The 67719-nt window shown below is 56.6% G+C and overlaps 4 protein-coding genes across 5 annotated transcripts in view; 2 read left to right on the top strand and 2 right to left on the bottom strand.

The window, feature by feature from the left end:
- The window catches only part of SAMD10 (sterile alpha motif domain containing 10), a 7381-nt gene extending 2321 nt beyond the window's left edge, over window positions 1-5060 (bottom strand). The window contains 4 exon segments of the mRNA XM_040576194.1: window positions 48-216; window positions 2762-2952; window positions 4914-5018; window positions 5021-5060. Of these exon segments, the coding sequence (XP_040432128.1) occupies window positions 48-216; window positions 2762-2952; window positions 4914-5018; window positions 5021-5060 (505 nt within the window).
- Window positions 5061-16842: 11782 nt separating this feature from the next.
- Window positions 16843-39763, top strand: PRPF6 (pre-mRNA processing factor 6). Its single transcript, XM_040575820.1, has 21 exons — window positions 16843-16989; window positions 17458-17626; window positions 18393-18511; window positions 18685-18763; window positions 19361-19537; window positions 20150-20305; window positions 21004-21098; window positions 21795-21951; window positions 22165-22327; window positions 25040-25158; window positions 25752-25970; window positions 27530-27652; window positions 28191-28312; window positions 29430-29568; window positions 30458-30577; window positions 31756-31932; window positions 32749-32882; window positions 33199-33290; window positions 35340-35454; window positions 37488-37614; window positions 38383-39763. Exons 1-21 carry the CDS (start codon window positions 16919-16921, stop codon window positions 38533-38535), a joined length of 2826 nt encoding a protein of 941 aa, XP_040431754.1. The 5' UTR covers window positions 16843-16918; the 3' UTR covers window positions 38536-39763.
- A 1919-nt stretch (window positions 39764-41682) lies between these two features.
- C16H20orf204 (chromosome 16 C20orf204 homolog) lies at window positions 41683-47395 on the top strand. Of its 2 annotated transcripts, none has more exons than XM_040576192.1 (5): window positions 41683-42133; window positions 45360-45494; window positions 45618-45680; window positions 45782-45934; window positions 46564-47395. In XM_040576192.1, exons 1-5 carry the CDS (start codon window positions 42131-42133, stop codon window positions 46696-46698), a joined length of 489 nt encoding a protein of 162 aa, XP_040432126.1. In that variant the 5' UTR covers window positions 41683-42130; the 3' UTR covers window positions 46699-47395. The 2 variants fall into 2 exon arrangements, with proteins under 2 accessions (XP_040432126.1, XP_040432127.1); XM_040576193.1 differs by having other exon boundaries at window positions 41687-42133; window positions 46567-47395.
- A 5057-nt stretch (window positions 47396-52452) lies between these two features.
- On the bottom strand, window positions 52453-54339 carry LOC121079146 (ammonium transporter Rh type B-like). The gene is made up of 2 exons (XM_040576028.1): window positions 53247-54339; window positions 52453-53216 (listed from the first exon to the last, which is right to left on the bottom strand). The coding sequence occupies exons 1-2, from the start codon at window positions 54318-54320 to the stop codon at window positions 52941-52943; spliced, it is 1350 nt and encodes a 449-aa protein (XP_040431962.1). The 5' UTR covers window positions 54321-54339; the 3' UTR covers window positions 52453-52940.
- Between the last annotated feature and the right edge of the window lie 13380 nt (window positions 54340-67719).

Raw genomic sequence — 67719 nt, 5'->3', positions numbered from 1 at the left:
TGCTCTGGGCGACGAGCAGCAGCTCCGAGGGGCAGCGCGCGCAGTACCTGTGATGGCGTGGTGGGAGAAGGCCTCCACGTAGACGAGATAGTTGTGCGGGCAGTGCTTCTTCAGCCATTTGCACACATCCTGCTGGGTCCAGAGCACCACCGGCTTGGTAAGGCTGCCCACCGTGGGGCTGGTGTGGTAGATGCCATAGTGATCGCAGGCACGGCCCTGCGGGGGGTGGGGGGAGAAGGGAGGCGTCAGCGGGGCTCAGCGCCACGAGGAGCAAACCCCCCCCGTGCTGGGAAGCATCCAATCTGCCAGGGACGTTCCCTTCAAAAGAAGCAGCAGGAAGCCAGCCCCAGCTCCCCGGGTGCCTCCCGGCCCAGCGGAGCATCGCACGGGTTCAGGGCCACCCTTGGGCGTCACCCTGGGGGTCCCCAATGTCCCCCAGGGGATGCTAACGGAGAGCTGGGGCGCGCGTGCCGCATCCTCCCCTCCGCAGCCGCGCAGCCCGGCGCGGTGCTGGAGCGTTCAGACCCGCCGGCTCCATTTCCTCGCCCGTGTCACAGCAGCTGCAGCCTCCCAAGGCGGCTGCTGCAGCCTGGATTTATCTCGGCGTGCAGCGAATCAAACCCCACGAGCCGGAACAGCGCGGGGAGACGAGGCCACTTCCCGCAGGGCAGCCTCACGTGGAGCTGGGGCTGCAGGATGAGCCCCATCCGCGCTGGTGCTGAGTAGGAGGGGACGGGATTCCCAGGGTCCCTCCGGGGATGCTCCTCTCCCACGTCCCGGGCAGCAAAGGGACAAGGAGCCGGCACGGGAACCTGGCGGCACCGCAAAGGTCGGCGGCGCTCGGACCGCAGCGCGCCAGCGCCGACCTCGATGTGTGAACATTGGCTAATTAAGCATGCCTAATAGAGGAGCAGAGATAATTAGTGTAACGGGGTCTCCAGACATCCTGCGGTTACTGAAACCGATAGCACATGCCCGAGCGGCGGCGAACGGGAGGTGGTGGAGGGTTGGAGAGGTTTGGGATGCTCCGGTGAGCCCCGGGGTGTGGGTGGTGCTGCACCCCCGGGGGCCCAGAAAAAGCAGAGGTGCAGGAGGTGCATCTGGGGCCGGAGAGGGACCAAGCAGCCCCCGCTGTGGCCGCAGGAGACAAGGGGGAAGAAGGCAAAGTTGGGAGGTGGTGGATAAATAACCAGAGGCCGTCCTGCAGCAGGATACGGCCACGAGGTGAAGCCCATGCGCTCCCCGGATGGGCTTGGCAGGGTTTGCAGCAGAGGAAGTTTCACACCCGGCTTCAGGCTGGGGGAACGGGGGTGCTGGGTGGGCTCCTGGCGGTCCTGGGGGCTGCGTGCCCGGGGTTCCCTTCCAAGCGGCGATGAGGAGCGGAGAGGCTGCCTCCACCACCGCTACCTTCCCAACGCCACACGCGCGGAAATAGCGGGGAGCTCCCGGCAGCTATTACCCAACGAAGCCTCGGAGTCGCGGGGGGAAGGGGTGACCAACAACCTGCAATTTCCCCAGCCAGGAGCTCGGATCCTCGCGCTGGCTGAGCTCGTTTGCACGAATCGGAGAAGTGCCTGCCTGGGCCACGCGGCCCCACGGAGCCGAGCACGGGGCCAGGGGCTGCGGGATGTGGCCCTGCCGGCTCCTCGAGGCGGGGACGGAGAGATAAGGAGTGCCGGGCCGGTTTTCCAGGCGGCTGAGCCGCGCTGTCTCTCTGATGAACCCTCAGCCGTGAAGGCAGAGGCTGGCATTTGAGGCGAGCAGGCAGGAGCGGTGCCCGGGAGCGGGGGGTGCCTGGGGGGAGCCGTCCCCGCGCCGCTGCGTGGGGACCTGCAGCGAGCAACTGGCGTCACCTCCGTTCCCTCGGGCGTTTTCCCTTGTTTGCGGCACAATTAAAGCCCCGATTCGCACCCCCAAATCCCGCTGGGAGGCACTTGGAGACAGACAGGGGGGGATGAGACAAGTGCAGGGGCCCGGAGAGCGGCTGCTGCGTCCCCGCTGTCCCCGTGCGGAGGTGCGGGAGCCAGGCCCTGCTGCTGCTCCGGGAGCATCCCGGCGTGACCACGGGGCCCTGCTCCCCTCTGGCACCCCCCAGCCAGGCCCCCAGCATGTGAACACGTCCCCACATAGAGGCTGTGCCCCTTCATCTCCCAGGTTTTCTTCCCAGCGGTCACCGGCTGGATTTGCTGCCTCCAAATGCCTCTCCCAAGGGCTTCAGGCACGCAGTCGCTGCTGCCCTGTCCTCACGCCATCAGCAGCTCAGGTTCGTGAAGCACCAAAAGCTGCGGAGCTGTTGGTGCTCGGGGTTTCCAAGCCCCCAGGACCCTTCCCACCCCTTCCCACAGCAGCACAGGGGCAGGGAAGGAAGTGAAGGCTGGGAAGTTCGGGCTCACTGCTTCAGCAATGCACATTCATGCAATAAAGTTCAGAATTGTAGCCAGGTTTGGACCATTTACCTCCTAAACGACAAGCCAAAATGCTCCGGGACTTTAAGGCAATATAAGGAATTTGGTGCTGGCACATTTGTTGCAGAGCCGTGCCAACTTCCACCTCCGAACGTGGAGGAGGCGACGCACCGGGCTCACCCAGCGCGTCCCATCCCCTCCTCACCCCCCTTAACCCACACCCTGCCAAATAACCCCCAAAAACCCATCCCCTAAAGGCCTGACCCTGCAAAAAACGGATCTCTGGGGAACCGACGCGGGGCTCATTCCCCCTCGCGGCCGCGGGGACGATGCCCCCCACCAAGCCCCGCGGGTACCTGCGCGCCCTCGGTGCCCGGCTGCCGCAGGAGCTTGACGGCGCGGGCGCCCTCCGCGCGCTGGCTGCGGCCGTCGTGCCAGGTGAGGCTGGTGCCGGGGCTGCGCTGCAGGCGGTAGCTGAGGTTCTCGGCCGACACCGTGTGCTCCAGGAGGCTGCGGCAGAAGCTGAAGTGAGCGGCGGCGGCTGCGGGGGGAAAGGGAGTGAGAGGTGGCGGCGGCGGCATCGGTTCACCCAGCGGCATTGCCCAGAAATGCCCCTTTTAGCCCCAGGCTGCAGCCCCGTGTCCTGATGGACCTGAGCGTACCCACTGCTGGAATCCCCTCCCTCTCCACCAACCCCTCACTGGGGAGAAAACCCATCAGAAAACCCTTTTTCTCACCCATGTGGCGGGGCGCGTAAAGGGGAAGAGCGCAGCCGGTTTCCGCAGACCGGGATGGATCCGTCCCCACCGAGGGCTGGAGAGGTCCCGGGGGGACAAAACCCACCCTGGGCACCCCGATGGCGCTCACCCAGGCAATGACCAGCACACAAAACCCATCAGCAACGGCCACTTTTTGTCCCTCGCCCCTTTTAATAAGCTCAGGCTGCTGCACTTCATGTAATCGCGTTGTGATGAAGGGGGAAAGCTCTCCTTTGGAGCTGGGGGGCAAAGGGGCCGGCTGCTGCTGTAGGATATGCATGGATAGGGGCAGCCGGCTGGGATAAGAGACCCGAGCATCCCCCAGCACCTGCTCAGTCCCCAGCGAGCCAGGCACAGAGCGAAACCCCACAAAAACAGCGACCAGAAACGATCCACGGTGAAAAATAACCAAGGGTGGAGGGTGACGGGGCTGGGGAACAGCCGCTGCTGCTCGTCCCCAGGGATTTTAAGGGAGAAGAGGTTTCACGGGGTTCTCCCGCACTCCTTTGGGCAGGGGGGAAGCGGGATGTGAGCGGTGCCCCTTGGATTTACGGCCGGTACAGAAATAAACCTGTCTGAGGACTGGAGGCGCTGGATCAGTCCGGGAAGCGGAAAATGAGAAGCCGAGTGTCAGAGCTGGCTCCGCGGGCGCTTCAGCTCCAGAGCAGCCTCCCAGGAGGGGAGGCCGGAGCTGGGGACGACTGAAGGGGATCTGAGCACAGCCTGCGGGCACCCGCGATGGGAAGAGCCCGGGGGGCAGCAGCTCGTCGGCCCCAGCTCGGGCAGCACAGCCCCCGCAGCACCAGCACCGGCTGAGCACCTTTCTGACTCACGAGGAGACAAAGCGGCTAAAAACGGAGCAGGGAGAGCTTGCGGCTGTGTCACAGGGCTGTGGGCAGCTCCCTGCTCCCAGGATGGACCTCGCTGCCCTGGGGGGGACCGAGGCTGGGGACGTGGATGGGAGCCGAAGACAGCGGCCACCCAGCTCCGGGTGCAGTGCCCCTTCCCAGCACCGCCGCCAAGCTGTCCCCTGCTAACCCCACCGTCAGGAAATTACGGCTTAACCATAAAACTTTGTGCCCGGTCGGTCTCATTTGGCAAGGGCTTGCCCTTGAGCTGGGGATTTTGCAGGAAAGAAATGGAACAGAGACCCGCGGGGATGCTGAGCACCAGCGGGACACGGGGCTGGGCTGGGGGACCCGTGGGGACCGCAGAGCACCAGGGCTCACGCAGCAGCTGGACGTGGGCATCTCCTCCTCCAGCGAACAGGGCTGGAGGCGAGGCAGGAGAGCCAGAGTGGGAGCAGATGGGAGAGGGGGGAACCACTGGGGGGAAACCAGCCCGGAATACGGCAGAGCAGGGAGCGTCGGAGGCTCTGCTCCGTGGCGGGGGCTGCAGCGGCCGTGGTGCAGCCCAGAGCCCCAGCAGCACCTCCCCAGCCTCCTGCTCCTCCAGCCCAGCACCAGGGACCCCAAATTCCTGGTGCAGGTGAGAGGAGGGAGTGCTGAGCCAGGACAAACGGCTCGCACATAGCACATCGGAGCAAGGGGAGGGCAGAGGGAGAGGAGCCCCCAGGTCCGCCACGAGCTCCCCTCTCCTCCCCGTGCCGCCCCCAGCAGCGCATCCATCCTTCCCCCCAAAACCAAGCGAGCCTCCCCATCCCCTCCGCCCCTCTTTCTGCCGAGCAGGAGGCTGCACCCGCACCCTGGGGCGCACCCGCAGCCGCCCCCCGGCCCCGTGCCCCCCTCACCTGGCTCAGGGGCACCCTGCGAGCTGCGGACGGCGGAGACGCAGCAGAGGGACGGGCGGCCCTGCTGCATCCTCGCAGGGGGAGGGATGCGCGCCAGCGCTCGGCACCGGCTGTCACGAGCGCAGCTCCATCCCTTCCTCCCCTCATGCCTCTTCCACACCTGACTGCCTCCTCTCACTGCCTCCGTCCTCCTGCCAATAAGCGGCGGCCGCACGCTCGCCCCAGCTCCGGCTCGAGGCCGGGCAGCCCCCCCCGGCCTTGCTCGGGGGGGGGGGGGACACACACGCGTTGACCCCACGCAGCCCCCTCCCCAGTGTCCCACCGGCTGTGCCGCCGGGCAAAGCCAGCACCTCCCAAAGGCCTTAATCCCCCTGCGCCTTTTGATCTGAATCTGCGCCGTGCTCACCCCGCGTGCCCCTGCCTAATCCGGGGCCGGGGGGGGTTTGGGCAGCTGGCACCGGGACGGGAGGGGGCTGCAGGGGGGGCTGCGTGGTCCGGGGAAGTGGCCGGGCATCAAAGCGCCCTGGGATGGGCAAAACCACGGCAAAATCATACGTGGCCCTGGGCCACCCTGCTCCCAGGACCCTAAGGGTGCTCCCGTCGGGCACGGGGGGGGGTCGGGGGGGTTTCAGCCTTCCCGAATTCCCACGAGCCGGGCTGCTGTCCCCCCTGCGGTTCTCCCGCCAGCCCCGCGGGATGGGCGCCTCGCCGCTGGCTCGATCCCCCCGCGGGCTTGGGAATGGCCGCGGGCTCCTTTTCCCTCGGTGGCTTCTTTCTTTTCTTTTGGGCACCCCTCCAGGAGCACGGGGCGGGCAGAGGGAGGGCGCAGAGGCCGGGCTGCTGCACGGGGGGGCAGCGGGCGGTGGGACGGTGATGGCCACTCTGTTTTTTCTCCCCCTCTAGATGCTTTTATGGCCGGCTGGAAAGTGCTACGGGGGCTGCGGGCAGCAGCAGTCCCTGCTGGGGAGAGGTGGATGGGAACCTCCTGGGACGGAGACCTCAAAAAAAAAATAAAGGGGAAAGTGGCTGCAAGCTGCCAACTTCACACCTTAAGGGTGCAAGGAGGAGCAAGGTGCAGAGGTGCGGGGAGCCCAGCACCAGCTCCCTCTGCCACTGGTTTCCAGCACGGCCTCGGACAAGGCGCTCGTCCTGCGCCTCTGGTGCCGTCGGGCGTCCCGTGGACCTGCTGCAGGGATGCGTTTGCAGGCCGGTGCGTGGGGAGAGGCGGGGGGCTTGGGGTTGAGGTGGGGGGCACGGGGAGCAGGGCGGTTCCCCAGGGGAACCCTGCTGCAGGGAAGAAAACCCGCCGCCATCAGCCTGCCGGCTCCTGACGCCTCCCAGGGGAAGGGACATTTGGCGCCAAATGGTGCGAGAGGTTTGCCGGCAGCCGCCGGGGGATTTGTGGTGGGGATTTGCAGGAGCCGGTCCTTGGGGGGTGAGGATGGGGCTGAGAGCTGAGCCGCTCCCGGGACAGGGGAACAGGTCTCAGCACAGCCTCCGCTCACGGGGCCGCTCTTCAGGGCCTTGGTCGCGCTTTCAGCAGCATCCACGTGAGCCACGAACCCAGCTGGCACTGCCATTGCCCCGCTCCCCTGCGCCCCTTCCACGTGGTGCAGGGCAGAGCTGCTGCTCGCAGGGATGGAGTGCCAGAGCCCCCCAGGGGCACAGCACCGCTCTCTGGGACCCCCAGGGCACGCTGTGTTTGAAGCCATACCCGGGCAATGTCCCTAGGGACCAGGTCCTGCCCTGAGCCATTCCCAAAGACCTGCCGGCCCCGAGGAGGACAAGACCAAATCCCAAGCGGAGGATCGACACCCGGGAGCTCCAGCCTCTCCCTGGCATCTCTGGGGCGTGCTTGGCTCAGGACCTCACCGTGATGAGCATCATCCCAGCGCCTTCCTTGTAATTCCCTGCTCACGGAGGTCAAATCCCGAGCCCCTTGCGTGCCCGGGGATGGAGCTCGAGCCCATGACTGCTCTCCACTATTGCCAACGCAGCGGGAGGAGGAAAGGAACAAAAAGCAGCTGCCCCTTCCGTGCTCCCCCTGCCCATGCAGCGGGGGGACCTGCGTGGGTGCTGCCCACCCCGGAGCAGGGCTATAGGGTGAGCAGCCCTGTGCTGGGAAGTCCTGGGGCACAGCGTTTTGGGGGCTGTGTGTGTCTTTGGGGGTGCTCCTGCGCCCTGGGGGCACCGCCAGGAGGTCCCCGGGCACCCCAGGATGGGGTCGGGTGCCCAGGGGGGTGCGGGCAGGGCGGGCTCTCCAGGCAGAAGCCCACCGGCACGGACACCCTGGCCTGCAGCGAGCCCCTTCCACCCCCACAAGCCCCTCGTGGGGGTCCCATCCTGCTCCAGCACCCCTCCGGCCTCCCCTGCCCTTGCACCTGCACCGCTCCGGCCAAATTTCCCCTCCCATTTTATTGGTGCCCCCCCAAAAAAAATTGGGGATAAGGCTGGGGACAGATGGTCACCATGGATGGAAGGGGCAGACCCCCGGGGCTGGAGGAGGGGGCACGGAAAGCGAATCCCCGGGGCTGGGGGCAGACCCCCGGGGGCGGTGGGGACAGCTTGGGGTGGGGGGGGGGGGGGGAAAGAAAGCACCCCCCCGGGACGGAGAGGGCAGAGCCCCAGCACGGAACTCTCACCGGGGACAGAGGGGGGCGGCTGGGGTGGGGGGTGACGATGGGGGTGCATCCCCCGAGGATGGCCGGGGGGGGTGGGGGGGGGGGGGGACACGTCCCGCCGTGCACCTGAGCCCCCTCCTCCCCGGCCCCTCCATCCCCGCTACCTTCCATGTCCTTGGCGTCGCCGCAGCTCATCCTCAGCTCCGGCGGGGACGGACCCCCCGCGCCCCCCCCCCCCACCCCAGCGCCGCCGCCGCCGGCACCGGGAGCTCCCGGCCCGCCCCGCCCCGGTGCCCGCTCCGGGGGCGGCGCCGCGCTCCGCCACCCCCGGGCGCTCCGCCCGCCGCGCCGCCCCGCTGCCGCCCGCTGCTCCCCTCCCGGGGCTGCCGGTGCCCCCGGAGACCCCCGCATCCCCCTCCCCCGTACAGCCCCGACCTGATCCGGGTCCCCCCCTCCAGCGCCAGCACCCCCCAAGCGCCCCCCAAGCAAGGGATTCGGGGTTTGGGGGCGCGCGGCGGGCCCCGGGTGGGCGTGCGGGCGCGTGCCATGGGCGCAGCGCGGAGAGGAGCAGCACCCTCGGCACTGAGCACCAACCCCAGCTGAAGGCCAACCCCCCCCCCCCCCCAAAAAAAAAAATAAATCCCTTCTGCCCCTATGGGTGCCGGAGGGTGCTCGTCCCCATCCAGGCCGTGCACGCTCCGGTGGGTGGCCAAAAAGCGGGCGGGCGCCCGAGAAATGTCCCCGAGCGCCACGTGCCAGCGTTTTGTGGAACAAGCGCTCGTCGTTCCCCCGCAGTGGCAACCCCAAGAGTATTTTTGGAGGCGCCCGCCTTCGCCCGTGGTGCACGGATCTCAGCCGGGGGTTGATGCTCACGTGCTGGAGGGTTTCGGCCACGCACCCGCGGTGGGACGGGGACAAAGCCAAGCAGGTGCCCGTGCCACGGTGCCTCGCCGCTTGGCACGGTGTTCCCCATCACCCCGGCACCAGGCGATGCCCTGCCCTTGGTTAAAAACCAGAAAATCTCAGGTTTGTGGGATGCTGGTTCCAAAACCACCCGTCCTCCTCGTCCGGGAGCTCCGGTGGGGCAAGAGCACGTCGGCACCGCGGGCTGCGGCTGCGAGGCACCGGGTGTCACCGCCCGTGCGCGGGGGCTCTGCACCAAATGACACCGCTGCGGTGATGAAGTGGCTCACGGTGGGGCTGCTCAGGCTCGTATCTGTTCAAAACTGAAGTTGCAGAATTTTGGCTGCTCGCTCAGGAGCTGCTGTGGATGAGGTTCAAGCTCCAACACGGGCTCACCCGGCTCACCCGCGTACCCCTCGGTGCAGTGCGGGTGCAGCCTTCCTTCTCAAAGCTTTCACCTCTTTAAAAAGGAGCAGGAGCCACCCAGCAGGAGCGCAGGCGGCCCCACGTCCTCCGCAGGGTGGCACAGACAGGACAGCACAGCACCAAGTGGCACTAAAACACCCCCCATGCTGTTAGCATCCCTCTTATTCCTGCTGCAGGAGGGAAGCTGGGGCAATATTGCTCAGTGCAGGCGTCCGGCTCCTTCAAATAAGGAGCGGGCCCGTTTTCCATTACTCTTAAATTCCCAGTTCTCCTCAAATCTGTCTGCGCACGGAGCTTTCAAGCCATGGCAGAAATCTTCCAAGAGAAATACGGTTAAGCAGGGGCCTTGGCAGGAGAAGGCTAACGTTTGAAAAATGTGTGCAGATTGCGCCAAGCTGTTATTAAAAATAAGTGCTGCGCTGTTCCCAGCCATTGCTTTTCCTGGTTTTTCTAGCGGTAATTGCACTTCTCCAGGAAGGGTTTAATGCGCACGGGGGAAAGAATTTCTTCCCTCATCATCATTTGCAAACAGCTCTGCACAAACCCACCGTCCTCCTGCTGTGCGGCGATGCCGCGGCGAGGTCTGGGTGCCTGGGGCTGCTGGCCCAGCTATAATTCCTCACGTTTTTGGAAAAAAATCCCATCCCCGGGGGAGCTGCAGGGCTGTGGTGCCTGTGCGAGGCTTGGAGAGGGTCCGGGGAGAGCCCAGGCTCCCACGTGCTGCCGCACACCTCGGCTCGTGCAGCACCCCTGCCTCATGTCGGGGTCACCGACTCAGCCCCGCGTGTGGCCGAGCATCTCCTGGCCTTTCCGCTGTAAACCCCGTTTTTTAAACAGCCATTTTTCTCAGATGTGCTGATTTGGAAGAAAAAAAAAAAAAAAAACAAACACGTGATAACTTGAGAAATTTTCAAATGAGATTGCAAGGGGTGTGGAAAGGTCGGAGGGCTCTGGTGTGCCATCCCCGTGAGGGCTGTCCGCAGGGGGATCCCTCCCCTGCCCCAAAACAGAGCCGCCACCCAGCCAAGGTGTTGCTGACCCCGACTTCCCATTTTTTTCCCTTTTCTGCCCCAGTTTGGCTCAGGTGGGTTTGGGACTGATGCTCTCATCCCCACATCTCAGCAGCTGAGAGAAGGAACCGGCCCTGGGAAGCTGGCTGTAAGATTTCAGGGTGAAACAAGCGGCTGCGGCTCCGCTCTGCCTGCGGGTCTCTCAACCGAGGGCTCTCCGCAGTCAGAGAAAACAGGAGGTAAAGAACGGGATGAAAAACCCGCGTGTGGGACCCCAACACAGAACACGGCTTGGAAAGCTCAAAGCCTGGTGCCCGTGCCCCCCCCGCTTTGGGGTCAGGGCTTTGGGCCGGGGCACCGATGTCACCGCGTGCCCGTCCCCGTGCCTGCGCCTCCCCGGAGGGTGCAGGGTGGGATGATTCAGCTCGTTCGTTTGGCAGACGGGAAAGGAAGTTAATTACCCACCGGCTCTCCTCCCGACGCAGCCCATGAAGGGTAAGGAGGAGGAGATAAAGAGACTTCAGACGGAAGTTATTTGTCGAAGGAGAAAAGGGGCTCATTTCGCCAGGGCTTTGCTCGCCCGCTCCTTATTGAAAACCACGGAAAAGGGAAGACGCAGCCAGGGGAAGGACGCACAGCACCAGTCGGCGCCCTTGGCCGTGGGCTCAGGACCAGCGCCGGGTAGCAAAACGCTGCCAGGGCTTTTCCCAAGCTCCCCTGAATATTCACGGGAAGGGCCCGAAAGGATTTCGTGCAGGCTCTCGCAGGGAGACAGAAGAGAAATCTGCTGTGTGCCCACAGCCTCCCGCTCGGAGCGGGGTGACGGATGGTGCTGAGCAGGCTGGGCACGGAAATCCTTACGAAAATCCTCTCTCCCGGAAAATAATTGATTTCCACACCGACCACAAAGCTGCACACCTCACTGTGGCAGGGCTGCCTCGGGTGGCACCGAAGTGCCGCCAAGGCCACGTGGATGTCCCTTCGCTGGCCGGTGGCTGCGGTCCCCAGCGTCCCCAGCACCCTGTGGCCCTGCAGCTCCCGGGGGAGGGTGCTGTGCTGCTGCTGCTTGCTCAGACACCTCACGGATGTTCCCTAGGACACGGCGGGGGGGGGGACTCGAGACTATGGAAGCTCTTTTACTCGGAGGTTTCTATAGATATATTTAATTGGAGTTTTGCACGTCACAGTTATTTTCAAGCCAGCCTGTAATTATTTGAGAGCACCATTTGCCTCCTTTCTCCTTTTTTTTTTTTCTTTTTCTTTTTTTTTTTTTTAATATTGTTTCCCGAAATGAAACTGTAAATTTGCAACTTAATCCAATCAGGGGACACACACACACACGCTGCCACCATCTACAAGGGCACGAGGCAGCGTGATTCATGTTTCCTAGCTTCGCGATCAATTTACAGCGAGAATAAAAGACTCGGAGCAACATTTTAATTCTTTCCAGTAAGGAAAAAAAAATTAAAAACAATGTTTTAAGGACGTGCGCCGTGCTCACGGATGCTTTATGAACCGAGGAGGCACGTGGCGGGTCGCGTGCACCCCGTGGGGGATGCTGTGCACGGCGGGGCTCAGCCTTGCACAGGAGCCTCCCTGCATCCCCAACCCCCCCCCGGTGCAGGTGTTTATTGCCATTATTGTTATTATTTTTGTTTCTTAACATATTTTGCATTTTTTTTGGCCCAGATCATTTTGGCTGAGGACTTTTCTCCAGCTCCACCTGGGCTCCACGAGGCGTCCGCAGCCCTCGCAGGTCGGATCCTGCTCCCTCGCCCCGGCGGGCGCCTGGGGTGAGCACCCGGCTCTGATGAAAACCATCGCTGGGGTAAAAGTTTGGCAGCACCTGGCTGCTGGACGTCCCCAGAGGGCTGACGGCAGGCTGTGCTCACGTCGAGGGCTCGTGGCCTGGTGTTGGTTTGCCTCGAGCCTGCTTTCGGAGCTCGCCAGCTGTGTAGGGTCACTCACACCACCCGATTTAGGATTTACACGGCTCAGGAGCGAGGTGCAGCCTGGCTCGGATGGACTTTGCTCTGATTGTCACGGCGCAGTGGTGAGCGAGCTGCGTGGTGTTTAATTGTGAGCTTCAGCCTCAAACCTTTGCTTCAAGCTCCTGGTCCTTTACACGGCACGCACACGGCCAGCAGCACGGCACCAGTCTGGGCGTTCAGAGTTAGGGGATGCCAGTGGAAAGCTGCCCCTGCGCCCTGGTGCGTCCGTTGCCTGCTGCTGTCTTTTGCCACCTCTCTCAGGGTCTGGGCAGTGCTGATGCTGACCAGAGATGGGCTGATCCTTCCCCTGCTGCCGAGGAATGGAGGTGATACGGGGCCGGACGGCCACCGGCAGCGCTCAGTCCGGCTCCCCAGGCACAGGAGGTGGCAGCGGGGCGCTGGATTTAGGAAGGAGCCAGGGACCAGACCTTGGAGCAGTGGTCTGACACTTGTTGGGCAAATCAGAAGCGATAGGAAGGCACAGAAATGGCAAACACAGGGGAAAACCTGGTGTTTGGGGCCGTTTGTGGGGCTGGTGCAGGGGGAGGTCACGGCTGTGGGGTGCACGGTGCTGGTGTAGATGGGGCTGAGCACCTGGCTCTGGGCTTCGGGGTCCTTCATCCCCACCTTCACCTTCATCTCCAGCCCCACCTTCACCTTCCTCCCCACCTTCGCCTTCATCTCCAGCCCCACCTTCCTCACCTTCACCTTCCTCCCCGCCTTCACCCCCATCTCTGCAGGATCTCAGGTGGCTTCGGGGCAGAGGCTGAAGGTCCCCCGCCACCTCCCCACCACCTGGCTGCCCGCAGCCTCGGGGCCCCTCCGCAGTTGTGCGTGGGACTAATTACAATTCCAGGAAGCGTATTTACCTAACACGGGGCTGATTTCACTGGGTAGGACATCCTGTCTTCAGAGGATTTCACAGCACCGGGTGATAATCAAGTGAGAACAGGCTCCAAAAGTGTTAATTCAGTAGCTGAGCAGGCAGGGATTAAACCCAGCCCCCGGTCTAGTCTTTTTCTCTCACTTCCCCAGCTGAAATCCAAATAATCATCCCATTTTTGGGTGCAAAGCGGCGACACCTCTGCACGGCAGGCACGGCGCCAGCCCGGCGCAGAGGGCGGCGGGGTCACGGTGGCCGAATTTGCTTCTCTTTACCCGTGTCCCCTGGGGCTGGGACACCCTGGGGCTGGGACAGCGTGGTGGCAGAGGGTCCTGCCGCTGTTGGGACGGGGACAGGAGGCTCCACGCTGTGCCCACACCAGGAGATGCTGCAGGGAGCGAGCCCTGCGGGTGTTTTGTCCCCACGGCTGCGTTCTTGCCGCGTGACGTGCTGCTTGAACACATCCATCGTGGGGACGGCCCCGGGTGCAGGGCAGCCCTGTGGCCCCGGCATCCCCCCGCTGTCCTCCCCTTGTCCCCAGCGAGGGGACAGAGGCGGCTTTGTGCGGGCACGGGGCTGGCGGTGACCCCTCTGCAGCGGCTCCGGGCCGTATCCTGCCCTGTGGGGAGGATGGTGGAGCTGCCCGGACCCCAGCGGGATCTGCAGTAAATGAGCTTGGCCTCGCTCTCCCATTTAAGTGATTATTTTTCTCTTTCAAGCCTTTGTGAGCGATTACCGCGCGTGTCTGCGCCTACGTGCGCTGCATCCCCTGCGGACGCCAGCTTTTATTACCGCGCCGTGCAGAAATTGAACTTGAAAAGCCCTGAACCGGGCTGGGACAACTCTGGGTCCGTTCGGGAGGGAACGACACCGACATTATTGGTGTCGTTCCCTGGGGGGGGGGGGTATTGCACACCCCAAAAACCTCAGTCTGGGGAGATGAGAGCGCTGTGCAAACACACAGGGCAGGGGAGAGACCCACGAGGGTCTCCAAAGAGCAAGACCTGGCTGGTGAGGAGGCTGAAGGCCGCATCCTGAACCGCTGCCCTCCAGCACCACTGGAAAATCAAACCAGAGTTCCCAGTGCCTCCAGTTGGTGGCCGGGTGTGGGGCCAGAGGCTCAGGCTCCATCAGAGCCCGGCTGCTGGCTCCCTCCTGCGCTCACCGGTCTGTAACAAACACTGGGTTACGCGCACAGAGATGATTAAAAATCATTTACGATTGATTTTACTGAACCTATAAATTACTCTGAGTTTTCTCCTTGGCTGGAGCACGGACAGGAGAGGGGAACCCTTGGGAGGAGAGGCTGCTTCTGTAGCTCTGTGTCGGCGTGGGGGGAAAAGAGAAAATTCAGAGCAGAAAATCCGCCCCGGGACGGGGTCGCCCTGCGCTGCCCACCATGTCAGCTGTGTTTTTGGGGGGATAGCCCCCGAAATGGAATTCCTGCAGCTTCCAGAGCCCTGCTGGGATCTTTTTCCCTCCCTCCTGTTCCCCATCCAGGCACATTCCTGCTCTCCCCACCGCTCCCAGCTCAGCACCTCGGTCTTTCTGGTCCCAGCTCCCTCCAGCCCCCATCCGAGGCCAGATGTGCTGGGACAGCGCTGTCTTTTATTAGCCCAGCCATAAAAACCGCAAGAGCTGTTAAGAGCTGATGGGCTGGGGCCAAATCCTGCCCCAAAAGCAGGGAGATGGAGGGGGCTGGCAGGCGGAGGGGCTGGCGATGTCCCCGCTTGGCAGGTGCTGGGTGAGGGCTCGGGGGCGCGGGGCGCTGTGCCCGGCCCTGCCACCCCAACCGCTTGGCAAAAGGGATTTTTAATTTTTATTATTTTTTTTGTCTCCAGCCAAACCCAAAAATAGACGGATGGGAAGTGGCTGGGGGCTGGGTTTGCCATTAGCATGCAAAATGGGGCCATTTGTCTTCGTGCAGCTGGTTCTGCTCCCTGCCGCAGCCTGGCAGGCGCGGGAGCTGCAGCGGGGCCGGGTGCGGGGAGGGGACGGCCCCAAAACCTCCCCGGCCCCTCTCAACCCCTCTCGCTGCCCCTTTTCCGTGTGGGTCAGGGAGCTGAGGTGTCCCCGAGCCCCTCGGGGTGGGCAAAGCGGGTTGCTGACCCGCTGTGCATCAGATCCATCCCGTGGTGGGCAGGAAAAGCCGTGGGGCACCCAGCAAAGGGCAGCAGAGGTGGAAAAGGGAGGCCCTGGGGCCTGGTCCAGGCTGGGGGGCTGCTCGTCCCCCATTAACGATAATTGCCACCTCACAGCTCACACGAGCTGCTTTAGGAGCAGCCAGGAGCACGCAGACATCCTCCTGCCGAGCCCTAGCAGGGATCAGAGCCATGAAAAGGCCGAATCCTGCCCCCAAACCCCCCAGGACCACCGGCACCGGCTCTCCCTGCCCCGGGGATTTGTTCCCAATCCAGGCCGGGATCGCCTGGTCGCAGCAGGGCACCGGCGGCTCCCAGCGCGGCCTACACTGCCTGCTGTGCTGATGGCGAGGGCAGAGAGGGGGAATGGAGCCCGTAATTAATTAATTAGCTAGGATCCCAGCTCCTCGCTGCCTGTGCGGGCTGTCGGCCGGGCACGGCGGTGATGGGGAGGGTTTTGCGATCGGGGAGAAACCGGGGGGCGTTCGGAAACTGGGGGGCGTTCTGAAACATGGGGGGCGTTCAGAAATATGGGGGGCATTCGGAAACCTGGGGGGAATTCGGAAACCCGGGGGGCATTCAGAAACCCGGGGGGCATTCAGAAACCAGGGGGGCGTTCAGAAACTGGGGGGGAGTTTGGAAACCTGGGGGGAATTCGGAAACCCAGGGGGAATTTGGAAAGCCGGGGGGAATTCAGAAACCCAGGGGGCATTCAGAAACTGGGGGGGTGTTCAGAAACCCGGGGGGGCATTTGGAAACCTGGGGGGCATTCAGAAACCTGGGGGGTTGCTGGTGCAGGGGGTGCTGGCCGTGAGCCTGGCACGCTCCGTGCACACCCCGCAGTGAGCGTTTGGGGTGAGGGGGGGGAACAACAGGGCCGTGGCTCCTTGCACACGCACACGTGGGGGAAAGCTGTGATGGTGCAGGCTGAATGTGTGAGCAGTGTGAGGATGGGTGTGCTCCACGCACGGGGGTGATATGCATGTGTGTGTGTGTGTGTGCATGGAGTGTGTGTGTGCAGTGTGTGTCCACGTGCAGGGGTGTGAGAGCACGTGGGCAAGTGTACACACATGTACATGCAGGTGGGTGTGCACATGTGCAGTGTGTGTGCATGGAGATGTGTCAGCACGTGTAGTGTGTGCGTGCAGATGTGTGTTAACACGCAGTGTGTGTGCATGCAGATGTGTTAACACACAAAATGTATGCGTACAGACATGCATTAACATGCAGTGTGTGTGCATGGAGATGTGTGTTAACACATGCACTGTGTGCGTGCGGGCGTGCATTAACACGCAGTGTGGGTGCAGGCAGGAGCGTATTAACACTGTGTGCATGCAGATGTGTGTTAGCCTGCAGTGTGTGTGCATGTAGACGTGCATTAACACGCAGTGTGTGTGCATGCAGGAGTGTGCTAACACGGTGTGTGCATGCACACGTGTGCAGCCACGCAGTGTGTGTGCATGCACAAGCGTGTTAACACGGTGTGCACGCCGATGTGCATTTACACATGCAGCGTGTGCGCATGCAGGTGTGTAAACACACGCACGGTGTGCACGCTGATGCGCATTACCACGAGGTGTGCGTGCACGCCGATGTGCATTTACGCGTGCAGTGTGCGCATGCAGGTGTGTAAACACACACACCGTGTGCACACAAATGCGCCCTTACACGCGCAGTGCGTGTGCATGCCCAGCTGTGTTAACACACGCCCTGTGTGCACACCAAGGGGCGTTTACACGCGCAGTGTGCCCACAGACGCGCACTAACACCCGCCGTGCCCCCGTGTGCGCGTGCCCGTGCCCACGCGCGTGCAGGTGCCCGTGCAGGTGCCGTGCGCTGTGCGCATGCGCGCCCGCCCCGCCCCCCCTTCCTCTCGCTCCCCCCTCCCCTCCCGGTCCCGCCGCCGCACCGGGGGGGCCCCGCCCCGCCCCGCCCCGCCCCGCCCCGCCCGGAACCGGAAGTGCCGCGCTGCCCGCCGGGTAACCACACCGCTTCCGCCGCCGCCGCCGCCGTCTCTCCCCGCCGCCGCGATGAACAAGAAGAAGAAGCCGTTCCTGGGCATGCCCGCGCCCCTCGGCTACGTACCGGGGCTGGGCCGCGGGTGAGGCGCTGCACCGGGCCCTGCTCCCACCGGTACCGGGCCCGGTACCCCTCACGGCAGGGCCTGCGGCCTGCCCGGCCTTCAAGCCCGGTGGGGCCGGGGCCTTCCCCCCGCCGGTTGTGGCGCGGCACCGGGACCGGCTGCGTGAGGGGCTGGGACCCCCGGTCATCCCCCCCCGGTCCCCCCGTCCTGCCCCTGCTCCAGCACCGTGCGGCCTCCGGGGCGCCCCTTTCGCTGTGCCCGGCTCGGTACCGGGCAGGGGCAGAGCCGGGAGCTCCACAAACCCCAAGCCCTGCAGGGAAACCACCCCCGGGGGTGTGTGTGTGTGGGGGGGGGGAGCTGCCGGTGTCCTGCCCGCACCGGGGGTGCCGGTGGCGGCGGCTGGGGTCGGTACCGACCCTGGCACCGTGCCCGTGCGGCGGTGGGGCTGCGGCGCCCTCACTCCCTGCCCCGTTTCTGTCACCGCAGGGCCACCGGTTTCACCACCCGCTCCGACATCGGCCCCGCTCGCGACGCCAACGACCCCGTGGATGACCGCCATGCGCCCCCCGGGAAAAGGACGGTCGGGGACCAGATGAAGAAGAACCAGACGGCCGACGACGACGACGAAGACTTGAACGACACCAATTACGACGAGGTGATGGGATGGTGATCGTCCTGGAGATGCTCTTCCCCAAGTGGAAGAGAAGTCCCGTAGCTCCCCGTTCCCCGATTATAAAACCCTCCGTTAGCTGAGGCTTCGGGGCCAGGCTTTCCTGTAGTCTGCCAATCACGCTCCTGTTTTATTTATTTTTTTTACCGAGACTCCGTTAGACGTAATGGCGCAGTGCTCGCAGACTTCTTGTTCTGGCGTTGGTCCAGATGTCGTGGTTTAATTATCCGTACAGAGCACTGAGCGGCTTGGGAAGAAGTCCACAGATAAATTATCAGTTGAAGCGCCCTGTGGGATATATTTTTTTTTTTGTGTTCTCCTGCACAAATGAAATCAAAACTCTTGTGATTTGAGGTGTATTTGTCTTTACGTGGCCTGTGTAGTCTCTGGTGTTTAAATCCCGTTTTGGTTAGTTAAATGTTGCTTTCAGGAGTTAAAAATAAAAGTTGTTCACGGAGGAAAATGCCCATTCTGCACTGGGAACTTGTTTATTGCTTAATAGAAGCAATTTGGAAGCATTTTTGCTTTTGAAATGATTTGGGAAAATAAACACTAGGGGTGGTAGAAGGAAGCTGCTTTTATTTAAGGGCTGTGTTAGTCTGGTGCAAGATTAAGACTCACCTGCTCCGGCCTCTTTGTTTCCCTGGGTGGCAGTGGGCTGTGCTCGGTGCGTAACGGGAGCTTGAAACTGAGCGTTCTCCTTTTCTTTTCTCTCTTTCCCTGCTTTTTTCGTCTCTTTTCAAATTCCTAGTTCAATGGCTATGCTGGGAGCCTGTTCTCAAGCGGTCCCTATGAGAAAGATGACGAGGAAGCAGATGCTATTTATGCAGCTTTGGATAAAAGGATGGATGAACGGAGGAAGGAGAGAAGGTAGGGTTAATCCGACACTGCTGTGGGATATTTCCTAATCCATTTGTATTTCAGAGTTTCCCTCTGGGGAAAATATTTTATGTGCCTTCTGATCAAAAAATCCCATTTTCTGTAATACTTAACGCCTTGCCCGGCGTTACTTTGAGCATAACCTCGGTACTCCTTTCTCAAAGGGAACAACGGGAGAAAGAGGAAATCGAAAAATACCGTATGGAACGACCCAAAATTCAGCAGCAGTTCTCAGACTTGAAAGTAAGGACAAAATGTTGTCAGCGGTGTGACTTTTGTCTCTGCTTTGTGGGAGACGGGCGTCTGATTGCATTTATTTGCTCAAAATCTGTGTGTTATCACACAAATACTTTCTGTTGGGGGGGGGGAAAAAAACGCAAGAGTATAAAGCTGGTAGCTGGTGGTGCAGAAGCTGTTGTAGGATTGAGACGTTCTGTAGTGTAGTGTTCAGCCAGCTACAGTTGCACAGTCAGACAGTATAACTGGATCTGCTGACTAAATCTTCTGTTAAATAAAATGTATCATTTTGGCTATTGTTTAATGATTAGTAATAAAACGGGGCTGCAGTCGCTGAGATTAATCTGCATGTTTGTAGCTCAGGGTTTAAGAACAAAATTGGTTTGGAATCTCAGTCTGGACTAAAACCAACTTCTAATTAAATGCATCTAATTCTCTTCTTACATTGGATTAGGGGAAGGAAAAAAAATCTGATCTTTGACCTCTGAGTCTTTTTTTTTCCTTGAAAGAATTCAAAATGAATTAAATCTGTTAAGGACTGTGAGTAGCTTAAAGGAAGACATTTCTAAAAATAAATGATGATTACAATTCATGTCTGAGTAGCGGAAGCTAGCGGAGGTCACAGAAGAAGAGTGGCTGAGCATTCCAGAAGTTGGCGATGCCAGGAACAAACGGCAGAGGAACCCTCGTTATGAGAAGCTGACTCCTGTACCCGACAGCTTCTTTGCAAAACATTTACAGTCGGGGGAGAATCACACCACTGTTGACCCACGCCAGACGGTGAGTATGGCCTGATGATCTTACTTGCTCTTCTTAAGTAGAGACAAAGGTTAATCTGTGCGTTTGTTAGTGGGATTTGGAAGAAAAATAAAGGTTCTTGACCGAAAATCTTGCTGTAGTTTGCAAGTCCGTCAAAGGAATTGTGGATGTTAAATTCCTGTCGTCGCTGGAATCTTTCAGTGCTTACCCATTGCCAGACAAAGCCTGAGGGTGGACAGGGGAAGTCTGTTTCTTGTGTTAAAAGTGGAAAAAAGTGGTTTTTGCCGTAGTGTTTTTGGATGTAGAATGGTGATAATGAGTTGTCGTGAGCTTAACCAACATCCTTTTCTGTTACACTAATGTCTTGCAGAAATGGAACAGAAAACAAAGTTCGACTTCACCTAGGGGCTTGCTCAGCCCAGGAGCTTGAGTTAAAATTATTTAATTTTCAGTTGACAATAGGTCAAATACATTTGCTTGTTGCTACTGTGGTCATAACGGTTACAGAAGACGCTGACTGGCCCTGAATTGGCACCAAATGCCCATGCGACTATTTTGTAGACATACAGCCTGAATTCTTTTAGAAATCTCAAGAGGTTTTTAGGAATATGTTTCTCTCACTCTTGTTTTTAGCAATTTGGTGGATTGAATACTCCCTATCCAGGGGGCTTGAATACTCCATACCCAGGAGGAATGACGCCAGGCTTAATGACACCTGGGACAGGAGAATTGGATATGAGGAAGATCGGCCAAGCCAGAAACACCCTGATGGATATGAGGCTAAGCCAGGTAAGCACGTTGGAAGGTGGGATCTGTCACAGGTGTACCTGGAGTTGGTGGTGTGCTGCTATTTAAGACCTGGTTTGAGGAAAGTCTTTCATTCTCTTGGGTGTTAGATAGGAGAAATAGCTTAGCTGAGACTAGAAATAATTTTTCACTCCTCCTTTCCCAATCTCATGCTCCCTACGCTAACAATTTATTGAGTAATAACAGTTTGTCATTGGAAGTCTTGGTTGTGATGGGAAGATGAACTGCGCTGTTACACCAGAGGTAGACTTGAGACAGACCATGCTGATAGCTTTGTCAGGGAAGACATTTCTTCAGGATTCTTTCAGGACAGAAAGATGAAAAATACTACTCTCGTGTAGTTGACTTCCATTCCTCTTTATTGATTTTCCCATCCAAATCTGGTTCAAACTAAAACAGATGGGCTTCAGCTGTCCAGGTTGCAAGACCTTGTAGTGGCTGAAAGCCAAGCTGCTTGTTTTCTGGCTTTGCAGCGGTACTAAGTTTTTAACTGTAAAGTCATGTGTTTTAGAAGCGGGGACAAAAGCTAATCAGGAAGGGAGGGGCTTGTCTTTTCCTTCTTCCTCGGTCTTGGTAACAGATAAATGCCTGAAGATTTTTTGAGTAGCAGCAGTGCCTTGTGCAGGCAGGTTGTGGGGCTGTGAGCGGTCATTTCAGTAGTGCTGGCTTCACTTTCCCAGGTGTCAGACTCTGTGAGTGGCCAGACTGTAGTGGATCCCAAAGGATATCTGACAGACCTGAATTCCATGATTCCCACGCACGGAGGTGATATCAAGTAAGTTTAAGGGTTGACTGATTTAGCCCCTTAATAAGGGCTCTGATCCTGCATATAAATGGAAATCTGCCGGAATGGGTGGCTTGTAGCTAATGTTTAGTTTGTAAAAGATGGTAGGTGAGTTCGGGGGATGAATTCTTTTAACATGAGGTCCAATATTCTTTCAACTGATGTGTTTAGCATCTGACCCGCATGAATTAATTGCGGGGCTTGTTTCTGTTCTGTCCCAGGACTGTATGCCAGAGTGATGGTAGTGGGCAGCCGTCTGCCAGCCAGGAAATAATTGTACCTGTGTGGTGCTAATTTAGGCTTGACTGGTCACCTCCGAAGCCATGTGTCATAAAGGATTGCCACGTAACTCAGAACAGTACATGCAAATCTTGATCATAAGACCTGACCTAAATCAATGCTGTGGTTATTAACTTCCAATTGCAAGTGCCTGGCTGTAATTCCTTAAAATATAAATATACAAAAATATATTTAAATATTAAACGAATTCTCACGGCAATATTGTGTGTTAATGTATATTAGTAGGGTTGTTTTGGTAGTACATAGTTTGTTACCAGTCTGGAAATGTTTGAGGTCACAGGTACTGGCATCTGAGTGTGGCTGAGAGGAGCTGACTGTACTGACTGATTCAGGAGGATTGTTTGCTAGCATGCTGACAACTTCTACCTGTCTTTTCCCCTTCATTAGCGATATTAAAAAAGCTCGTTTGCTCCTCAAATCTGTACGAGAGACCAACCCTCATCACCCACCAGCTTGGATAGCGTCAGCCCGACTGGAGGAAGTCACTGGCAAACTGCAGGTGGCTCGGAATCTTATCATGAAAGGAACAGAGATGTGCCCCAAGGTCAGAATTGCTTTGCTTCCCTGCTGGCCCTTGCAGGACAGTAGGAAAATGTGGTGGTTACAAGCAGCAGCATCTGTCTGTCAAGCCTCTAGCAGCTACAGCCTGATACTGCTTCTCTATCTGCAATATTAAAAACACATTTAGCTGACAGCTCTGGTTTTAGGTTCTCACAGTACTTGTTTTGATACAAAGCAAAGCTTTTTTTTCTGACAGAGTGAAGATGTTTGGTTAGAAGCTGCTCGGCTTCAGCCTGGGGATACAGCCAAGGCTGTTGTGGCCCAAGCTGTCCGCCACCTCCCGCAGTCTGTCCGGATCTATATAAGAGCAGCGGAGCTGGAGACAGATATCCGGGCAAAGAAGCGCGTTCTTAGGAAAGGTGAGAGCTTCTGCAGCGCCAGGGAACAAAGTCTTCGAGTCCCTCTGCATTGTCTTGTAAATTGTTCAAGATATGTCCATAATTTTTTTTAAAAATGCTTTTGTTTTTCTCCTCCTTGGTGAAAATACAGTTGTTAATAATGTATGCCTTAACGCTGGAACATGCTGCCGTTGGGTCAGAGTGGAGTGCTTCTAGTATTTGCAAAACAGCCCCCAGCAGAAAGCTGCTCCTGCTGAGCAATTGCAAAGTGACATCTTACTGAAAACAATTCCATCTTGGTCAAGGTTAGAGAGGTAGATGGAAGCAATTCAAAAAAATATGCTCTAAGGGGAAAAGGGTGCTTTAACAATCTTCTTGTGATATGTTTTAAAAAAGATGTCAGACTTATATATGAGTTTTGGCTTGTCTGTAACCTGTTAGGGACCACAGTGATATTTGGTGGAGGAGCTTTAAAGGCCTCGGGGTTCTCATATCATTGAGCCTGGTGAGCCTTGGGATTTGCTTTAGTGTAGCAATTTCTGTGTTCTTGACAAACAGCTTTTCTTTGTGGTGCTTACCCAAAACCTTACATCTTTATTGTATTGAACTTGGAAGTTTCCCTCTTTTGTGGAATTGCCATCTTTTCCCAAACCTGTTCTCTTGTAACAGCAGTTTGTGTTGTCCTGGGCGCAGGTTTTCCTTGCAGGTGCACAGTATGAGTCGATTACTTTGACTGATGTGCCTGTCTCAGTAGAGATTAGATCCTTCACAAGTATTCAACTGTATCAATTACATCTCCTGACTTTAATCTAGACAGGGAAAAGGGTCTGGATTTAATGCGCTTAATCTCTGCGATGCGGTCTGCGGTATTAAATAACTTGGCTTCAAAGGGAGTAAATCGCTTCCTTCTTACTACTGCATGCAAATTGCATATCGGTGTGAAACGGTCTCTTACTGCATGTGACAATGCGTGGATGAAAGGCACTTCAAGACTGCTGGGGTTGAGGTTGTGGGAGTTCAAATATTAATTATTTGGTAGCTTTATTTTCGTTGGCCAAGCAGCGCAGTGTTCTCTGGAGCGTTGCTCCCGCGACACCTTGTTCTCTGCAAGAACAGTAACGGATGCTTAACAGGAAGACACTTTTACATGAGCAGAAGTAGGTTTCTGAGTCCAGCTCAGGTAGGAAGGCGGCAGGTGTGAAAGCAATGACTTGCGCGTTAAGTCCTGAGGCTGTTCATTCGCTTTAAGCATTGTATCTTACTCCAGTTTGTGGAACCACCTACTTAACCTCTGATACAAAGCTGTTAGTGGAGTGGGATATGATTTACCGTGCTGTTTCCACTCCCTGCATGTTAGCAGTCAGCTTCACAGTGCTCCTGTACTACCCGGGGAGCATCAGTAACACGGTGCTTGGAACTGTTTGGCTATATTGTCTTAACACAAGTGGCAGGTTAACCCAGTATTTGCCCAAAAATATAAAAGGCTGACTGCCAGGTAATGTCACTAAAGTGTGATCTTTCATAATGCATTTCTCTCTCCGGTCTGTTGGCTGTGTGCATTTCTGCCGTCCAGCACAATGTCTGGAGTTTTTAAAGCCTCTCTCTGGCTATAGAGACAGCAAGCTGAGTGTTTAAAATACATCTTGAGGTGTAAAAATCGAACGCTCTATCTATGAAAACAGGCTCTGTCTTGCTGAGCGGTGTTTTCAGCTCTTGCACACTGATATTATTCACTTAAAATGCTTCAGAAAAATCTCCTGGTGCTGTAGACTCTAGGAGGAATGGTTAATGCCCAGACGCTCGGTGCACACTACTTGTAAATGCTCTGTGCATTTCTGTAGAGCTCGGATGTGCTCTGAAGTTCATGCTCAGCAGTGTGCCTCAGCCTTTGCAGGAGTGCTTAAAGAAACAGCATTGCCTGGAAGCCTGGCAAGTTCCAAAGTACTTTTAGATGCGTCTTCTCTCCTGTTTGTGTGGTCCTGCAATTATACTTTCATTATTGATAAAGGATGTGTTCAGTCCTCTGCTACTACGTCTCGTTTATGTATAATCACCATGGAGGCAATGAAGCCAATACTACTCCCTGTATGGTTATCTAAGCTGTAGTGACAAAAGGGTTTAGAAAAAAAAAAAATTAGCTTCTCACTAGTAGAAGTAGAAAAAATTAGCTTCTCATTAGTTTTGAAGGTACGCTCATGGGTAAAAATTTCAGAGAAAATAAGGACTTTCTGGTTTTGTCAGACGAGCCCTGTTTGCGAGGCATTTGTCTTAATGCAATTTAATGAGGCATGGAAATCCTAAAGAGTGTGAAATTCTTTATTAGATTAATGTAGACTTAACCCTCATATATTCAAGATTTTATACCAGCCTGGTATGTATGAAGACAATATATTTGGAATGTTTATCAGAACCCAGAAACACTTTGACCATGCTGAGAGTTGAGGCTTTGTTCAGCTAGGTGTTTCACTGAAGAGGAAGCAATTACAGCTTGTAATGAGAAAAGCTCTTGGCTTGCCAAAACCTGTTTCCAATTAAAATTAAGTATTTTTTTTATTTTCTGATTTTAAGTTCTCATCGTTGAAGCAAGAGCTAGTGTAAGTACAATTCCCTCTGTTCTTTCAGGAAATTTCATCTGTAGTAAGACAAGGCCTTTAACGTATCATCTCGGACAACAATATTTCTCTTTGGGGAACTTCTTTATCATGATTTACATAATTGTTTTTGCCTCTCTAGCCCTTGAGCATGTTCCAAATTCAGTGCGTTTGTGGAAGGCAGCTGTGGAGTTAGAAGAACCTGAGGATGCCAGGATCATGCTGAGTCGAGCTGTGGAATGCTGCCCAACTAGTGTTGAAGTAAGTTTAAAAAAAAAAAGGAAAATAAAGCAACCCCCTACGTTCTGTTTTAGGTTAGCAGTAGAGCTTTGACAACAAAAGGCAGGTAAGTGCACTAGTTTTCTACTAGGCATTTTATGAAGGATGTGATGAGTAGAGAACTATTTTTTTTCCCCAGACTTAATTGTCTGGTAGTTATTATATGGCTCATTTTCCTGCGTAATTTTTATATTAGTTATGCCAGTGTACTGCTGTGCCTGCAGTGGCCAATTAGCCATGTTTACATTCATGTTTAGCGCCTTGACAATTGTGAAAACAAGCATATGCGTAGCTTGGGGAATCTAAAACAAAGTTGCTTGTTTCTGAAATGTTGAACCAAAGAGTGTGTGCAGCAGCCTGGCAAACGAAGATGATATCTTGAGATGATTAGGATTTAGCTCTAAGGACAGTCGTAGAGTCTGGTTCTACTATTTCTGCTTTGGTATTCTGCAGCCTGCTTATACTACATGAGGACAATTGCCAACTAGTAGCAAACAGAATGAAGCTGCTTATCTCTTTGGGCTGACAGTCATCTCCTTGTTCTAATCTAAAATGCATCTTTTGTTGCTCTGCAGCTGTGGCTTGCGCTGGCAAGACTGGAGACATATGAGAATGCTCGTAAAGTCCTCAACAAAGCCCGTGAGAATATTCCAACAGATCGTCACATCTGGATTACTGCTGCCAAATTGGAAGAAGCCAATGGAAACACCCAGATGGTGGAGAAAATCATCGACAGAGCCATCACATCTCTTAGGGCTAACGGGGTGGAAATCAACAGAGAGCAGTGGATACAGGTATTGGCTTGGTCTTGGTTAGCGACCCAGGTGAACCCTTCAAGTTCTGTTTTGAAGGCTACTGATGCTAGATACTGTGGGGTTGAGCTATTCTGCACTAGGCTTATTGGTGGAGAGCCCTGTGAAAATACAATAGGTGAGACTAAAACACTGAGGAGGGCCAAGAGCAAATTTAAGCGATACCCTGGGGTGTCATTATGTGTGTCGAGCTGAGGAATACCTGGTTTACTTCTCTTTTGGAAAATAACCAGCTTCAAGCTGAAGCAGCTGCTGCCTCAGGTAGCATGGAGGCCTTAAACCTCCAGGGAATTATTTGTGTATTTTTTGCATATGCCTTTTTTGGCTTAAAGGTACCTGTTTGCCGGCTAAGTCTTTGTCGGGTGTTGTTGTAAGAAGTCGATACAAACATTGTGTATGCAGCAGATAGGAAATACTCAGCTCGTCCTTTATTGGCTCACACTGCCTCCTGAGGCTGCGCAAAGTACTCACGGCTGACTTAGGGAACCATGTTACATGGTAATGTTTACAAAACATGACCTCTGCAGGTTCCTCACACTGTTACACATCATCCTATTTTTGACCTTCTGTACTAGAAAAGCAGCTAGAAGTTGTATGGCTTTTCAGTGTTCTGGTCGCCTTTGAAAGCTGCGGTGCTTGAGTTTCCTGAGTTAGTAAGACACTTCAAAGACTGTTGCCGTTTAAATCGCTTGATGTTCAGGTTAAAATAACTTTTTTCCTCCTGAATATGTACTGTTGCTATATTTAAGCATAAGCCTTCTAAAACAATTTACTACTGATATAATTTACAGTGGGTCAAGGCAGCAAAATGTTCTTGGCACAGTGCTTAAAAGAGTATCGGTAACGAACAAAGTATTTAATATTAAACGGATATCCTTGTTAACATCTAAATGAATTATAACCTTTTTACAATTAAAGGTTAATTTCAACTTCTGTTTTTTTAAAACCCTCTGCATCTGTCTTCTCGAGTTCCTTTTTGGTACTAGAACTGTTCCATTTCTGTTACCTGATCAGAGATCTCTTTAACAAGTTTAAGCAAGTCATGCGAAGCCTTCTGAAAGCTTTGTCAGACACTTTTCTATACGTACTCTAGCGACACAGCCTTTGCAGCTGTAACTTAACAGTGGGTGAGTGTGTATTTAAGAGCAGTTTTTGCTTAGCTCTTTTTCAGACTTAAAAACCAAAGCTGAAAGAAGGTTAGTAGCTTCGATGCTACGATTCGTTCTTCTTGAATTCTTGCATTTTTTAATGCCTGGCCCAACCCAGGGGAAGTCAGCGCAGTGGTAAGAGGAGACCTTACAGCCCGGAGAGGTCACGCGTTGTCACACTTTCTCTCCTTCTCTGATTGATTCTGTGCACAGCTATAGTGCGTTCCTTGTGGGTGTAGTCTCACTGGTGTCAAGATCTGTGTGAGTAATAAGATACTTGTAACGTACAGTGACCTGCAGTGTCCCCGTGTTTGTGCCCGAGGAATTGCTGCTGCAGAATCTAACTTACTGTGCTGATTCTCAAAGTGAGCAGGCTGTTACTCTTGTCTCTAGGATGCTGAGGAATGCGATAAAGCCGGAAGCGTGGCCACGTGCCAGGCAATCATGCGAGCTGTGATTGGGATTGGGATTGAGGAAGAAGATCGGAAACATACCTGGATGGAAGATGCAGACAGTGTATGTCCAGCTGTGATGCTGTTTTTTTCAAACTGGGGGAAATGGAACTGGAACCAGGGAAATTAGGATTTTTTAATCAGTGAAAGCGGGTGTGGTTCACGTGTTACCTGCTTGCATTTGGCCATTAAACATGCACTACAAACTAAATTCTATTTCAGCGTGAGAAATACCCATTTCAGTGACCTTGAGCTGGGTTTACAGCAGTAGGGAAACATGCTAATGTGCTTATAGTTTTTCATGTAAAAAGCAAAGTGTGAATACGAAAGCCTTTGCAAAACCTTGCTAATTTTTCAGGCTGGCCTCTGCGTGTCAGTCCCTCTGGAAGGCCAGTGATGCTTGTGCACTGCTAGAGGGACTCTTAGAAATTCCTCCCTGCTTCCCTTTAAAAAGCTGATAACAACTGCTCTGTTATATAGGGTGACCCAATGCGTATATTACTCACTGAGTTCTGTATTGAATTATGAATTGTGTCATTCTTTCTTGCCCTTGACTTCACTGCAACCCTAAGCTGACTTAATTCCGGTCTGTTTTTCCTTAGTGTGTTGCTCATAACGCTCTGGAGTGTGCCCGAGCAATTTATGCGTATGCCTTGCAAGTTTTCCCAAGCAAGAAGAGTGTGTGGCTGAGAGCAGCGTACTTTGAAAAGAACCATGGAACAAGGTATGTGTACCCTCGTTGTGTGGCTCCTTAATACAGCCTGCTAGACCAGGGAGGTAGAAAAGCTACGAGATCAGCAATAAAGTGTACTGTTCCACAAACGGCGTGAGTTCAGCTGGTGAAAACTCAACGGCATTGTTTGCTGGTGTGACCTTCTTTGTTGAGGTTGTGGTCAGAGAATCTTTATTTCCTTTGTAAGATCATAAAAAGTTCTCTGACAAATGGGATTACTTAGTGAAAATAGCTATGAATGGGTAAGGGATAATCATCTTGGGGAAGGCATTTCTAGAAAAAATTGGGAATACAGAATGACAAGTCACCTAGAAATACAGCATGTGTTTCATTTAATGTTTGTAGATAAATAAATTACTTTAACACCGGGTCTGAGCGTCTCTGGCATGTTCTGATTAATCGTACTACGAATGTGTATCAGAATCTGAACTAAGATTGGCATTATACTGTCACAGCCTGGGCCTCTTATTTTGATTATTCATAAAGTACTACACATTTGAACCTTTTTTGCCCAAAGTTTATAATAAAACAGTCTATATAATAGACCACTTACAGATGTGGAGTTAGTCTTATTAAAGCTTATTGTGTGGAAGTGACTGCAGATGCTGAGTTCTACATCATTCAAGGCTTTTTTTGGATCGAGTATGTCTTTGCTTTTGATGTTGTTCTCCCATGTTTTCCCAGTGGTGGCTTGCTTTTAAGCCCCTTATTCTACCTGAAGTCCATTTTCTAGAGGAGGAAAAAATAATCAATAAGATCAAGCCAGCTTCATGTAATAATTCTGAAAAACTTCCTGTCTTGGTTTCTGCTAAGGTTTGTTTAGAAGACTGGCTCTTTCCGAGACAAATGAGCTGTTTATGCACAGAGTCTTTCCGCAAAAGCTATCAAACAAAGATGTCTGAACAATGAGCCGTTTGTGGAGTGCTGATTTCAGAACCCTTGTGAAAAAAGACCTCACCCTTTCCTTGTTAATGAAACAACTTATCAAGGTTTACAATGTTGGACTTTGCAACAATATTTATAGCATTGAGTGATAGTGGAAATGGTGTGTGAGAGCTCGCCTCTGGCAATATTTCGAGTGATTGTAACTTGCTCTTTCTTGTCTCAGAGAATCCTTGGAGGCTCTTTTGCAGAGAGCTGTTGCTCACTGTCCCAAAGCAGAAGTGCTCTGGCTCATGGGTGCCAAGTCGAAGTGGCTGGCAGGAGATGTGCCAGCAGCCAGAAGCATTCTGGCCCTGGCTTTCCAGGTGGGTATGTTACACATGTGTGAGGGTGTTCAGTGTGACCGCTAAAGAAAACAGAGTAGGCTTTTTCTGTTAACACTCACCTGATTTCTGCTGTCCCTCAATATGAGGGGTCTTGCACTGTTGTTTGATAGTTTTACATGGCAAAAACGTCCTCCTGTAAGATAGCAGCAAGCTGGAAAACAGACAGTATTACTGCTCGTCAAAAAGGGTAGTGGTCTGCCCTAATTAATGAGGTTGCTCTATGAATTATGGCTTCGAGCAAACCCACTAATCCACAGCACAATGAAGGGAATCATCCACTGGATGCTGGAAGATGGGCAGAGTGGTACGCTGGGAATGAGGCCTCAAAAGCCAAGTGACAGTAAAAAAAAAAAAATTAAAAAAACCAGCTTCTGAGCAGGGAGATAGAAGTGAGTTACTTCCTAGACTTGTTCTTGGCACTTTTTGTTAATATCCTGAAGACTTCTTGACGTGGTTGTCACTGAGATGACTTGAATTGGAGGAGTGTTGTTCACAGATCTCAGCTGAGAATCTGAGCTCCAGCTTTTTTGTTCACGGATAATGAAGTGAGGGTCTCACTGTGACAGACCCTGTGATTTCTTCCAGTATTTTAACTGGAAGTTCAGAAGATCAAGCATTAATGGTTTTCAACAACTGAGAAGTATCCAACTTCTCAACTGGCATATATCTTTGTGTTGTGCATCTGTTTTGTAGAATTTCTGTAAACTTCAAAGGTCAAGGAAGACTGGGAGGAGCTTGAACTGAAAAAAAAAATATCCTAGTGTGGATTGACAAAGCTCTGATTTCAATTTTAATCTGGATCAAATGAAGGATTAAATCTGCTGTTTATTCACTGTATGCATTTGTCTGTCATTTTATGTTCTTGCAGGCCAACCCCAACAGCGAGGAGATCTGGCTGGCTGCCGTGAAGCTCGAGTCAGAAAACAATGAATATGAAAGAGCAAGGAGGCTGCTGGCAAAAGCTCGCAGCAGTGCCCCCACGGCAAGGGTAAGGATGTGTGAAGGGTGGAGAGACTGAGGCTTCTCGTGCTCATGGGGGAGTTGAGTCGGAAGGAGAAGTTCCTTTAGTTCTGTGGCCTTAGTGATTGACCAGATGGCTCCCTGCCATTGCCTTTTGCAGGCACTGTAGCGCTTCTCCAGCGAATTGCGACACAAAATCGGGGCATGATGGGAAAAAAGGCTAGGATCAAGTGAAGGGTTTCAGTTTTTTCTACACAAATGGCAAAAGTCAGGAAATTCCCAGTTTACAGCTGTTTGTATAATGTTCCTGTTGCATAAAAGCCTCTCTTGGAAAAGAGAGAGAAAATACTTTCACAGAAGACTCACTTATGCTTGCAGTGCTAAAGACAGCACCAGTCAAGTTTGTTTAAAGTTACACACTTGGGTTTATCTCTACGCTTACTTCTGGTATGATAAACTTTGTCAGTTTTTAGCTGTGTGTACAGAACCATTTTAATTTTTCCAAGTAAGAGAAAAGATGGGGTTTGTTATGTGGAAAATGAGATTCCCCTTGCCCCCGATTTGTACTTCATTCTTGATCTTTTAGACTGGCCTCTTCCTTCTTTGTCGGTCAGGGAGCTTCTGTCCAGCTGGAGTTTGAAACTCTTGCGGCAGACTTGATGCCTCTTTTGCAAAGTCATGGGGGGAGTTTGGGAATTGGGAGGACAGGGATTAAAGAGCAGCTAAATGGCCTTCAGTCTGCAATGTATTTCTAACAGCTGTAAGCAAAAAGGAAGGTGTTCGGGGGCAGAAAAGCACACCTACCAGTGTGTAATTAGCAGGACAGCACTTGCAGCTTAAAGCCATAACTAGGAATAGGCGCTCTTGGTAGCTTGGGTGTGAGGAGATCGTTCTGTGCAGATGAAGCAGGCTCAAATTTATTATTGGTTGTGCTCCTGAAGCTGTGCTCTGTCAGCTTTCTGCTAATTGTTGAGGAAGAGGTTGATCGCTGTCCCAATTCCTTTAATACTTGTGTTTTACCTTTCTCATTGCTATCTTTCCTGAAACTTAACCCTGACTTTTTTTTACTCCAAACTGTAGCTAGTGAATAACATGCTAATGAATGTATGAATGTGGGAACCCACTGCGTTGACAGAATAATATTGTTGACAGAGTAATGCTTCTTCAATGGCTGCTAGTGATAAATGGCTATGCTTTTTTTCTCAGGTCTTCATGAAGTCTGTGAAGTTAGAATGGGTGCTCGGAAACATTGCTGCAGCCCAGGAGCTCTGTGAGGAAGCCCTGAAGCACTACGAGGACTTCCCCAAACTGTGGATGATGAAAGGACAAATTGAGGAGCAAAAGGAGCTGGTAGAGAAAGCACGGGAGGCTTATAATCAAGGGGTAAGATGTATGTTATTGCAAGTTTGCTTTGTGCTTCTGGCACGGACAGATGTCTGTCCCTCCACTTGGATTTGGAGGTTAAATGAAGAGGTGACTTCTGTTCTCTCCCTGTTATTGGTTAAAACAGTAACAGAAAAATACTAGGATCTTGAACGAAGCGGCAAAAATGTCTTACTCAGTATCCATGTTCACTTTCTAGCTTGAGAGAATTTGCTGTATGCTTGACTACTCACTAGGATGAAAAAAGTCATTGTACAATAATTCTGAGACCTGTAAGGACTAACAGTAGAACTCCTAATAGAAAAGCTTGCTAATGAGCTTAGATACACACTGTAAAAGGAGATGGTCTGCAGAGCACTTGTCTCTTTTAAATAGTAATTGGTGTCCTTGTGTATGAACACTCCTGAAACTTATCAGCCATGAAAGTAATGTGGAAGCAAGTTAATGACTTCCCAGGCTTCAAAGGCAGTGTGTTTCCTGCATACTCTGTGATTTGGGTATGGATTAGAGCCCTCCATCTCCAGACAGCACAAATTGTAGGTGTGCTGTTAAGGGAGGTGTATTCTTTCTTTTCTCGTGCTACTGGGATAGCTCAGTCAGAACTGATGTGCTGTTATCTGGCTGTTTTAGATATAGGAGAAACTAATTTCTGTACTGTTCACTGCTGTAAGATTAACTAGAAGAAATTTGAGTGATGTACTCAGCTTTATTTCACTTCCGAAATCCCCAGGAGGATGTAAGGAAGGAAGTCGATTTCTATAGGGATTATAATATGTTTTCAAATGTACATAATATGCTTTTTGTTATTTTAAACAGTTGAAAAAGTGTCCCCATTCCATACCCCTGTGGCTTTTGCTGTCGAGGCTGGAAGAGAAGGTGGGGCAGTTGACCAGAGCAAGAGCCATCTTGGAAAAGTCTCGCCTAAAGAATCCAAAGAATCCAGATCTCTGGTGAGTTGTAGCCCAAATTCCCTTCACGTCCACACAAGGCCAATACATGCTTCAGGATGGCTATTTTACATCTCAGCCAGGGGGTCTTTTGTTTCTATTATAGTCATTTTCTCATATAACTTTTAACCTAGGCCATTACAAAATAAAGGTTACATTTGTTTTTAAATGGAGAGGAATGGGAAGATGTCAGTCACCCGTATGTATTTAAAATATGGGCAAATGTTTGTAATTTCTTGTAACTTCCACGTGATTTGCTGTTGGTTTCCATGCAGTGAATGTTTTCATAAATACCATCACTGGGTCTCTTCCTTACCAGGTTAGAGTCTGTGCGACTGGAGTACAGAGCTGGGCTAAAGAATATTGCAAATACTCTGATGGCCAAGGCATTGCAAGAATGCCCCAATTCAGGTGAGATGGATCTCATTTTTATCTTAAACACAGCTATATTTGCTTGGAAAAAGATAAGCCTTTATCAGCTAAGATGTCCTTTTTGGCCGTGTTTCAAAATACCGCATTGCGGAGAGGTGTCGGTCGTCCTTCTGCAAATGTTGAGGGTTTCTGTGAGTAATCCTGGTTACTTTCTGGTGTCTCACACCGGAGAGGCCATGGGTTGGTGTTCATGTCTTGGGGTCTGTGGTCCACAGCTTGTTCGCAGCTTTCCTGGTAAAGCATCTTGGGTGGCTTTTCTCTGAAGCTGGTAAAAAATCTGCCAGGGTTTAAAGTTGAAGAAGGACTCGAGGGTTTGCAGTTAGGGAGTTCAGTGGAAAGAGGATGGGTTTTTCCCTGTCTCATTGGAGTGTAGCTGGCCATAGGAGACTTCTGTTGGTGGTTTGCCCGCACTGGTTTCACTACTAGACAGGCCTGTGCTTAATAACATGCACTGACAGCAACTTCAGTCAGTCGTGATTAGGGGATCATGTACCATAAATGTTTAGTCCTGCTTTTTCATTATTTTAACGTATTTAAGGAAGGGCAGATAGGTCATATAACGTAAGTCAGATGGTTCTAACTAGCAGTGGAAGCATTCGCCTCTTGGGATGGGAGGCGAAAGTGCAGAATGCTTCCCTGTTTTTTGGCAGAATTAGGCAGAAGGCTTAATCATCTAAACATGTTGACATCTTTGGAGAGAAGATGTCACGTAAGTACGAAAAGTAGTAGCCTACCACAGGGCAAGCCTTTTTTGTTTGCCTTCAGGCTTGGTTTTGGAAGGTGTTTAATTGGCGGCGGCAGAAGCCCCAGTGAAATAATGGGAATTAAGTGGCTTTTATGACATGATAAACTCATTGCAAGCTGCTCGCTGTGCGAGTGGGTCAATAAAGCTACCACACAAGCCCCACTTTGTTTTGTGAATGACCTAACGCTTAATGTGTGTTTGCCACCACAGGCTTTTTTACAGAATCTGCCTGTTGCTATGGAAATAGGCAGCAGGGTCTCAGGTTTTGTTTAAATAAAATAGCTTCCAACCCTCATCTTAAAACTCTACAAACAAAAAAAAAGCCTGCAGGAATTAGTTCATTGGACACCTACAGTCATGTAAACCAGAGACCTGTGTCCATCAGTTGCTGAATTAGTTACTGTTCCTTACAGCTGATGGCACAAAGAAGGAAACCGAAATACAGTGGTGTTTGTGTCCTCAGCAGGCCTGAAAATAGAGACCCATAAAATAGGGTTTGACCCTATATACAAAGAGGAAATAGGCAAGAAGGGAAGAGTTCTGCTCCGGTCTGTCATTGCAGTCATCAAAGTTTGTATAAATTTCCGTGGTGCAGTTTATGGGAAGTGAGAGCACTTTGATAGAGTCCTGGCAGACACGAGCTTTCAGGCTTTGCTTTGAAGCGATCAGCAGGTATGGTTGGCTGACGTGAGAAACTGAAGATTTCATGCTCCTCTGAGCACGTTTCCTTTCTTGCTTTTGGCAGTGAAAGGATCTAGGGGATTAAACCCAGCTTTCCTGGGCCTGCTATGTCCTTCATCGTAGGTGCGGGGAGCCAGCAGCAATAAGGCTGTGGCGCTCCTTGGCACCCTTGGAACTGCTTCCAAGTGGTTCACTTCTGGGACTTCTGCTGCTGAAGCTACCTGTTGAGACAAATGGAAGTCTTTCACTTGGTTACTGCTGAGTTGCCCTCCGCCATTGCACTGCTTCCAGTGTCTCGTCGGAAAGGCACGAGCTCTGGTCCCGTGCACACCAGCATAGGGAGTGTGGAAGCTGCAGTTGGGTTATGGTACAGAAACAATTTAGAACGGAAGGTCCAGTGTGGTACAATCCGTAACTGAATTTCAGAGTACTGAAGGAAATTTGCGTGCTGGAAGAGTGATTTGAGGTGGGGTGGAGGCATGGGGATAACTTCCAGCGTGGGGGGCAGGAGTGCCGCTCGCTTTGGAGAGCGCTGGCCTGCTGGCAGGATGGGGAGGGTTAGTCTGAAATACCACTAAATCTTCCTACTTGACTTAATTAAGGAATCCTGTGGTCAGAGGCAATTTTCCTTGAAGCGCGACCGCAACGAAAGACCAAGAGTGTGGATGCTCTGAAGAAGTGTGAACACGACCCACATGTCCTGTTGGCTGTGGCCAAGTGAGTTCCTGTGCTTCATGTAGTAAAAAAAAATACGCATTTTTGCGTGTGGCTGCGTCCGTGATGAAACACTGCACTTGAGCGTGACCACATGATGCTGGCTGCAGCAGTTCTAATAAGCCTCAAAGCAAGTAACAGCTCTCAAGCTGTCTCCTAGTAACTGTGCAAATCTCCTGCTCTGCCTTGATTCAAAACAGGGGATGTCAGCCTGCCCTCCAGCTGTTCTGGTGGGTCTGGGGCTGCAGCACGGATAGTGATACATTCACGCTGAGTCCTTTCTCAGTGCTGGGTTTTGGCAGTCTGAAAACTGCATCTTTGTTTCCCCTTAAGTGGAGTTTTAGCGTGTTTTCAGATGAGCTAGGCTTCCACTAGGTTTTACAGGGTGTGTTCTAAGTATTTTTGAAAATACGGACAATTTTTGCAGGTGGTTCTTTGCTTTTTATGTGGCTGTGTTCTTCATATTTTCTCTCTATCCTAGATTGTGTCGGATTTTTTTTAATCTTGAGCTAGACTGTGCTGTTTTAGTCTTCTCCCTTCCTGAATTTCTGCTATGTCAGTTTTTCTTTCAGTTGTGGCCCTTCCTGGAATGCAGACTACAAGTCGCTCTGTAGTTTGCTTCTCTGGAACAGGAAGATAATCCACTAGGAATTGTCTTCTTTTCTAAATCAAGTTGTAAGGCTTCCAGTGATGGAAAACTATTATTAGAATTGACTCACCATATCCCTTCTGATCTGATGTGTAGATGTGTAGATGATGTGTAGTACTACAGCAGTAGCGATTGGAGCAAACTTGCTTTTCTTCCTTTGTGAAGACCAGAAGAGGTTAATGCAGGAAGCACGTTGCCCAAACAGTTGCCCAATTCTTTCACAACTCTTTTTTATAGGCCAAAGAAAACTGTAGGATACACTCCAGTGACTGCAACACTGGCTTCTGCCAGATAACAGCTGCCTTGTTCTGCTTTAGGAGCAAGTGAGGAAAAACGTTAACTTTTGCTTTACTGAAGCTGCTTCCAGGCCCCTTCTGGTACAACCTCAGGCAGTTTAGCAGCTAATCCCAACACAAACAGCTTCCACCTCCCATCACGACTTGCATGTAGGTACGGTAATGCCACGGCCTGCCGCACATTTGTGGAAAACTTTAAATGTTGCTGAAAAAGGCCCCTACCTGCAGGTGTTTAGCCTCTGCTGTCGTTGTTCGTGCTCTTTTAAATCGCAGTTTATTTAACACGGAACAATCAAGAGTATTATAGGGCTTAAAAACAATCACATAAGCTGTATAATTTTATGGCTGGCTAAGCTCTTTATGAGGGATGGCTGTTTGATTTGATAAGGACCTGACTAGCTCAAATGAACTCTTTAATGCAAAGGAATGAAACCAATAGACTATTGATTCAGCTGGTTAATTACCGGGGAGAAATTTAAGAATTCACAAGTACCTTTTTGAAATGGCAGCAGTCAGGCTGAGTGCCAGGCTGGGATTTGAGTGTGGGACGTTGCACGCTCGCCTTTCCTCGTAAAGTGGAGGTGGAAGGAGCAAGATTAGTGTACCTGAGCCTGTGACCGCATATGGTAATGACTCCTGTGCATATAATTTGTAACTGTTAAGACGTTAATTGCTGGATGCTAAAATGAACTTGAAATACTGAAAAACTGGGGGAGGGAAAATAGATGGAGGTATGTGATCCTGTCCCTTTGTACGCTACGTCTGGAACAGCAAAATTAAGCAAATGAGTTAGCAAAGATAGAACTCAGAGTAATCCTTCCCTTCTCCGAGAGCCTGTCTCTTCCTTTAATTGGGACTGTCTTTACCTGTTACAGTGTGTGGGGAGTAAGGAGGAAGCAGTGGATGTTCTTTCCAGTCCTCTCATGCCTCTTCCTTTCCCGGGGCAAGTGCAGGTTGCAGATGACTGCGAAACCTGGTGTTTCCTTCTTGGGAGAACAAGGAAATATCTGTAGAGCCTTTAAGTTGGAGTGCTTGCAGATTGCTGTGTTCCTCTGAAGAGCTTCTCTCTTCCCTTCTGCTTTTCTCAACAGGTTATTCTGGAGCGAGCGTAAAATAACCAAGGCCCGAGAGTGGTTCCACCGAACAGTGAAGATAGATTCTGACCTGGGAGACGCCTGGGCTTTCTTTTACAAATTTGAGCTTCAGCATGGCACAGAGGTGAGCGTGCACCTGGGAGTAGGGGAAGGCAGCAGGAATCCCTTGCTGGTGGTGGTTACTTTGGCCTGGGAACTGCTGCAGCACTGGGCCACGCACACCGCTGCTGCTCCCTGTCTGGCCTCCAGATGAGGAGGCTAAGGCTGTCACGCCTGGTCTTGAGTGAGCATGAACAGGCATGTGTGGTGCTTTTTAAAAGACACCGTCATTAGCAGAGCTGTCTTTCAGGTTGCTTTGACATCCACAGTCATGCTGGTTCGTGCAAAAAAGCTCTGAAATCAATCTTGCTTCTGTAAAAACGCAAGCTTCCTTGGAGATTTTCCTGTAATCGTGGTGCTGGATGTGTGTAACTCGTCCCATGTCTGCACAAGTGTCAAGTGCAGGTTGCACGTGGACACAGCTGTAGGAACAATCTGTTCTAATCTCTTACGGTGGATTTTACTGCCTGGTATCACTGAAGTGATGGGAGTGTTTATCTTCTGACTTCAGAGAGACCTCTCACTTGACCTGTCTCATGCAGGTGGTAACACAAAGGAAGTTTCTGCTGCAATTTCTTTGGTGTATCCAAAAGTTGCTTGACTGTAATTAGGCCAGTTTGTTCAGCAAGGCAGGAGAATTTTAACCCAGGCTTCCAAACTGCCTTTAAGGGAGGTGGGGGGAAAGCTTTGGATGAATGTTTGAATTAGGGAGGGGACTTAAATTTTTCTCTCTCCGCTGGAACTAAACGAGGGCATTCAGAGATTTGCAAACTGTTGTTTCTCTTCCTCATAGGAACAACAAGAAGAGGTAAGGAAGCGCTGCGAGAATGCTGAACCCCGCCACGGAGAGCTCTGGTGTGATGTCTCCAAGGACATAGCAAACTGGCAGAAGAAGATCGGAGAGATTCTTGTGCTTGTGGCAGCCAAGCTTAAAAACACCTTCTAGAGTGCGCTGGCTTCAGCTGGATCAGTCATCTCTGCAGGACCTGCCTGCTTACCTGCTTTCAGTTCGTTTGCCCGTAGAGTGGCAGATTTCAGAGGACAGGAGATGGGTGGCAATATGACAGATCTTTCTTCCAAAAAGCAAAGCTGGGTCCTCCTCCTTTTCCTGGTGATAGTGCTCTTGGCTCACACAATGCGGCAATCAGCTTCTGCAGCACAAGTGCATCTAATTCCCCTTTGAATGTTGCTGCTGGTGTAATTGTAGGGGAGCTGAGCAGTTTTGTGAGGCTGTGTTGGCATTTTCATTTTGATGCCTGCATCCCCTCTGTAAATACAAGCCTTAATCAGCGCTTGTATGGTTTCTGATGTTAGCCGTTGCTCTGGATTCCTCTGCAGCATGAAGCGCCCGTCCTGTCCTTGTCCTCCTTTGTGCAGTTTCTTTGGTGTTTGGCCCACCTGATGCAGTTTCTTTGCCAGCATCTGTTGTGTTGCTGTTTTTGAATATCCTCAGAGGAGATGGGTAGGGCTCTGCTGGGGGGGAGCTGGACAGCTGAGGGGAATGGGTGGGGTGAGCCTTTTTAAAAAAAAAAAATAATAATAATAAAATAAAATCTTTTTTTGGCCAAAGGTCTGGTCTAACTTCATCTCCTCTGCAAGCAAGCTGCGACACAACTCGAGTACTCCTCAAACCTGAGCAGATGGAGCATTTTGTGAAATTCCAGAGCATATTTTTAGAGACTTTCCTTAATTTTTTAAATGTACATAGTATAACCTTATTCTTCTAGGTGTCCGATTGCGTTAAGCACAGTGGTATTTTAAAGTAATAAGGCAAAAGCCAGCAATCCCTGAAGGCCCTTTTAAAGGAATAACCTTTTGTCAGAGCCATCAAGAGACTGTGCACTTAGTGGCAACTGCTTTTTCGTTGTGGGTGTTTGGGATGGCCATCTTCAAGTGCAGATGGCAAAGAGCAGGTTAATTAGAGTGAGATCTTCGTGTTTGGGACCCTTTGAAAGTTGTCTTCAATTTTCCATACTTGCAATCTGTATTATTTTGACTTAACGAACCTGGCTGACTTGTGATCATTCATGGAACCGAAACGTATAATGTCTGATGTATTAGGATATAGAAGTATTCAGATCTGTGTATGTGCATTATGTAATGTATTTAGCTAGAGAAAAAAAAACTTATTTGTCTGGAAAATATGTATAAAACATGGCTTGTGTTTTGTTTCCTTAAGTTCTCTTTGAATGTGGTCTCGCCTTTGTACTCTGACTGGGAAGAGTGGCTCTGATAGCAGAAACCTTTGAACTTGCCAGGCTCTCACCGCTCTGGGAACATTTCTGCCAGGGGTGGTTACACCAAGTTGTGCCGCATCCTTCTGCCAAAAGCAACAGTGCACATGAAAAGTCTGCGTTTTAACGCTGAAGCAGAAATGTTTGGCCTTGAAGCAAAAGCCTATCTTTTGGATTTATAATAGAAATCTTGTGAACTCTTGTGCTTTCTCTTGAGTAGCTGATGAAAATGCGTGAAGCTGCATTTTCATTAAGAAGGGTGTAGATCGTGGATGGCCCGTGGGCTTGTAGTTTCCCAAAGGTGAGTGAGAGATGTTGGGAGCTGAGGGACTTGCTCGGGGGTTTTGTGCCATCATTGGCATCTGCCCTGGATGTGGGCTGATGTGAAGGTGAAGCGGGGCGAGGCTGGGGAATAGGATGGAGACGTCAATCTGTTGTGAAAAGGAGAGGGTGGGCGTGTGGGAAGGGAACGTGGCTAGGCCAGGGTTTCAAGACTGAGCCAAAAACTGCGGGAGAAAGAAACTAATGGTTTTCAGCGTGTTCAAGTCCTTGTGTCTCTCACGTGGCTTTTGCCTTTCTTCCATAATGTCAACTGTGGAAGTGCTGGGACGTGGGGCCTGGGTTTCACCTGTCTGGGAGGTGAAAGTGGAGTTCCAGTTTAGTTCCAGCTTCTGTGGCGCTGAAGCACAGCGAAGCGCTTGGGAAAGCTGCGTGTAAGGTGGCATTTAAATTCCTCAGCCCTGTCGTGCCCTCCTCTTGGTGCCTGCGGAGGCGAGATGGGGAAGATGGTTGGAACCACAGTGGTATGGCTTTTGCTGGAGAAACTCCTGAGTTGTGAAGCGTTTGGAGCATCTCCCTAAAGTTAAACGCTTTGTGTGCTGGTCAGGATCAGTGCACTTTCCCTGCCCCTTTCAGGTGGCAGCATTGTATTTAAGGATTTCTTGGGCAGAGGCTACCCAAGTGCCCAGAAACTGAGAACAGGCAAGGGAGGCACTTGCAGGGTTGATTCTTGTGGCTGGTGAGAGGAGAGGTGGTTTTCCTGGGATGGGCTGGAAGCCCTGGGCCAGGGGACCTGCACCTGCACTGCTGCTGTGCAGCACCCAATTCCTTTTACCACCTGCTCCTTGCATCTGCAGCCTTCCCTGTTCTGTGGCCTGGGGTTTTTAGATTCTGTTTTCTTTTTCAAAAGGAAAAAAAAAGAGGGATCATCCATCTTTAGAGCCTTTTAGTGTTTGGAGATGGCTATGTGTTTTCAAATGGATTACGGCACCTACAAAATTTAACTATATATAGAGCTCAGTAAAGAAGTTATATGGGTCCTGTCTTCAGCGGTATGCTCTTGTATATGCTGTGGTTCCCACGTTGCCTGATGGAACATTTGCCTGCTCAGATGCCTCCTGCTCACAGTTGCCAAGCTGAGAAAAGTCGGATTCTTCAGCTCTTTGTTTTATCTCACGCTAGCGGAGTCTCGCATGTGAGGCTGTCTCTCAGCGCATCCTGCGTGAAAGCGACGGCGAGTCAGGGCTTTGTTTTCCCCGCCTGGGCTTGTGTGCTAAGGGCGATGCGCCCCTAAAACTCGGGGGGGGGGGAGCAGGAGGAGCAGTTTGGCTGAGAGCATGGGAACACTGCGTGCGTGCGGGTATTTGAGCGGTGTCCCACCGCCTTCTCCAGGGACAGTCACTTCAGCCACCACCTGCGGTGTGCAGCCACAGGTGCTACCCAGGGCTAGCAGCAGCCTGTGGATTTAGAATGATGATAATTAAGGAAATGCTAATAATGCTGACGGTGGCCTCTGTTCCTGGGCTTCAGCGTATTCCCGCAGCGCTGCCCTGCTCCCGCACGGGGCCGTGTCTCCCTCCCGGCCTCCGCGGGGCTGAGCCCACGCAGCGCTTTCTCTGCGAGCCCCGTTCGGGCCCTTCAAGGAAGAGGGAGCCTCTTGTACCCTGACCCTACAGGCACGGCTTCTCGGCAGGAGCAGGACGCTTGGCTTGCCGCCGCCAGCTCCTCTCCGAGCCCGCAGCTCGCTCCTTTCCTTCCCCGGCTTCTGCGCTCGCCCAGCGGCTCCCGCTCGTAGCGGGGCTGGTTGGGGGCTCCATCCTGCGGGGTCCTGGGCGATGCTGCGGGGAGACAGCGGGCAGCCGGGGCTGGGCCCAGCGGTGCCCCCCCCCCGCCTTATGGGGCCGGGCCCGTCCCCTCCCACCGCGGCCCCGCGCGTGGAGCCAAGTTCAAACCGCGAGCCCCAGCGCGGCGGAGGAGCGGGACGCAGCGGGGGGCCGGGCTGGGGGCCCCCAGTGCCTGCGCGGCTCCATGGTGAGTGTGCTGGGGCTGGGGGAGATGGACCCGGAGCCCCCGCACCAGTGGGATTGGGGTGGGGGAGCTGTCGGGATGGGGTAGATTGGGTCTTGGGTTGGGATGGGGTTTGGGAAGTGTCGGGACGCGGTTGGTGTTGGTCTGCCCAGGACAGGGCTTGGAGCAGTCGGGCTAGGGACCACAGTGCGGCTTGGACCGGTCGGGGTGGGGGTGGTCTGGCCCCAAGGGGGCTCAGAGCAGTCAGGATGGGACCAGGGTCAGGATAGGACCTGGATCTGGTGGGGATGGAGGTCAGAGCTGGTGGGGAAGGTGCTGGTCTGGCCGGGAGGGCGTGGAAGTGCTTGGGAGGGCTGGGCCGGGGCTTGGATGCGGGGACGGACGTGGGGACAGACGCGTCGCTGGTCCCAAAAGTGTCACTGGTCCTGAGGTGAAGGGCGGCCGCTCTGCTCCTGCCCGGTGCTGTGGTCTGTTGTGGACCCTGGGCTGTATCAGGGCCCCTTTGGAGAGGAGGGTGTAAGGGGTAGGGACCGGGACCACCTGGCTAGGGGGGCCCTGGGGACCCCAGCGCCTGCGCCTTGCAGCTCAGGTGGCCGAGCCCAGCGCGGTGCCACCGGGAGCTGCTCTATCGCTAGAGGTGATTTCCCTTATCTCCCGGTATTTGTCGGAGGATTAGAGCCGGGGAAGGGATTAGCTTTCCTTGCCAGGTGCCTGACACCGTGCAGCCCCGCAGCCGTGCTCCCCAGCTCCTTTTTCCCTGCCAGCCGGAGGGGACGAGCCCGACCCCGGGGCAGCCAGCGCCGTGCCCAGCCCGACCCTCCTGCCGCGGGCATGGGGGCGAGGGGAGGTGGGATGACCCCGAATCGGCAGCACACCTCATTTCCCTCATCCTGGAACTTTCCCCCCATCCTGGAGGAGGGGAGCAGAGCACAGATTTGGGTTCGTGGGCTTTATCTCCCCGCCCTGTCCCTCTCCGGTCCCCCTGCTCTGTATGGGGGCGGTGGGAACACCCACGGCGCCCTCCTGGCTCCTGCCCCGGCGCCTCACTGAGGTTTTCAGCCACTGGCCGCGCTTCCTCCCGTGCTAGGGGCTGAGATCCCGGTGCCATCGGCTGCCTGGAAATGCTGCAGATGGTGTGCTTGCTCCTGGAATTCGGTCCCAGTTGTTCAATAAGGCACTTCAGGGAAGTCATTCCTGGCTTCGTGCTTTGAGTAAAACTGCGTGGCCTTGTCTTCCTGGCGGCACAGGCTTCCTGAGAGCAACCCTTAGACTTTGGTCGGGGTGTCCCCGGGGAAGCAGCCTTCTCCTTTGTGTCCCCGAGGAATTACGCTCCTGGTTCTGTGCTGAATCATCTCTGGGCAAAATCTCTCGGCCAGCTTTGCAGCACGGAGCGGCTCTTCCCCTGCCCTTCCTGGTTCCCAGGGATGGAGCCCAGCACCAGAATCCTGCGAGGTGTGCATCGATTGTGAGCGCTGAAGGAGCCCGGTGGGATTTGTACTGGTTGTGTGTGGAATTGCTGATATCCTCGTGTGTGTGTCTGCTCCAGGGTGATGCCCCTGGGTTCACAGCCTGGCATCGTGCTGGGTTTGCAGCGGGGCGTTGAGCTCCCCGTCCTGCTGAGCCTCGGGAGCAGGAGGGTGGGGACAGGTTTCCTCGCCCTTTGGAGCCAGGGACAGCCCTTTATCGAGTGGGGAGCGTGGAGCAGACGCAGGCTTTGCAAACAAACCCCCAGGTTTCCACCACGGGGCAGGACGGGTGGCATCTGCCTGGGCTTGGGCTTCAGCGAGGGAGCCGGCTGGTGCTCCTGAGCCAAAAGCCAAGCCCAAGAACCAGACGTTTGGGATGGCAGCAAACCCACCGAGGTGTGAGCAGCGCCTTGGGGCAGAGAGCTCAGAGATCCAGAAAGGAGGGGGGTGGGGGCGGGAAAGCCCTGACCCGCAGATGAAATCCCCCCATGGCTGGAAGCCACCTGGTCAGCTCCAGGGAGCCCTGAGCTTAGAAGCTGCCGGCCCTTTCCTTCTTGTGCGCGCTCTGCCTGAGCACAGCAGCTGTTTTCGAAAGGTGCTGAGCTGCTTTCTGCTTGCCCGGACCTGATGCTTGGAGCTGGGGGGGGGGGGGGAAAGGTGGAGGGAGTTGGACTTTCACTGCGAACAGGAGCTGATAGAAACCCCCTGGTGCCAGCCTGGGGCCCGGTGCCGTGCCATCTCGCAGCAGTGTGCAGGGGAGGAGATCTGCTGGGCTTCTTTCCCGGCAGCTGCAGCATGCGTGGGGCTTCCCATCCTCTTCCCATCCTCACCCCGCTGCCGGGGGACTGCTCAAATATCCCCGGTCCCGGTCACCTGAGGCTGCGCTGGCTTCTCTCCAAAGCGCCTCAACTCGTCCCTCGGAGGGTCCGGGCGCCCCCGCCCAGTGCTGCCAAGCTTCTCCCCGCCGGGCTCAGATGTCAGCCTTTGGGTTTCCCCGCTCCGCCGGGGCTGGCTCGGGGCTGCCGGGAAGCCTTGGGGCTGGGAGGCTGCGGGGATGTGCTGGCGAGAGCAGGCGGCTGTGCTGCTGCTGGCCGGGGCTCATAGCAGGGCACCCAAGGCAGGGACAAGACGGGGCCATGTGGGGGCTTGGAGAAATGCCGAGCAGCCGTCCCGGGGCAGGACGGCCGCGTCCTTGCTCTGGGGTTTGTGGAATTGCAGGGGGCATCTTCCCAAGGGGGCCTGAAGCTGTTTGCTCGGAGCTGCGCTAGGGAAGCAGGCAGCTGCACGCCTCCTGCTCCTCTCCAAAGGGCAGAGCGGGTCTCTGGCAGCTCCCTTTGATCTTTGGTGCTTGAGGGCCTGGATTTGGGGACCTGGGGAGAGCCCCCGGGGTCCCCACTGGGGCAGCCGGGCATGGGGACAAACCCTACGGATGCACGGAGCTCCCCTGCCCCGTCTCTGTGCCGAGCGCCTGGCTGCTGGCACCAGGGCAGGGGGGGGGGGGGTGCTCAGCATCCTCCCAGGGCAGCGCTGCTCGGACTGGGCTGGAACTGGAACAGTCCCATGGGGGCTTGGCTCCGGAGGAGATAGCTCTGCTGGGGGGTGTCTGCCCCCAGGACACAGCTGCTCCCCCTTCTCCTGCATCCACAGGGGCAGCTCTGCCTGATGCCCGTGGCAAGGAGCTGAAAGCAGAGTCCCGACCCTCCCTGCATCCCCCCCCCCGTGTCCGCCCCCCCCCGGCTGACGCTGAGCCCTTCCCTGCACAGATTCTCCCCAGGGCGCTTTCCTGCGCTGTGCTGCTGCTCCTGCTCGTCGCCGTGCTGGGCCGGGGCAAGAGGTGCAGCATCGCCAAAATCCTGCGGCAGTACCGCGCCGTCATCTTCCACGAGATCCAGAACCTGGTGAGCAGGGGCCGCCCGGTGCTCCCGGGGGTGCTGGCGAGCTGCATGCGGCCCCTTTTAAAAGCGCTTTAGGGTGCCTGATGCCCTCGTTGTTTTATTTCCCTCGTTATTTTATTTCTCCAGAAAAACCTGAGCGGCTCAGCGGAGAGGAGCAGCCGGGCAGGGCTGGCTTGCCGTTCGGACAAGGTGAGCACCCAGGGCTGGGGATTTGTGCGGGCTGAGCCCCCTGAGGCGCTGTCGAGCCCCCTCCCCGCCCGGGGCTGCTCTCCCCTCTCCCCCCCCCCCAGGACCAGAAGATCCTGCTGGCCATCTACAACATCAGCATGTCCCTGCGGGACGTGGCGGGCGGCACCCTGCGTGGCCCCGAGGAGGTGGCGGTGTGGAAGGTGGCCAGGAACACCGAGTTCGTGCTCAGGGAGAACTGCAGGAAAATCGGCAAGGTGGGAGCCCTGCCCCTTCCCAGTCTCCCCAGTAGCTCCCAGTTCCCTGGCTGCACGTGGGGAGTCACGACGGGAGCCGTTCTGCTCTCATGCCCAGCTGCTCATGGGCAAGAACTGGGATTTCTCCCCAGGGCGCCAGCCCGGGCGTCCCCGGGGCTCCGCTGGGGAACTGCTGGGGAAACCCCAGCCTCGAGGCTCTCCTGCCCAAACAACTCATTAACCAAACAACTCATTAACCAATTAATCAGCGGGGAAGCCCCGGGATGGCACAGTGCAGCTGGGGGCATCTCCCTGCCATTGTGGGGAAATCAGCCGGGGTTAACCCTTCCTGGATGCAGTCTGGGGATGCTGGAAAACCACCTTCTGCCGTGCACGTGGATGTGCTAAGGGGTGTCCGGGGTGGGTGCTGCAGGCTGGGGGGGTCCCTAACTCCACCCTAGGGACCTGTGCCCATGGGGCACGTCCTCACTGTGGCTGTGGGTGGCTTGGGCAGCCTGCAGCTCCAAACCTCACGTGCGTGGGGTTTGTGTCCTCTCCTGGGGCTCAGGGGCCTGGCGGCGGCTGCTGCTGTCCCCGTGTCTAACGGCTGCCTGGTGGGGATGTTTCTCGCCCCCTTGGCACCCCAACAGCAGAGCCCACCCCGTGCCCCGGCACAGCCCCGCCGCAGGAGGAAGCAGCTGAAGGAGATCGCGAGGAAGGCGCAGCGGCTGGCGACGTGCTGGGAGAAGCTCTACGCCCTGCACGTGCCCCACCGGGGCTCCTAGGCTGCCTCGGGGACCTCCCCTCACCTCGTCCCCGCGGCCAGGGGGACCGCAGGGGCGTGCGCTCTGGTTTCGTGGCTGACGGCGCCTTGTTTTGGGACCTGGGGGAAATTCAACCCCGAAGTCAGCTGAGGGGGTACCAGGGGGGGCCCGAATTTAATTCATCCCCTTGTTTCAAGCGCTACCCCAGGGCCTGGCCCCGCTGCACGGGGTGGGTGCTGTAGGGGGTGGCTGCAGCAGCCAGCTGGGCAACCCCAAGCTGGGGGAAGAAGAAGGGGAAGCACAGAAAAAAGAGGAGAGAGACGTGGATTTCTGTGATGCTCCTGACCCTGCATCATCTGCTGCTTTTTTGGGGACAATGGTTGCTTTTCTGGACCCAAAGAGGACAAACTGGGCCATGGGGCTGAGGCTTCTGCTGGCACTGGACTTCTACGCACCCGCAGGTGGCTGAGGGTGCCCAGGGTGCCTGCAGGGTGCCAGCGTGAGCTGCTGCCCTGGCACAATGCAAACACTGAAACCCACCCCCCCCAGGCATGGTCAGAGCCTCGGTGCAGCTCTGGCTGCTTGGAGGCAGAGGTTTGGCCTCCGAGCTGAGCACCAGGGCTGGGGGGAACCCAGCACCACCAGGGTTGAGCCCAGCCCCAAGGGACCCGCTTCCAAACCGTGGGAAGCCAGAAATAAATCCTCTCCTTCCCTCGCAGCCCTCCCGGCTGCTTTCTCTGGTGCCTTGCCCTGTGTGTGTGTGTGTGTGTGGGGGGGGGGGGGTCACGGTGCTCCTGGGGGACCCCTTGGGGCCCCATCCTGCCCCTCTTTTGCTCGGTGGGGGTGCCCGGGTTCGGGTCACCCAGCGGTGCTGTGCGCCCTGCCTCAGTTTCCCCATCCCCGCTCCCGGTTGCGGCGCGGACACGAGGTGGCAGCAGCGGGCTGCGGGTCGCGGCCCCGCAACCATCCCCCGGCCCCAAAACGCTTCGGGTCCCCCCCTTTTGTGTCCCCCCCCCCCCCCCCCCCCCCTCCGTGTCCCCCCGGGGCTGCGGGTGGCCCGGCCGGGGGGGCCCCTCCGTGCGCACGGCAGGGGATGGGGGCGCTTTGCTGGGGGCTTCGCGGGGGCTGCAAGCGGCTGTGGGCCACGGGGGGAGGCAGGGAAGGGAAAACCGGGGAGAGAAGGGGGGGTCTGGGGGCTGTGCCCCCTGCCCTGCCTCTGGGATTGGAGCGGAGCCGGGGGGCTGCATTGCTGGGGGGTGGGAGAGGGGTCCCCCGGCACGCCGCTGCCCCTGGTTTAATGGGAAAGGAGCGGGATTTTGCTTTGGGGGCGCAAATTGGGCCTTGCTTTAGTGGGGTCAGGCTGGGTGTTGAGCAGGATCCGGCCCTGGGAGGTGCTGTCCCAGCCTGGCATGAGACAGGGTGACGCCAGCCCTGCTTTTCCCCACCGCAGCGCCGGTGCCACGCTCCTCCCCGGCCCGGTGCTGGCCTGGGCCCCTTCCTCCCAGCCCCATCCTCCTCCTCGGGTGGTCCCCGGGATGCTCGGGGAAGGGACTCACGCAGAGCCCCCAGCTCGCTGCGCCCAAGCGCTGCCTTGTTTTGCTCGTGCCCTTTCTGCTGCCTCCCTGGGCGGCTTTGCGCTGGGATTTTCTTTTTTTTTTTTTTTTTTTTTCCCCTCTTATCCCCCCCCCCCCCCCTCCTTGTTTTCCTAAACAAAAGATCAAATGCGGACGGTGGTTTTAATCAGGTTAAAGAGAGGAAAGAGAATAAATAACGATAATAATTAAAAAAAACCCAACCCAACCACCCCCACGTGTAACAACACCCCGCCAAACCTCCCAAAATAACCCTGCGCCCCCTGCTCCGCGTGGTTGCCCACCAGCGTGACTCACAGACCCCCTGAACGAGCAATTTTCCTGTTTTTTAGTTTCTTTCTTTTTTTTTTTTTTTTTTTTTTTTTTTCGGATGATGGGTTGCAGCCGGGGCTGGGACCACTTTTTTTTTTTTCCCCAAGGATGGGGTTGGGGGGTCCTGCCACGGGCGTTGCTGCCGCCCCGGCCGTGCCGTGCCGCGTTCCCGCGGCACGGCACGGCCGGGGCGACAGCAACGCCCGTGCCCCGTTGCAAACAAGACCATGTCTTGGGTGATTCACTGCCATTTCTGCCTCAAGACTGGAGCAAAGGGACCCCCCCCCCGATCTGTCAGCACGTTCCCAGGTAAAACAGAGCTGTAACCGGCCCCTTTCCTAGGAGTGAGGAGCTGGTGCTGGAAATCACCCCCGGGGTACCCGGACCCGGCTGCAGGGGATGGGTGCAGCTGCTCCCGCTGCTTCTGCAGGTTGGGAAAGGGGGTTTGTGCCCGGTGCTGGTGGTTTTGCATCATTTTCCTGGCTTGGGGTGGTGGCAGGAGGTGAGCAGCGGTGCCTCTGGCCGTGGCAGCACGTGCAGGGGGTGTTTGGGGTGTTTGCGAGCTTGCCGCGATCTCCGGCGGCGGGGGGAGAGGGAGCCCGGTTCGGCGGCAGGAATGAGTGCATGGAAAGGAAGGAAAGAGTGAAGGAAGAGGCTAAAGGGAGGGAGGGGAAAAGCGAGGTCGAAGCTTCGGTGGAATCACAGCAAAACAGCCGGAAAAAGGAAACGGGCCTGAAAAGTCAAATAAAAATAGCAGCGAGGCAAACCCAAGTGTGCAGCACATGGGAGTGAGCGCATTTCCTTCGAGGGCAGCACCACACGCTCCCGGCTGCTCCGGGGGGGCTGCTCTGATGTGGCTCCAGCAGCCGCCACCGAGCTGCCTCCCTCCTTCCCTCCCTCCCTCCTTCCCTCCCGGCCTCCCTCCGGCCTCCGCGGCCGCCCCGCGCGGTGCCAGGCGCTGGGCATCCTGTCGGCACCGCGCCAGCCCCCGCCTCGCTCGGGGCAGGCGGGCGCACGGCGAGAGCCCGGCGCACATCCCCACAGCCCCCCCCTCCCCCCCAGATTTGGGATGCAAGAAAAGGGTGCACAGCCCTCTGCTTGCACCCCACTTTTGGGGGGCTGCGCCCCGTGCCGTGAGGATGCACGCGTGGGTTTTGCTGCGTCCTCGCACGCGCGTGCCACGCTCCCGCCCGCCGTGCCGCAGGTGTGTGCGTGCCCGGGGCCGCCGGCTGTGATCGCCTTGCCAGATGCGTCCGACCGCCCCACAAACAGCGCGGCCACGGCTTCCTCCCTTCGCCTCTTGTTTTGCAATCACCTCCCGGGAATCGGGGTCAGGGCGCGGGGCCGCGGAGACGGGGTGCTCCTTGATCCCGGAGCAGCGCGCTGCGGCCCGGACCTGGCTGTGGGCTGAGCTGGGAGAGGGGAAAAAAAAAAAAAACAAAACACAAAAAACAGCATCACCCAGGACGGGGGGCAAAAAAAAAAACAGCATCACCCAGGACACAGCATCACCCAGGATGGTGGCTGTTGTGCTCCTGCAGAGCTGATGGGGGGGGGGGGGGGGGGGGGGGGGCGCTTTTCGCCCCTGCCCTTTGCAGTGCCACGTCCCACCAAAATGTGGCTGTCCCTGGGATGGAGCAGAGCCGTCCTCGTCCTAGCACCAGCAGCTGCCTCGCTGGCGATCAGGAAAGCCGTGCCCTGTTTCGGTCCTCGTCTGCACGACGACCCAGGCTGGGGCTCGGGGGCCGAGGCTGGGGGTGCCGGCCCCTCGCAGCCCCCGAGCGCGGGCACAGAGCGAGCGCTGGGGGCACTGGCACACGCAGCCTGTGTCTGACTAAGAAGAACAGCGTTTTGTTCTCTCCCATCTCCCTGCAGCATCGTAAAGCTGTTGAAAGCCCAGATTTACGGTGTGATAAACGCTAGGGGCTCTGGTTAATATTTTACTGCTCCATCCTTTGGAGAGCGGCTGTTTTGGAGGAGCAGGGAGAGCTGGGCTCGGGGCGGCACACCCAGCGGCATCTCTGCCCGGCTCCAGCTGGAGGACAGCCGGTCCTCGGGGACGGGGACAGCCGGGATTGGGGCCGCACGGAGCCGTGCCATGGCCCAGGTGGGTCCCGGCTCCCCCGGCCATGGGATGCCAAGATCCTGAGCCCAGGTCCCGCATGGAGGCTGTGGGCTGGAGGTGCGGGACATCGGTGGGACATGCGGTGCCGTGACAAGCAGCACGGTGAGCCCTCGAGGGAGCAACACAGTGCTGGAAACACTGACAAACAACACCGGGGTCCCGCAGCGGGGAAGGGCAGCCCCCCCCCCCACCCCCAACCCCAGCTTCCCAGCCTCTTGCTGGTTTCGGAGGCATCTGCCGACCAGATTGTGCCACTGCGTGCCCGTGCGAGGACGTGCCACCAAGCAGCGGGGTGTGCCCAGGCCCAGCTCCGGATGCTCCCCTCCCCGTGCCCCCCCTCCCCGTGCCCCCCCAGCCCGTGGCCCACTGCCAGCTCCCCGGCACGCTGCTGCAGCCCCATGGGTGCTGGGGCCGTGCTGGTGGAGCAGCACCCGCGGTGCTGAGCTGCTCTGCAGGAGGCCGAATCCTCGCAGGGAAGGGCTGGGTGACGCTGGGAAGCAACTCGGGGTTGGGGGGCGTCCCGGGGGGAGCCTTGGCGAGGGGGCTGGGCGGCCCAAAGCGTGCAAAACCCCGAGTACGGAGAGGAGAGGGGGGGAGCTCTGCACCACCGTGCCGTTGTCTGTGTGATGGGCGAGGGCTCTGCAGCTTCTGGGCCGTGTGTGTGTGCACACATCGCCGTGTGCCTGCACGATTCCTCCCCGTGGCAGCTCCCCGAGGGTGCCTGCACCCTCCTCCCTGCCCCGCCGGAGCCAGAGCCACGCGGTGCAGCCCGCAGGCCCCGGCACGGGGGGAAGAGAGCAGCAACGGGATGCCGAGCTCAGCGGGAGCCCCGGCTCGCCCTGAAACAAGCGGCAGCCCACCCGGGCCCCGGTGGCACCGCGGCTCCGTGGGACGGCGCTGGCTCCGGCGGCCCTCGACGCCCAGCGGGAGCCGGATGGCGGCAAGGGGCCCGGCTGCCCCCAGCTCCCCTCTGTGCCCCCGCCACGCACACCTCCGTGGGGCCGGCGATGCCGGTGGGATGCCGGTGGGATGCCGTGGCTGGGCTCGGGGCCTCGCTGCCTCCCGCCGCCCCCCGGCCCCGCTGCTCGGCCCGCGGCACCCTCCGCCGGGGCCCATTGTTCTGCCGCGCCGGGCTGCGGGGCAGGATTCCTTTGTCAGAGCTGAACAATATTTTATTCTAACAATTAACCAAACACGCCCGGGCTCCCGAGCCTGTTTGTGATTATTGGAGGACGAATTCCCCAGCCTCGATCTTGGTGTCGGCTCCGCCTGGGGCCGCGCCAGGCAGAGGGGATCCAGCACCGCCGAGCCCTGCTCCGCGCGGCTCTGTGTGCAGGGCCGCCGTGCCCAGAGCCCCCGTCCCTGCAGCGAGTGGCGGGGGGCTTTTTGCTGCCCTCGCCCCCACGAGCATCGCCAGCGTTGTCTGCGTGGCAGCAGGATCGGACGAGGCGCGGAGCAGGGGCACGGTGACTCACGGAGCTGGGGGGGCTCTGAATCATGGCGCTTTCCGGGCAGGATGCGGCCCCGCGCTCGCGGCTTGCTGCTTGTGAGCGATGGGCTGCTGGCTTTGTCCTCAGTGGGGTGGCAGTGGCTTGCTCCCTGCCATGTGGGATGGGGCTGCTGCTTTTCCTCAGGGTCCCCCGGCTCCCCTAGCCCCCTCGCTGCCTTCCTGCTCTCCCAGGCCTGGTTTTGGGGCAGGAAAAGGGTGCCATGGGGTGCGGGTGCTCAGTGCGTCCTGGCTCTCTGAGCCCCTCTCCTTGCTCAGGCCTCATTGCCGTTGTGGTGAAAAAGGGAGGTATCTGCTGCAATTCGCCTAGCGAGACTTGGCAGAGGTTAGATTGTCCAGTGCGGCACAGGTGATAAAATCCCTTCAAAATCCCTTGCTTGTGGTCATTTCCTCTTCACCCCACTGCTGTTCCCAGCCCTGGGCTTGCAGCCGGGGCAGCCGGCGGGGCAGGAGTGACGCGGTGGAGAAGTTGGACATAGCAGGGGGATGTTTGCTATCCCGGGCCAGCATGCAGGGGAGATCCATCCTGGGAGATAAACCCCAAGCAGCTTGTTTCCATGTCTGTGGAGACGGATGGTCAGTTCCTAGGGCTGGCCAGGGGCAGAGGAAGGGACCTGCAGCCTCGGGGTGGGAGGATGTTGAAGGGACGCACGCTGCGGCACTGCCCCGACGCTGGGCGTTTGGCACGAGAGGGCACCGGGCGCTGGAAACATCCCGAACCAGGTGCCTACACCCGCTCCTTCAGGGCCACTTCCTCGGTGGCGTCCCCCATCCCCGGGCTCTCGGCCTGCCCCTGGATCCTGAAATTCAGCGAGTCCTCGAAGCAAAGCGGCTCGGGCGGCGGGGCCAGGCAGGGCAGGCGCAGCACGGCGCCAGCGAGCATCCCGCTGAGCAGCGAGCCTCCAAGGGCCACAGCCAGCCCTGCCACTTGCCACAGCGCCTGCCTGCCACCACCGCAGCCCCCCTGGTCCTCCGCCACCCTGCTGCCATCGATGTGGGAGAGCTGGCACCTATTGGTGTCCTTGGAGACCACCAGGACGGCCACGGCGCTGGCCGCTGCGCCGAGGGTGCCCGGCAAGCCGTGGAGGTTGTGGATGCCGCACTGGTCGTGCAGAGCCAGCCTCCTCGCCAGGAGCGGGGTGAGGAATCGGAAGCCGAGCAGGCAGACGAGCGAGGAGAGGCTGCCCAGGGCCAGGGAGGCCGCCGGTGTGATGGGCATGTCGGCCAGCGCGCCGATGGCCACCCCGCCGGCCAGGCTGCCGTTCTGCAGGTGGCCCGGGCTGAGCTTGCCGCCACTCTCCAGCAGGCTGGAGGCCACCACGGTGGTGACGGCGCTGGCGCTGAGGGCCAGGAGGGTGTTCAGGATGGCCCGGTGCTGGGCATCACCCGGCTGGCACGGGGCGGCCACGAAGCTGGGCCAGAAAACCCAGAGGGTGAGCGTCCCCACCAGGGCCAGGAGGTCGGATCGGGGCGTCGGAGTCTCCTTGGGATGCGCCGGCCGCCTCTGCGTCCCAAACAGAGCCTTGGACACGCCGAGGCCGAAATAGCAGGCGAAGACGTGGATGGTGATGGTGCCTCCCACGTCGCGGACGCCCAGCTGGGTGACGATGAGCCACTCGCTCGCGAGGTAGACGGGGACCTCGCAGAAAGCCACGGCGAGGAGCTGGCAGGGGCTCGTCCTGCCCAGGACAGCCCCGACCGAGATGAGCACGGTGACGGCGGCGAACTCGGCGGCGAGGACGTTGTGGAGACCCAGGCGGACCTCGCCGTGGCGGTAGCGGTGGCGCAAGCCCTGCAGCAGCAGCGCCCACTGCGTGGAGAAGTTGAGCAGGAGGAAATTGTGGGTGAGGGCGCTGAGCCCGTAGCGGGGCAGGAAGGCCAGCAGGAGCCCCAGCCCCACCGCCAGCATCACCTGGATGTCCTGGAAGAGGGGGAAGATGCTGGGGAGCTGCTCGGCAGCCTGGGTGCCATCCTCTGCCTCCGTGGCCACGGCCGAGGGCTCGTCGTAGGTGACAAAGAGGGCGAAGAAGAGCAGCAGGGCGCCCTGGAAGAGCCCCAGGGAGAGGGGCAGGAGGCGGCGGGTGCTGGCGGGGGGTGGTGTGGCCATCCTCAGATGTGTCAGGAGGGATCGGTGACCGTGGTGCCACGGTGCAGGGGATGGCACAGGAGGGGACAGTGGCCACAGGGCAGGGGATGGCAGCCCGGCCGTGCTAGGAGCGCTCACGGGGTGAGCCGTGCTCTGCTGCTACCTTGGGGATTTTATGGCCACGGTTAATTTTTAACTGAGGATGAGGGTTGATGTCCCAGAAGAGGAGACTTTTATCCCCCCATCCCCTCCTTCAAAGCAATGCTCAGACATTGCCCATGTGCTCTTGTTTGGCGACCATAAAAAGCGGGCGCGAGGCTTTTAGGATTTTAAAAAGAGAGAGAAAAAGAGGAAAAGCCTGCTGGGGGGTGGCGGAGGAGCCCGCGGGGCCGGCAGCAATGTCGGGGATGAGGGGGGCACCGCGGCGTGCGCTCACTTCCCCCCCCTCTGCAGCCCCTGCTCCCACAGCGGGACCGCTCCAAACCCCACAGCCGCGGCTCGGAGCTGTGCTGAGCCCCGGGGCCGAGGCCGGGGAGGGTCCCACGGGTGCTCGGTGCCACAGCAGGGCTGGGGGCCCACGCGGGCACACTGCAGGAGGCGGATGAGCTCTGCCAAGGCTCCCGCGCTGCCTCTGGCCGGCCGGGGACGGCTCCCGACCCATCGCAACCCAAGGCAGCGCCATGCATGGCTTGGGGATGATGTGCGCTTTGCTCGGCAACTGCCCGGCCTCCGCAAAGCCCCATAAAGCTCCGAAATCAGGCCGAAAAGATCATTTTCTCACAGGTTTGTGTTGGCTTGAATGGCTGGAAATTCATTAACAATTAGCGCGCGAGAAAAACAAAGCCCAGAGCAGCCAAGCAGCTACCCCGAAGTTTCTGGGTTGCTGTTTAATGTGACATTTTGCCAGTGAATGTCTGGAAAAAAAATATGAGAACCACAAGAACAAAAGGCAGAAGGGTTGGTAAATATTTGTTCCAGAGAGAAGATATTTTTGTGCTGTCCCTGATCTCAACACCCCTGCCGCGGGCGCTGGCTCCACGCCGCTCTTCGTCATTGTTACTGGAGGATGAGGCAGGCGAGGGCGCAAAATGGGAAACAATTGTTGAATAATCTGCGCGAGGCTCCTTTGCCAAACCCTCCCCTGCCATTTTTCAACAGAAAGATGCTGGAAATCAGGGCAACGTATAGGAGGAGGAGGTGCTTTGAAGGAAGCGCCGCTGGGCCTTGCGATGGGGTTGCATCGTGCCGAGCCGCCTCTCTCCACGGGAGAGGGGCAAAGAAAAACCCCAAAGGTTTTGCGGGGTGGGACCCGGGGATGCTTCATCACGCAGAGGCCCCCATGCTTGTCCCTGCCATGTGGCCAGAGCAGGCGAATGCCACCACGGGGACCCCAGGGACACATGGGGCTGAGGTCCCCGTTGGGCTCGCTCTGGTGTCCCCAAGTGCCGGTGGGGGATGCGGTGGGGCCGGGGAGCACAGCAGGATGCTCTCGCCTGCCTCCCCCCAGCAAACATGGGCTGAGCTCCCACCCTCAGCCTCATCCTGCGCTGGTGGGGCACAGGGGATGCCTCATCCTCCCCCACCCCCTGCCGATGCAAAAAGGGGAAAGAAAGGCAATTTCAGCCCTGCTGACCCCATTGCATTACATACCGGGTGTGTGCTGTACCCATCGCATGCCACATCAGCCCTCCAGTGGGATTTTCAATGGGATGGCTCGACACAGTGAAAAACTCGTTAGCTCGTCGTGTTTAAGATAAATCCTGATCCCTGGCTGGAGCTGCTGGCCGTGGTGGCACAGTGACCTCAGCTTGCTGCTGCCGACTGCCCCCAGCCAGGAACCGTGGGGTTTGGTTTGGGGTTTTCAGTGGCACCATGAAGGCTTGCAACAAGCAGAAGCACCTTCGTTCAGGGCTTTTTTAGGGCAGGGCTGAATAAAACGCTGATAGGAAAAGCTGCACAGAAGGAAAGCAGGGTTTGAACAGATATTTAAAAAGCGGAGAGTTTTAAAGGTTTTGGAATCACAACAAAGAGCCTTCTGTGAGGGGTGTGCTGCAGGAAGAACACATCTCCAGAGCGTCTTAGTGCTGCCAAAGCACCATGGTGTGTGGAGGAGATAAGGGGAAGTTCGAGAGGAAAAGCCCTTCTGGATCCGGCTGGTGCCCATGGCAAGGTGCGGAGGCGCGGGGTTGGCACGGGCGGCTGTGCCGGGTCCATAAACACCGTGTGGGTGCACCCGGGGAACCTGGCACGGGGGTCAGGCTGCCGGGCTCTGTGCCTGGAGCTGGTTGGGGAGGTGACAGCTCCTTATCTCCTTCTGTGGCTGATAGGGAACTGCAGGCTCAGCGGGATGGAGCTGGCAGGTGCTGAAGCTGGTGCCCGCCCCGGGGCTGGTGGGTCAGGGTGCTGTGCCCTTGGGTGCCTGCCCTTTTCCACCTGGAAATCTTGCCCTGGCGGCGTCTGGGGATTTGGGATGTGCACGTGGGTTCCTGGAGGTGCAAAAGCCAAGGGCAGCCATCAGCAAACTCCTTTGCCAAGCTGTTTGGTACCCCAACACCTCCATCAGTAGAGGAGCCACCCCATTTAGCCTCCCCGCTTCCAAAAGCAGACGAGGGCGAAGAGCAGCGCTGCCCAGCTGCCCCCCAGGCCAAGGACCCCACCGCAGACAGCGAGGGACCCCGGCGGGGCGCAGGTTAAAGAATAACCTTTATGGCCCCCATAAAGGAAGGTCGAAGTTCCAGGAGGTCAGCGGGGAAGGCGAAAGTCCCCCTGCCCCACGGCACCCCCGGCCCCGCGGAGCAAGGGCGGCCAATGATTAACTCGGGGGAGCTGGGTGCGCCCGCGGGACGCCGCAGTCCCCGCGGTGGGGAAAGTCCGGTCCCTCCAGGAACCCTCCGCGGGCACCGGGGAGTTTTTCTTCGGCACCGAAGGAGCAGGGCCTGGGGACGGAGGAAGCATCTGGAGAGGGCCGGGGCGGCGGGGAGGGGACCATTGAATTCCACCCCCCACGTCCCCCTTTCACTGTGTGGGCAGTTGTTTTATGGCAGGAGGGCTGGGGAACCATTTTAGCATGAGCCACGCTGAGACTGCTCGAGGAGTTCCCTGCTGAGGGCTGGATACAAAGAAAAGCTGAATTAACTGCGGGTCATATAAGGCAACAGGATCTGACAGATCCGAGCCAATATATGCTGGCAACAGCCAGTCCATGGCACTGTGAGAAAACACTCCTGCAAATTTAACAAATCCCTATGGTCTAGAAAGTCATGTACAAGAAATTACTAATGAAGGGATCTAGTCATATCTGGATTTCCAGACGTTGGTCATACTCCCACCGCATTTTGCAGGCCATATAAGTACATGGATCTGAATCCAGGGCGCTGGAGACCAGGAGGATTGTTCCGATCGTCTTGTCTGACCTCCTGCGTCACACGCGGCAGCGCGTCCTGCGCCCGAGCCCAGCGCTGCCGGCGGGGCTCAGCCGGGAGGGGATGCTCAGCCCAGCCGTGCCGGGCGGTGGCGGCCGGATCCTGCAGCTGCGCCGGGCTCGGGCTGCCTGGAGGAGCCTCAGGGGTTGGGAACCTTGATGGCATCGGGGGGCTGGGATCGGGTCCCCCTCCTGCCCCGTGGTGATGCTCTGGCACCTGGGGATGGGTGCTGGGGACCCCTCTGCTTGGGCAGGAGGGAGTGGGGGCTCCGGCTTCATCTCCATGGGGCTGCCAGAGGATTCCCAGCTGAGGCACAGCACGGAGGGGAAGGGTTGCTGGTCCCCCCCACCCATTTTCCACACTCTCCTTGGTGTCAGCCCTCTCCCCATGGGCACCCCAAAAGCCCCATTTCCCAAGGAGCTCTGCCGCCCAGCTCCCCGCTCCCTCCCCATCCAGCTCCGAGCCCCTGTAGCTCCTCCACAAACACACGCCTGTTTTCTAACCCCTCCCTTTTTTCCCCCCCCCCCCCCCCGCCCCTCGATTCCATCCCGGCGATGCCGGCGGCGGCGGCCGCGAGCCGTTAAAAGCAACCGGATGGTTCTGACCCACGGAGCCGGGTGCTCGCGGTGCGGCTGCCGGAGCCGGGCAGGTGGCCAGTCCCATCGTTCTCCCCCCCCCCCCCCGAACCCCTCGCGAGCGGGGGCTCTGCCCGGGGACAAAAAGGAATAGACGTCACACCCGCATCACGCGGCCCGAGTGGCCTTCTCCATCTTGTTAGCACATTGTGTAACACAACATGTGGAGGCGCTGGGACCGCACACACATGCGCTCCCCAACAGCCCAACGAGGGGGGAAAAAAGAAAAAAAAAAAAAAAAAAAAAGAGAGAGAGAAAGAAGAAAAAAAAAAAAAAAGGAAGCAATTTAAGCTTTGAATCTTTCTCTTTAAAATGTTCTCATGGCTTCATTAGAATTTGCAGCCACAGAGGCTTTGAAGACCCTGGTATAAGGAGTGAAACATCTGGAAAAATTAGGATTAATGAAAACATAATTCCCAAGACTAAAGGAAAGATTAATCCTGCGTTACCACTTGTGTGTTCCACAGCTTTTCCCCAGCTCGTAACGCTGAACTTATTAAATCGCCTTGAGCTGAGTTTTCCTTTTTCTCTCTCCCTCCCCTATTGAGCCGAATGGAAGCGACTGATGCCAAATGTAACGATAACCAACTGTGCCGAGCAGCGCGTGTGCGAGCGCGCCGCCCGCCCCGCTCCGCTCCCAGGTGGGCGCCCGTGGCCGGCCGGGGCTGGTGGCTGGGGGTCCCGGGGGGGTCCGAGCCGAGGGGCCGGGGGGCTCGGAGCGGGGCGATGGGCGCTGCGCCCAGCTGGGCTGCACCTGCTCCGCTCCCCGCAGGATAGGGGCCGGTCTGCTGGTGAGACTGGGGGGATGCTGGCGAGTTAAAGGCTGAATTTGGGAATGAACCCACCCTGCTTTGAAAGGCTCGGCTCTCCCCCGAGGTGCTGGGGGGCATTTCTGCGAGCTTGGCTGCGGGAGGGCACTGCCATGCCGTGCTGTGCCGTGCCGTGCCATGCCGTGTAACGCCGCGCCGTGCCGTGCCCGCGCTGGCACCACTCTCTGCTGCAGCAGTGGCCGCGTTTTGTCGCCGCTGGGGCGAGGCTTTGAGCTCGGCGTTGAGCAATGCGAGCCCCGTGCCAGCTCGCTCCGCGGGCGCTGCTCCTCCGCGCGGGGCTCCTGCAAGCGCGGCCACACCGCGGGGGCCCGGCCGCAGCAGGGATGGGGCACGCTGCAGTGCTGCAGATTGTCAGGGGCTCAGCCCCACCATGCCAGATCCTGCTCGAGCCCCAGCAAAGCCCTCGGAAGGGCTGGCCAGGGTCTGGGGCTGCTCTGGAGCTCAGCTCAGCCGTGCTGGGGCTTTGCACATGGAGGGACCAGCTTGGGAAGCTGCCCTTGGGTGAAAACCCCTTTGGCTCTGTAAAATACTGCAGCAAATTCTTATTTATTCGGGGTGCCAGTGTGGAGAGCAAGTAGCATGGAAGTGGTGGTGTTTCTGGGGGTCACGTCAAAGTTTTGTCCCTTGTTGTGGGCCTGGGCATGGCACAGGATCTCCCTGGCATCAGCCGCCTGCTGCTCCAGGTCCCTTCTTTGTCGCCGCAAAGCCCGGCGAACCAGACGCTAACGCGCGAAAAAAAGGCTGCAAGCAGGGTCAGTGCAGTTCTCTCCCCAAATTAAACACCAGTACATATGTCTATATAGTGGTGTTTATTTAGAATAATAAAAGGAGGCAGATTTCACTTCATTACGCCTTAATCCATCCCACGTTTGGCGCGGGGGAAGGCCGGGCAGCGTGAGCCCCGCGCCGAGGCCAGCTGCTCCGCAGAGCCGCTCTGGCGAGCAGCTTGTGCAGCCCGTGTGGCGACAGGAGCCGGCTACCAGCTGCTCTGCCCGGCTGCCGACGGCCCCCTGGCCCTGCCAGTGGCTCCCCAGGGATGGGGATGCTCTGAGGGCTGAGCTGGCCCCAAGGGCTGGAGGAGCAGCGGGTGCTGGGAGTGGTGTCCTGGGCGCAGTGCGTCCTCTTTGGATGTCCCCGCTGGGATTTGGGTGGCACCTCGCCCGCTGGGTGCCCTCCCAGGACCTCTGTTTGCCGTCAGCTCATGGGGAAGACAGATGTGGTGGTCTCTGGGGGATCATGGCTGGGATGTGCGTGCAGGGCTGCAGCCACCACGGGCCAGAGGTGCGTTTGTCCCGTGCACGAGGAAAAAAAGGCACGTCCGCCCCTTCCACGGGGCGCAGGAGTGGGCTGCACACTCTGGCCCTATCCTGCGGGGTCCTGGTGGAGGGGAAGGCTCCCAGGACAGACAGATGGACATGGTGCCTCGATGGACAGGACAACCCGTGGGATGCACGACAGATCACTGCACACACAGCATCCTCACTGCAGCACCACGAGGGTGACAACCGGAGCCCCCCTCACCGGCGCTGCGCTGCGGAGGGAACGCCGGTGCTCTGCTCCCTCCTTCCCACGCCGACGCCTCGCTCGGCGCTCCCGGTTGTTTTCCAGAGAGGAAATCTGCAACCTTGCTCTTTTTTTTCTTTTTTCTTTTTTTTTTTTTTCTGTTTTGCTGTGCATGTGTGCGATGGCGGGGCCCAGCTGGGGGTGGCGGCGGTGCCGGCGGGCGCCAGGTGCCGGCGGCGCGGGGCGGGAGGTGCCCGCTGCTGCGGGGACAATGCCGGTGGCGGCCCGCGGCGCTCACGGCCGCATTGTGTGAGCGAGGAGGAGATGGATGAAGGTCACATCCTGCCCCTCTTCCGATGCCCGGCACCAGGAAAAAGCTGCGCTTTGTAAATACAAAAATAAACAACAAACTCTTCCCCCCATTTACCACCTTTCCCCCCACCCCCGAGAAAAAACACAACAACAGCCCCGGTGGTATCGGAGCCACCTGCTCGGGGAAGTGATTTTTCATATAGGCAGGAAGCGGGGGTCTAATTAAATCTCAGGTCAAGAGCATAAAGGGAGAAAGAAGTTTATTTACAAGCCCTCGAGCGCAGCCGGAGGGGCGGGAGGGGGCTGCAGGGGTGCGCGTGCCTCCGGCTGCGCGCTGGCGTTTTGGTGTGCCGGGGAGGGAGCAGGGGTGTTTTGGCACCGCATGCGGGTGGCGGGGAGAGCTGGGCACCGAGGGTGGGCTGGGGGCAGAGAGGAGGAGGAGGAGGAGGGATGAAGTCAGCAGTGGGGACCCCCTGCCTCCTCCTCGTGCCGCGGTGGCAGAGGGCAGCTCTCTCAGAGCAGGAGCGTGCAGAGTCCCCACTGCCCCCTTCCCCTGCGTGTGGAAAACCATCCCGGCCAGACCTACAAGAGCGTCTCCAGCCCTCAGCGAGATCATATGAGGTTTCTGTTTCACAAGAAGGAGGATGGCATTTCCATTGTGCTCGCTGGGGATGTGTTGCAATGTGCAGCCGCTTCCATTCTTTGTCTTCCTCCACGCAGAGGAGGAGTCTCAGCCTCTTCCAGAGTGACCCATCACACCCTTCCCCCCCAGCCGCGAAATTCGGCTCCGCTGCCCTCGGCAGCCCTCGGCGCGGGGCGAGTGGCCCAGGTGTCCCCGCGTCCGCGTGGGGTGGCACCTCCACCCGTGCCTGGGCATCTCCAGTGCCACCGACGCGCTCGGTCTCCAAAAATGCCCCGGTCAATGCCCCCCAGTGGGTTTGGGGACGCGTGGTGGTAGCGGTGCCACATCGTGTGCCACTCTTCAGGGTGCCCCGGCAGCTGCTGCTGCCCGCTGTGGAGCCGCTGCCTAATTTTCACAATAAATTAACGAACTGGGGCCCAACTCTGCCAAAGATCCAGCGTTGATCTGGGGATGGCTGCAGCAGCCCCGGCTCCCCCAGCACCGCGCTGCCTCCCAGCCCCGTGGGCAGGAACCCACTTTTGGGAATCGCTGCGGAAACGTCGTCCTTGGGCAGCCTGGACCCCTTTTCTATTCCCCAGCCAGGCTCTGTGTGCTGAACGTGAGTCACTAACAGGGTATTACGATGAAAAATAATTCAGAAACAGGCAAGCACCAGCTGGAGGGGCTAAAAAGGAGCAAACGGGTTGGAGGTGCTGGTGCGCTGCCATCGGGTCCCTTCTGCAACCGCCGTGGGGACACAGGAGCCTCACCGGGGGCACCCAACGCCCGCTCCAAGGGCACCCATTGCAGAGCCAGGAGCGGGGCTCCCGCAGCCCCCATCCCTCCCACTGCCCCCATCCCTCCCCATGCCGGGGACGTCCCCTCCTTGCCGCCAGCACCCCGCCACGACGCGCGGTGCCACGGGACGAGGACGCAGCCCCGGCCCCGGTGCCGGCCGCGGGCCTCGCTCCAGCTGGGCGCTGTTTTGTAAGGACTCCTGGGCCTCTGCGGCGCAGAGATAAGCCCAAGAATTCGCCGGCCGTTCCAAATATCCTGTCCGCTTCCGCCCGCCGTCCTCGCGGCCGCTCCAGCCCGTTTGTCTCATTTCCGCAGCCGCACGCTGGGGAGAGCTTCCTGTTTTCCCCCGGCCCCGGGGCGGGCGGGAGGAAGGGCAGGACAATGGGCGCAGGCTGAGATGGGGACACAGGGACACGGGGACCAGCCCTGGGTGCCTGGCAGGCGGGGGGGGGGGGGAGCCGCGCTGGGGCTTTCCTTGGTGGCCCCGAGTGGGTGCAGGAGGGACAGGCACCAGGGGGTGGCAGGGGGTGGGTGCGCAGCTGCGCCCTGCAAGGGGAGAGGCTGGGCCCTGCGGGGTGAGCTGAGATTGCAGATGGGTTTCCTTGCCTTACCTCCTTTTTTTTTTTTTTTTTTCCTATTGTTGTAAATGAACCCGAGCGCTCTCCAGAGTTCCCCCTTTGCGCCCCAGTGGGTAACAGCACTGCTGGGGGGGGTGTGTGAGGACAGACATCACCCCCGGTGTGAGCACGCACAGCGTGGGGCCGGAGCTGGGAGCAGCACCCCGGGCCGGGGGGACCCTGCCCTCCACGTGGGGACAAAGCCACCACGAGGCACTTCTCGGGGTCCCTCCAGGAAAACCACACGTCCCACCGCAACACCCAGGGCTGCATTCCCCCTAACCACAGCGCTGAAGGGCTGCAGCCCTACGGGGCTGTGCCGGGGGGGGGGGTGCTGAGGTGCTGGCACCCAACGTGCTGGGTCCCTGCTCCCAGACCCCACCCATGGGGAAACGGGGATGATGTGCTGGTGGGCTCTGCTCCCTTCCAGCACCATCCATCGGGGGGGGGTCAGCTCCTGGGCAGCCCCATCCCCGTGGGCACCTCAGGTTTGGGGCCGGGGGCTGTTGCGGGGTGGGGAGAAGGATTTTCCTCCGTGCGTCCGCCCGGCTCCCGGGCCGAGTGTGAGTGTTTACCCGCAGCCTTTCTCATCGCTTGCAGCATGGCAGGAGTTATTCAAAGGCGGGCGGAAGCGAGCGCAGCAACTGAAACAACAATGAAAAGGAAACGGAGTTTGAAAAATTCTCCGTTCATAAATCAGCTGAACTGCAGGTGATCCCTGGGCAGGAGCGAGCCAAGGAAAAGAGGCGGCTGGAAGCAGCCGGGCGGAACGTCCCCGCGAGCAGGGATGGGGACATTGGGATGGGGGCAACAACCAGGGTGCCCCCAGGTGGCTTTGGGTGGTGGGGATTTTCGTGCCTGTGTCCCCGGGGCTGCCAGCCTGGGGTGTAGGGACAGGAGAGGTGCAGGAACCGGTGGAGATTTTGTGGTGCGTGAGCAAAGCCGGGTGCGAGAGGCGAAGCCATCCCGGGTGGGGCCGCTTTCCGCAGTGGGGCTTGCATCACACGCACACAAGCCACCAAGCCCAGGGAAATGCAAAGAGCTGCAGCCAGCAGAGACCAGCTCGGGGCAAAGAATCCGTGTGCAGCTGTGCCATGGCCTGTCAAGGTTGGCAGAGTGGGAGATGAGGTTGTCTGGGTGCTCGAGGGGTGCAGAGCCAGGGGACCCCAGAGCCTCACCAGGGTGAGCCCTGACCACAGCTGGGATTGCCCTGGGAGCAGCCCCGTGTTGCCTTCTCCTCCTTCTCCGCACCCCTCCTGCCTTTTGGGGACCAGTACGTCTCTTCTGAAGCAGAAAAGCCAGCAGGATCCAGGCGAGCGTGGCACCGAGCCGGGAGATGCCAGGGTTAACAGGAGGCGATTGCGGGCTCTCAGCGGCCCCGGCTCCTTGCTGGGAACTCATAAAGGCCTTTTCCTCCTTAGGAATTGGAGCTGCTGGCTTGGGATGGGCTCTGCTGCGCGCTGGCAGCATCCCATGGAGCTGGCATGGCAAGGAAACAGCTCTGCCTGATCCGGGTCCCGCATCTCCAAAACCTGGGTGTCCCTCTTCATGTCCCCCTGGGGTCACAGCGGGCTTTGTCACTGCTTTGCCAGCCTGGGGTCCCCACCTCATCCATCACACTCACGTTGCTTCTCCAGGCTTTTTAGCCCCGTGCATTGAGCGAGGATATTTTAGCCGCTCCCCAAACACCCTTGTGAGCCAAGACCCAACGTCAGGAATGCCAAAAAGGGGCTGGCGCCTCGGGACCCGCACACATGGGGCACCCGAGGGTGGGCAGATGGCCCCAGGACCAGCCCGGTGGCAGCAGGCTGAGTCCTACATCGGTGCTAATGGGATTTTTCCTGTGCTGGAGGAAAGGACTTGATCATGTTCCCTGCACTGGGAAAGGCAGACGGGATTGCTTCTCCATGTCTACCGCTATCATCCCCCCTTCCTTGATTTTCCTGTCATCTTGTCTTTCAGCAGAGCTAGAAAACCAGGAGACCACCATAAATAAATCCTGTGTCTTTAAGCAGTTTTGTACAGTACAAGAAAACGCACTCGTTGAATTACAGCTTTTTAATCAAATACATGTAACCATGTCACTTAAAGTGCTCGCGAAAAGCAAAAAAAAAAAAAAAAAAAAAAGAGAAACACAATTGGAAGAGCACGATATTAAAACCAGCTGCTTTTTTACCCCCACCACAGTTAATAGTTTTTGAATGTTCTGAATGAGAGAGAAAACAGAGCCAAGCTCCACTTTCATGTCCATCTTTCTGATCAAACCCCATCACCGGGGGGAGCCGGGCAGCCCTGGCACAGCGGCCGGGCGGCGCGGGGGACGCGGCAGGGATGCGCTGCATGCAGCCCTGCTCTCCCTGCTCTTCTGCAGCTCCTCTCTGGCTCCTCGCAGCGACCACGACGTAGGAGCCCGTGCTCCTGCTGCAGCCCAAGTGATGCAGTGGTGCGGAGCGGCTGGGACTGAGCCTGAAGAGACACAAGCCAGGTCCCCAAAAAGCCAAGCAGCACGTGGGGCAGGGCCGGAGCATGTCCCGCTGTGCCGTGCATGCTGTTCAGCCCGGGTACATCACCGAGCAGCAACCCTCTCCATCAATTTTAACCCTGATCCACCTCCTGATGCTGCTTTTTGCAAATTGGCATCACTAGGATGGAGCTCATCCCCTGTGGGTACCAAGGTCTGTCAATTCCTACAGCACCAGTTCCCCCAAGGTTGCTGGTACAGTCCCCATGCCCCATCCCTGTGCCCTGTCCCTGTGCCCTGTCCCCGTGCCCTGTTCCCAATCCCCATCCCTGTGCCCTGTCCCCGTGCCCCATCCCCTCAGGACACACTCTCCGGGACCACCTCGACGTCCACCTCCGGCCTCGCTGGCCGCCGGCCCTTCCTCACGTCCTGCCAACCACCCCGAGCTGCGCGGCTCCCCTGTAACATGGACCAATGCTCATTAAGCGCGAGGCAGAGACCACCAAATATGTCAAAACACACTTAAAATTTATTGTTTCATACCATACGTTTGAGTCTCTTGAACGCCGGCCAGTGTTTCTCCCTCTCTGCGTTGGGGCCTATCTGCTGTCACTGATGCTTCACATATATGTATAGCCCGTTTTCTTTCTGTCTCCCCCCCCCCCCCTTCTTTCTTTAAATGAAAAATACAAACAATTGATGGAAAATGTACATTTGTTCCATATGGGATGGTCGGAGCGTGGAAAGGAGCCAGGAGAGTCATTTTTAGGCAGACTCCTCTCTCCAGCGGATGGCTGGATGGCTTCCCAGAGCGGCCCCGCGCGGCCTGGCCTGACTCTCCTGACGAGCCTCAGACAGTCTGTGACGCTCCCGCTCCGGCGGGGGGGACATGATTCAGCTCCCCACCAGGCTCACCCCCTGGGGCTGGTGAGCACGAGGAGGGAGAGGTTGCCACCAAGACCCTTGTGGGGTCCCAGGAGGGCTGCGCGGAAGGAGATGGGTGGACGTGGTCTGTGTGGGAGATAGGGTTGGGTGGGTTGGGTTGGGTAGGCTAGGTTGAGTTGGTTGGGTTGAGTTAGGTTGGTTGGGTTCGTTAGGCTGGGTTAAGTTGGTTAGGTTAGGTTAGGTTAGGTTAGGTTGGGTTAGGTTAGGTTGGGTTAGGTTAGGTTGGGTTAGGTTAGGTTGGGTTCAGTAGGCTAGGTTGAGTTGGTTGGGTTGGGTTGAGTTAGGTTGGTTGGGTTGAGTTAGGCTAGGTTGAGTTGGTTGGGTTAGGTTAGGTTGGATTAGGTTGGGTTAGGTTAGGTAGGTTAGTTTGTCTTGGTTGGGTTAAGTTAGTTGCGTTGTGTTGGTTGTGTTGGGTTGGTTAGGCTTGGGTTAGGAGGTGTTGGCCTGGTTGCATTGCATTAGGTTAGACTGTGCTGGTTGCAATAGTTGTGTTGAGTTGGGTTGTGTTAGGTCACCTCCAGAGAGCACTCCCAACCTGCCCCATGACCTTACAGCCTCCAGATGTATTGCAGCATCACTGGCTCAGCCCCGAAAAGGAGCACAAAGTAGCTCTGACTGGGTGTCTGCGGGGCTCAGCCCAGCCGAGAGCCGCTGGGTAGAACCAGCCCCCAGAGTACCCCACGACTCATCCCATGAGGACCATTGTGAGTGACTGGGTGAGTGGATGGGTGGCAGGGTCTGGGGGCTGAGGGGCCAGGGGCTGGTGGTGGGACCTGGTGAAAGGGTGAGGGCAATGCCAGGAGCAAGGAGACCACAGCCAGGGCTGCACCGGCGATGGAGAGGCTGAGCTTCACAGGAAAGGAAATGCTAAGAAAAAAAAAATCAGTTTCAGGCTGCAAAGACTTTCCAGGGCACACTTAAGGACTCCTTGCTGACTTCTTTTCTTTTTCTCTTGCAAAGGCTGAAGGTTTTCTGACACCACGGACCCGTCTCTCTGCTGGCAGCTGCCCTCTGCCCACCACAGCCAGCAGAGCAATGCTCGTGGTGCATCTGCCAGCCCCACACAGCCCCTGTCCCCAACCAGCGCCCAAGCAGCAGGGCCATGTGGGTGCTCAGCTGCTGGGAAATGGTTTGCAAGCAGAGCTTGTTATTGACTTGATTTTTATGGGGGGAGAAAAACCACCCTCGCTGTAGCTGTTTTTCAGGAAGAAGGCTCGGAAATCAATGAGCAAACCTCAGCCTCTGCTGAGCCTTCCTCTCTGTGCTGTGCTCCTC

This window comes from Cygnus olor, chromosome 16 (genome assembly GCF_009769625.2).
Source record: "Cygnus olor isolate bCygOlo1 chromosome 16, bCygOlo1.pri.v2, whole genome shotgun sequence".
Lineage (NCBI taxonomy): Eukaryota > Metazoa > Chordata > Aves > Anseriformes > Anatidae > Cygnus > Cygnus olor.
Note: the sequence above shows the minus strand (reverse complement) of the source record. Positions and strands in the feature narration are given on the sequence as shown.

Bases quoted from the DNA above. Each gene is read 5' to 3' on its own strand.
- PRPF6 (XM_040575820.1), top strand. From the start codon at position 16,919: ATGAACAAGAAGAAGAAGCCGTTCCTGGGCATGCCCGCGCCCCTCGGC. The intron at 21,099-21,794 runs GTAAGTTTAAGG...CCCCTTCATTAG, and splicing joins ACGCACGGAGGTGATATCAA to CGATATTAAAAAAGCTCGTT. The intron at 27,653-28,190 runs GTATGTCCAGCT...GTTTTTCCTTAG, and splicing joins GGATGGAAGATGCAGACAGT to TGTGTTGCTCATAACGCTCT.
- LOC121079146 (XM_040576028.1), bottom strand. From the start codon at position 54,320: ATGGCCACACCACCCCCCGCCAGCACCCGCCGCCTCCTGCCCCTCTCC. The intron at 53,217-53,246 runs GTGGTCTCCAAG...AATAGGTGCCAG, and splicing joins CCAGCGCCGTGGCCGTCCTG to CTCTCCCACATCGATGGCAG.
- C16H20orf204 (XM_040576192.1), top strand. The intron at 45,495-45,617 runs GTGAGCAGGGGC...TTATTTCTCCAG, and splicing joins TCCACGAGATCCAGAACCTG to AAAAACCTGAGCGGCTCAGC. The intron at 45,681-45,781 runs GTGAGCACCCAG...CCCCCCCCCCAG, and splicing joins TGGCTTGCCGTTCGGACAAG to GACCAGAAGATCCTGCTGGC.